At 35.7% G+C, this 65,234-nt stretch overlaps 1 protein-coding gene across 1 annotated transcript; it reads left to right on the forward strand.

Annotated features, from left to right (window-relative positions):
* The first annotated feature begins 20,116 nt into the window (after nt 1-20,116).
* On the forward strand, nt 20,117-60,662 carry SLCO1A2 (solute carrier organic anion transporter family member 1A2). Its single transcript, XM_058558676.1, has 13 exons — nt 20,117-20,258; nt 24,658-24,790; nt 28,715-28,821; nt 30,923-31,069; nt 33,818-33,916; nt 34,503-34,721; nt 37,363-37,527; nt 38,823-39,018; nt 44,304-44,466; nt 45,423-45,595; nt 52,498-52,562; nt 53,127-53,244; nt 60,368-60,662. The coding sequence occupies exons 1-13, from the start codon at nt 20,117-20,119 to the stop codon at nt 60,585-60,587; spliced, it is 1,947 nt and encodes a 648-aa protein (XP_058414659.1). The 3' UTR covers nt 60,588-60,662.
* The last annotated feature ends 4,572 nt before the right edge of the window (nt 60,663-65,234 follow it).

The following is a 65,234-nucleotide window of genomic DNA, read 5'->3' on the forward strand; positions in this document are numbered from 1 at the left end:
TGCAATCAAGTAGGTATTGGGGCTGGAGTCATTGGAAGGCTCAGTGGGCTGTATATTCAAGATGGTTTATTCACATGGCTAGAAGTTGATGCTGTCAGCTGTGAGCTCAACCGGGGCTGAAACCAGAGCACCTATGCGTGACCTCTCTGTGTGGCTTCAGCTTTTTACAGCATGGCAACTGGGTTCTGAGAAGGAACATCCCGAAAACAAAGTTCAAGAGGTAGGAAGCAAGAGGTAACTGTCCAAGAGATTACTGCTTGGCCAGTTAGGGATGTTATAGACTAGATGTTAGTGTCACCCCACCACCCTCAATTCATATGTTGAAACCCTAACCCTCAATGTGATGATATTCGGGGATGGGGCCTTTGGGAAGTAATTACAGTTAGATGAAGTCACGAGGGCAGGGCCCTGGTCTGCTGGGATTAGTGACCTTGTAAGAAGAGACATCAGAGATGTTTGCTCTCTCTCTTTCCACCCATGCACAAAGAAGAGGTCATGTGAGCATATAGAGAGATAGGCAGCTACCTACAAGCCAAGAATAGAAGCCTCAGGGTAAAACCTACCTTGCCAGCACTGACTCATTGTTGAGGGTATGAACCATGGTTCTCAGACTGTGGCTGCTCCACTTGTCCATTTTTCATCAAAACTGGGCAAGAGAGTACCAAGAGATGTGCCAGTAACTCACCTGAATCCCGAACATATTCTTTCTTGCTCTCATTGTGTAACTGCAGTCATAACTCCTGGTGATAACCAAGGCCAATTACTCCTTATTTGCTGGTATCTTGCTACAAGGAATTGAAGAGCCCTAATGTTAGCCTTAACTTAAAGTTTAATGAAACTCTTGCTTTATTCTTTGATAGAAGCTCTTTTCCTCTGAGACTCACCCAGTAACTATAAGTCCTATTCATCTTATTGTTTCAGGGATGGTAAGCACAAATTCTACAAGAAAGTCACTGGGTGTGATGGTAAGTGAGACCACTCCTGCCTCCACCCCTTGGTTCACAGACCATTTTTCCTATTTATTGTGACACAGAACTGATAATGGTCATTAATTTAAGGTATACTATATTCCGGAGATTAGTGCCTCATCTATGAAGGGGGTCATCTCCAAATTGGCTCCTCAGCTCTGCCTTCGAAAGGTCATTTCATTGCTTTATCAGGTTGGTAGCTTCTGGATAGTCCAGTATGTGGTAGGATCAGTGGGTCCCATGGTAATACGCCCATTACTAAACTCTTTTGTTGTAAAGTAGGTCCCTTTGTCCAATGTAATGTTTTGCAGGATCCTATGTTGGTAGACCACACACTTCGTAAGCACTTAGATGATGGTCCAGACTGAGGCTCTGTGAGCAGCAAAGGCATTTCTACACACAGAATATGTATTCAGATGAATGAATACCCCTTTCAGGGTGGAAGGGGTCTAATGTAATCAATTTGCCACCAAGTGGCTGATTAGTTTTCTCAAGTATACCATATTGAGGGCTCAGAGTTGGTCTCTGTTCTTGGCAAACTGGATATTCATCAGTGACTGTAGCTAGATCAGCCTTAGCTTGTGGGAATTTATTCTATTGGTCCCATGCATTACCTCCATACTTCCCCAGGATTATTCTGTTTATGTGCCCATTATGTCAACTCTGGGGTGATCAATGACAGACTAAATGACACCGACAGGTTGAATCATTCTGTTTATTTGGTTATTTAGTGCCTTTTACATGGTAGATGCTCTCTAGTAGGCATACATGCATAACATGCCACACAAAGATCTTCACACTCATACCTGTTCCTATAAATCCATCCACACACTTCATCCTCAGACCTCCTCTAACCCTGTCTTGTAAGTTTCTGACTAATCAAGTAATCCATTTGCCATTGCCCTTGAGTATATATACATTTTCACATTGGGCCATTTCTTTTTCCACACAAAGTTGATGACCAGGTGCATCTCTTGAAGCTCTGCTAATTGGGAGGATTGCTTGTCATCTCTGTCTTTCAGGCCACCCCTGAGTGGGGCTATAGTGCAGCAGCAACTCATTTTTAGCTTGCATCCACATACTGAGCTCACTCATCTGTAAACCAAGCTCAGTCTTTTTCTGCCTTCTCTGTCAGCTGATATTAAGGAACTTTGTTGATACTGTAGATATGATCTGAAAAAGAGATGCAGGTGCCACACTGGTGGGTGACATGGAGCCTGGTCTACCTGCTCATGCAGCTGGCTTGTGCCCTCTGAAACTGCTTGTGCCTGATCTGGAACATATCTCTTCTATCTCACCTACCTCACTCTTTGACTTGGTGAGTCTGACAGAACCCATCTTATCAAGGGGAGCTCTGGCCACATGGTCACTTACTGTGCTCTACGCGGTCATTCCATATTTCCAGGGCCTAGTGGCTACAGAAAGCGTGGCTTTGCTTTAGAAATCTAGGGGTCTCTATTGTGATTCTCATACTCAGGCTTGCCATAACCTTCACATGTTGTCTTTTCTCATCATAGCTGTCTCTGTTAATGTCTACTGTTTTCCCTCCCACATAAATATGAGCAACTTCTGGTTCTTTTTTTGATGAAGATAGAAAAGAATACATTTACAGACCAATGGTTACATAGCATACATGCATAACGTGCACCCAAGACCATGTTAATCTTCCCTAGAGAAGATACCACACCTTGCAAAGCAATTTCAAATGTGGTTACTACTATAATAACCTACTGTCATCCTCCAGGATTTGTCTATTTATTGCAGGGGCCAGAGTGGTGTGTTAAGTCGGTGATAGGAAAGGAATCCTGCATCTTTTGACCTTTTAGGGGAGCATTAATCTCTGCTGTTCTCTATAGATCACTATGATAGTTCTTACCCCACAAGCCAAGGGAAAAATGTAGGATTTTACCACCTCCCAAGAATGTCCATTATAATTATTGGAGACCACAAAAAATGACAATGAGTATGTCTGTGGGCCCAGTGGACCCACTGTGAGCTAGACTTGGACTAGGACTCCATTTATTATCTGTCCACGTATGACCCTAGACTAATAACAGGAGGTCTATAATGACTATTGTGGTCTCTAGGTATCAATGTCAACTCAGACCTTGTGTACTAGTCCTTGAAATGTTTGGGTATATCCTTTTCTTCAGTGTATGATTACTTAGTAAATGGTTATACAGCTCTTTGAGGAAGGACCAGGGGAAACCATATATACTTGTCGAGATGTCCTGTGCCCTTCCTCTTGGAGACGTGGACTCCTCCAGTCAATGGGTTCCAGTCTTAAAAGTGGCTCAGATAGGGAAACTGAACAAGATATTGCAACATTTTATTAGGGATAGCTGCTCTCAGCCTCCTGATAATCCATCCTTGATTTCTTTTGATTGTGTAGGTTGGTTACCCTTCTATCTTTCGGCTAGGGTTGTCTTGGTCTATTAACCATCCTCATAATTTTCTGCTGTTCAGATCCCACCCTGATGCTCATTACAATAATTGTACCTACTTTGTTTATGATATTTAAATGCTACCAGCTGGCCTCTATTGTTTTGTGATCTTATCATCCCCATGGCTCTCAGAGAGCCCTGTTCTACAATAGCATCTCTTAATGTTATCCCTGGCCTACAGAGGGCAGCTATCCCTGAGTTTCTCAAAAATGCTCACCAATGAATTCTGTATTGCTCGGTCAAATAGAGTATCCTCTGTACTCTCCTATGAAACACAGATGACTGGTAGGGTTTTTGGCCTTATGTGATATATCTAGTCTAGCATGTTCACTTATTTGAGCTTTTTGATCCTTTTGCCTACCATCTCCCATGGAAGTTCTGGAATTTCTATTTCACTTAGTGTGAGCTATCACTTTTCTAAGCTTCCAATAGATATTGTAGAAGCATGCTACCCTAACACTTGCCAAATGTTAAATCTCGGAGAAACTTTATATGTAAGGGGTGTATCAGGAAAGGGAAGGGGAAAACAGATTGTTTTAAATGTTGGCCATGGGAATTTTAAAAAAATGGCAGAGGAACCCACAATCTTGCCAAATACTAATTATAAAATGTATCAGAAACTTTTAAGAACAATGCATTTGAAAACATTTTTGCTTAGCCTGGGTAAATGTCACACCTTGTGCATCAAGTATTCAAACCTTGGCATTGCCTTTCTGAGTACTCTCCCATTTCAGTTACTCTCACTTCCACCCTTAGAGCAACAACTCACATGTCTGTTCTGTGGCCTTGTCACCCCAAAGAACTACTCTTCATCTGTTATCTTCCACCAGGAAATGCATCTGAATATTTTTTTTCTCTAAAAATGTTCTATTTGTCTAACTCCCTAAACTTTTCAATTAATCAACTTTTCGTCTGTATCATATTACTCATAACATGATCTTCCCTGTGGTTTTAGTCTGTCACTTTCTTCATTCTTCCTTTCCTTCTGTATTCAAACTTGCCTTCACGGTCTGTAGTTTCAATTCTGTACTTAACGGCCTCTTAGATTTCTTTACTCCCTTCACCCGTTGCTAAATCTAAATTGCTAATTCCTTATTCTAGGTAAACATATACATCTATATATCTCCCTCCTTTTCTCTTTATGCTGATTGTTTCTGGCATAAATCAGATGATATTGATGATGATCTTTACAAATTCTTGTTTTCTAAGCTGAGTCAATCTAGCAATCAATGCTATTCACCAATCCTTTTACTCACTTCCATTTAACTTCTTATTTTGATCTCCATGGTGACTATTAACTTTTTTCCTTCTACTGGGGTCTTCTAGCACATCCCTGACCAATTTACCTTCTGCTCACAAACTTGCTTTTCTCAATGAGAATGTGGTAGTCATTCCACACATATTCTCACAACTTCCTCTTACCTCAACATTTCTTCACATTTTAATTGACTTTGCTCTTTCTAGTGGAGTCCACGTATCCTTCCTCATACAAAGAACATTCACATGAACATATAAAGACTTTTACAAATGTGAGCAGCCAACCTCACTAATAAGTGAGATAGTACAAATGTGTGTAGCCAACCTCACTAAGTGAGAAAGAATTAAACAGCAAAACCATCAATTGCTTTCTCTGGGAAGGGTGTTTCATAGTGGTAGGGAGAATTATAACAGACTCCCTGTTTCTGCTGAATGGAGGGAGAATGTTTCTCTTGGACCCAATCTAGAAGCTAACCTTCTAGCAAAAAGCAAATAGGAAAATACAAAAAAATACAAAACAAAACAAATACAACAAACAAACAAAGCAACAACAAGTACAATAAAGATTTTTCCATTGCTTCAGCTTAGTAGAGAACACAGAGGCAATTGACCAGAGGACAAAGGGTGCTCAGACCAAGTAGACTTGAGCACGTCACAAGGCAACTGCAAATAGAAACACTTGCCATCCCTGGATAATAATTAAAAAGATGACAAGCTCTTAGAAGTTTACTTTTATTTTAAATCATTGAGCTAAGAAAGGGCATGAATTTATTGACAAATTCATCCAAAGATAATATGACAGTGTATTAGGTTTGGCAGTCAAATATGTTGGGGAGAAATAAAATCTTCTTGATATAAGAAATGAAGATTAAAAATTATCTGAAGTTGATAATAGAGAGAAAAAATTGTTTTTCAAGAGAAATAAAAGGATTATTTCAGTACAGATCAGTGTCAGTCATAGTGAAAGATGGTGTTGGGTTGGAGTTGGAGGCATGAGTATGAACCTGTTTTTAATATCTATACATTTACCTATATTATGTATCTACATTGGATCTATATTATCTATCCAAATTTGTTGATACATACATGTATTTCCTGGGCGTACATGTGTATATATCTCTATCTCTATCTCTATGTGAGTTTCTAAATATTATTTACTACTAAAGGAACCAGAGTTTTTTTTTGGAGAAAGCGGTAATTTGAGAGCTGTCCCAGGAAAAGTGAAAAATGAGCATGGGACATCTTCAAGAGCCAGAAAGTAAGGAAGTGCCCAAACAATGATGGGGTCATATCAAAAGTAAGAGAAACCAGTTTGAAAGAGCTTCTACTGGACATGGGGGCATATCAGAAAGATATAGGAACCAGCCTGAAGGAGCTTCTATTGGAAAATTTGAACATGAATATAAGTAACGAAGGCAATAGATTATAAGCCATTGAATGAAATAAAAACCCAGGTGTCCATACTAAAATAAATGAATAAATAAATATATAGAGAGAAATGGAAGCTCTTTCTTACAGTAGAAGGCCGACTAATAAATATAATATGAATAATGGGGTTAGAAAATCAATGGATTCTAAAACTAGAGGATTAAGATCTGATGAGAAACAGGATATTTATATAGTCTCAAAGTATCTCCACAAAAATTACTTATTAACTACAAAGGAAATAACTGAAAAAACTGGCAGATATACTTTAACCATGTGATCACAGCTAACACCACCAGTATTGGAACAAACTGACATCATGTGTCTCAAGATATCATGCGCATAATATCACTTCAGTGGTATTTCTGTACAAAATGTGTAACCAAAACCTAGCCATGAAGAAACACTAGACAAACTCATATTGAGGGATATTTTACAAAACTACTAATTTATACTCTTAAAAAATTTCAAGGTCAAGAAATGCCAAAAAAAAAGAAAAAAAGGCTGAGTAACCTAAAAAAATAAACTAAAGAGAAATGACAACTAAATGCAATGTACGACGCTGGATTGGATCCTGAACCATTAAAAAAATAAAAGTTATAAAAGACATTATTAGGACAATTGACACAATTTGAATATAGACCATGGATTAGATAATAATATTGAATCAATGTTGAATTCTCAGACTTCGATGATTGTATTCCGGTGATACGATAAATATCCTTGCTTTTAGGAAATACATACAGAAATATTTAGTAATAAAGGACCACAGTATCCCAAACTTATTCAAGTAGTTCTGAGGGGAAAAGAGTACGTGTATACAAAGCGAATGAGAGAGAGAGAGAGAGAGAGAGAGAGAGAGAGAGAGAGAATGAGAAAGCAAATGATGCAAAATGTAACCAATTGGTGACTCTGAGTAAAGAGTATAGGAAATTCCATATAATTCTTGCAACTTTTCTCTATGCTTGAAGTTATACCAAAATAGAAGTTACTAAAACAACACTGATGCCTAAAGGAGCAGATCAAATAAATAAAACGCTTTATGAAAGCTCTACTTTTAACAAGATTCATTTCTGGTTGGGAGTGTTATATAAAATGAATAGGTAGAAAGATTGATAGGCAACAAGGCAGACAGTTAAGATATGTTTTGGCTAGGAATCACGGACTGCAGTGAATATTTTGGTTTTTAGTCAAAACAATGCCTGTAAGTGCTTTACAAAGTGTTTTGTGTGCATATGGACTTTATGACTGCCATTTCCATATTCGTCAAATGAGAACTTGACTGGACCGGTATTTGCCAATCTCTTTTGATTTACAATTCTGTTTCACAGTAATGCATAATCTTTTGAAAATTTTTTTTAAATTAAAAAGAGTTTATTTAAAAATAGATGATGCTACTCAAAATGTTTTATTTTAGATCAATGTGTTTGTAGACAGTTATAAACTTTAATTATGATATTTGGTAACATTAAGTATGAAGACAAATCTCTTGTCATGTTATCTCATATTATTTAATAAGTGATATGCACTCCTTATTTTAAATTAATGTTGTGAGAAAAAGCATGACCTGTTAAGAAATAAATTCAAAGATGACCTTATGCTGTACTTGGCTCTAGGGAGTCATATTAAAATGTAGTTTGGTGTTTAACTACTATACGTCTTAAGGTGTTAAAATAAGAAAAAACTGATATTATAAAGTTTGGAATTTTCACACTTAAATTTTTAAAAAAGTTTTAAAAAATCAATAAACAGTTTTATAATGTTTGAGTTTTCTTTAAAATTGAGGAAATAGAACAGATTTTATGTCATTATTTGCACATATTTCTCTGACTATGAAAAAGCCTGTCTAGATACAATTCTTCATTCTACTAACCCTTTTCAAAAATTAGTTTTGGAACATGTAACCATAAAATGAAGTACTAGGTAAACATTTTGAATAGATGCATGAAACTTACTGATTAGATGAAGGTAATCTTGAGGAAAATTTATAACATTATTATTTTTTTATGCTTCTCATTAGGTTGTATTTTAACATCGGTGCTCTTCATGCTTCCTGTCTTTATGCAATGGTCCATTAGAGGTATAAATAAAACAGTGTATGACCACAAATAAAGATAATTTAAAGTTGTCTAATGATCCAAACCACCACGCTGACAAATGGTATTCAGCTGAGTGGTAAACTGAAGAACAGGTAAGTCTTGCACACAATCCTCTGGTTGACCCTAGTCCCTAAGCATCTCTCTGAATAGTTATTCAGAGCTCTAAATTCTTCCCTTTATATAACTTAAACAATTGCTTTATTTGCTAAGCTCAAAGTAGACATTGGAGTTGATACCCTTATGGCCTGTAACCATATGCAGCCAGTTGGGAAGCTCTGAGTAGTGACTCCAGGGGCCTTCCAGCTCTAGCATTCAGTGGCTCTGATCAGGAAAGTTATGGATGCCTCAGGCCATTTTGATAAATAAAGCCCAAATAATCAAAGAGAAGGGAGAGAGAGAGGAGACTGTCAAAGATTCTTAGTGAAAGCAAAATAATTAGAGAAACAACAGACAAACAAAACAGAAATAGTTAAGAACAAAACATTAACATGGATTACAAGTATGCTGCATTTTTATTACATTTATAAAGAATCAATTCCAGTGATGCTTGTTCTTTTTGCCTATTTTTTTTTTAATTGGAAAAAAATATAATGATGCTTATGGAAAACAGCACAGAAACTTCCAGAGGAGAAACAAAACAAAATCAACCATAATCCCATCCAGAGATAATCACTTTTAAAATTCTGATTTAGGTACTTCAGTATTTTATCTAGGTGAACATGACAGAGAATACACACACACACACATACCCCACACCAGTAGAGAGGCAGCTTAGGGTAGTGGTGAATAGTCTCTAAGACCAGACTGCCTGTGTCTGAATCCTGGCTCTGCCACTTACAAGCTGTGTGGCCTTGCAAAGTTACTTGACCTCTCTGCTTTCACTTCCACTTTAAATTTGGGATAACCTTACTTATGCCATCGGGTTTTATGAGAATTAAATTGACATCTACAAAGCTCCTAGAACAGTGCCTGGAATATAGAAAGTAGTATATAATGTTTATATTTTTTATCATTATCTCCAATTATATATAGTTTTTACAAAAAATGGTATCAAATTGCATATATTATATTAGAACTTGTGTTTTTCCAATCTGGTGATGGCCCTTTAGGAAAATCTGCTTCTTCATACTTTTCTTGTATGTTGGGGTCTTTGAGAGTGTTCAATAAATAAATGTCAATAAATACCAGCTTCCCCCCCCATCCTAATTGTGAATCAATTGAAAAATAAGACAGAGAGGTGTGACATACAGAGCCCAAAATATCACCTTTAGCACTAAACAGGCTGATATGAGGGAATGTGACTTATTTCCTTTGACAAGCAGACTTCCTTGTAGTCAACCTCCAAATAGACAGCCTTCCCCATGTAGTCACTGGATCGTGTCAGCCTTCTCCACATGGACTGAGTGAAGGTATGGAGAGAGGAAAAGCATGGTATGCTAATGGAATTCCATCTACACAGAAGGAAATAAGAATGAGGAATAATCATAATACTATCCTTTTTCTCCTTCACCATGGGAAAGTTTTACTTTTGGTTTTAATGCACTATTTTTTTTTTTATTGATGTTTTAATGGTTTCTAACATTGTGAAATTTTGGGATGTACATTTTTGTTTGTCCATCACCCCATATATGACTCCCTTCACCCCTTGTGCCCACCCCCCACCCCCACTGCCCGGGTAACCACAGTCCAGTTTTCTCTGTCCATGTGTTGGTTTATATTCCACATATGAGTGGGATCATACAGTGTTTGTCTTTCTCTTTCTGGCTTATTTCACTTAACATAATACGCTCCAGGCCCATCCATGTTGTTGCAAATGGGACGATTTTGTCTTTTTTTATGGCAGAGTAGTATTCCATTGTATATATATACCACATTTTCTTAATCCAATCGTCAATCGAGGGACACTTAGGTTGCTTCCACTTCTTGGCTATGGTGAATAATGCTGCAATGAACATAGGGGTGCATAAGCCTCTTTGGATTGCTGATTTCAGGTGTTAATGCACTATTTTTAATCTTGTCGTCGAAGCATTCTAACAAAGCACTTAGTGGTAATTAAGACTATGTATCTTGGGTCTCTTTGGACATTTTCTCCACATGTAACTTAAATAAGAAAACTGGAAACAACTGGCTGTGTGAAGATTTGGTGACTATGGCTGTGTTTACATGATGCAAAAGTAGATGGTTAATGAATTTGAGTCAGTTAAAAATCCGTTGATTTGACGATGAAATTGCATATCTTATTTTGTATCATGCAGAAATTGCAGTGTCTACATGTGTAATGTCCAGAGCTGGGTAATTATGCAACTAGTTAAATCTCCTGAATCTTCTATTACTGAGAATAAAAAGAGTATTAAGGATTGAAGGTACATTATCCAATAATATAAACAGCTACCCCTTACTGAATGTTGATTGTGTGCTAGCATCATATTACACAGTTACCATATATTGCTTTGTTTAATTCTATTGCAACTGATTATGGTTGTGTTAGTCATTCATTTCTCTGGCCTCATATCCATTCCCTCTCATCCTCTGATCCTCACTGTATCCCAAGGGACTGATTGATTTCCAAAAACTAAATTTCCCAGGATCCCTGGCGTCTGATTTCCTGTTAGGTTGTCTCAATGGGAAGTTGTGGTGTGAGACTGGGATTGTAGAGAAGGGAGAAGCCTGGGCATTTTTCCTCCTCCCTGCTTTAAGTGGTGCCTCTGGCAGTGGCTATGTGTCCTTAAGAGGTCAAGCTTCTGTAGCTCAGGCCATTTCCCTTTCTGATACAGCCTTAGCAGAGGGAGTGACTTCCCACAGGTGTAAATCTCTGAGTTGCCCACCATCCTTACTTTGGCGCTTTAACTCTTCTGATATCTTTGTAACTGGTTTCCCATATTAAGTTCCTGTATTGAACTACCTGTCCTGGGCTCTATTTTCCTGTCTGGACCTTGACTTATACAAAGATAGAGACTACCTTCATTATATAGGTAGACTAGGTGACTAGGTGACTTGTACAAAAATCACACAGCTAGTTTAAAAACAGGCTTTCAAACCAGTTGTGCCTCATTTGAAAGCCCAAGTACTTAAACTGCTATGCTGTATCCAAAAGATATTCCAAATGAATATCCACATAAATAGTTTTCATTAATTGCCTCTTCCTATTACTTAGCCTAAATTGTCTGCATTATGGCACTAACTAGCCATTATTAACATTTAATTGTCTGTCTCTCCCAATAGCTTCTGAGACTTCTTGACAGCAAGCACATATGTTATTCATCTTTGTATCCCTAGCACCAACTACTGTGCTTGGAATGTAGTAAAGCCTTAAAAAATATTTGTGGAATGAATGAATAATAATCACTGCCATTTACAGCGTGGCTGTTTCATTCCAGCAACCATGCTAGGGGTCTTATGTAAATTTTGTAACTCAATCTTCATAACAATCTTGCAAGGTAGGTATAAATGTTCCAACATCATAGATTTAAAAAGGCTCAAAGAGTGTAAACAACTCACAACTAAACTAAGATTAAATCCAAGCTAACTGGACTTGAAAGTCTGACATTCTGCCTATATCTAGCTGCCTTCCTTTATCCATTAATGTGAATGAACAAATCCATAGATAAGTGGGTTGGGAAAAAAATCCAAACATTGCGTTGGATTTTCAGTTATTTTGGAAGCTTTATAAACAGATAAAGTCTTATCTTTGTGAGAAAAAAGAGCAGATCAGTATTTATTTGCCATAATTAACTGAAGGAACATATTTTTGTATCTAAAACTATGTCTGTGCATCAAAAGGAAGAGAAGAATTGGGATACAATCTGAAGAAATGAAACAGTTTAAATTGTAAGGTGGAAAACATTGGCTACTCCCATAATTATCTAATCATTCTCTAGAACTGCTTGGCATGGGATGTAACACTGATGATATTCACAACCAGTTCTCCTACAGACTTAAAAGTCAGGTTTCAGCTTTACTTTTCTGTGTTTTGGTCTATATCCAGAGTTAATCAGTACGTTATCCAAAGTAACAAGGTAAGTATTTTTATTGCTGGATTGCTGATGAAGGTTTTTGCTGGTGTTTCTGTGCATTCCTTTCTTTGCTTTGCATGGTGAAATCATACGTATGGGTAATAGTCTATGGCCCAGGTGAGTTTCTTCCCTGGTTTTGCCTAGAGTGATGCTTTCCTGGTATCTCGTCTGAATGCAGGAAGAAAATAATACCTATATTTGTAAGGTTGATTTGCAGAATCCATGATCTTATTCTTTAATTTCTGATTAAAATGAACTAATAGAAGTAGCATAATTTGGTAGGCATCAGACAAAAAGTCATTGTTAATTCTACGTGTTCTTCACTGGCAAGTCCTTGCTTGGTTTGGTATTGGTTGAAATTATTTCAGCTGGATATGGCCCAAGAGGCTGTTCTCTTTTCGCAGAGCTAGGAGCCATTTGATGATTCTGGAAATCAACAATTTTCATAAGATTTTTGCTGATGTGACTCTTTTTGCCCAGGGAAAAGATGTTCTCCTAAGTCTTCCTCATGTATGTACTACTAGTTTTGTCATGATAAAGTCTTTTTTTCATTAATTCAGTAGTGTAGTATAATGTAAAATTAAATGCATGCATTTTCCTCAAATGATTTATAGTAATAAAAAAATCTATGTCTGTGTACTTAACACGGGGGAAAGACACAAACTAGACTATTTATTTGTGTTGTAAGAAACTGTATTCTCTTGTGATTGAGATATGTCATTAAGGGCTGGCAACAAAGGGGTGTCAAAAACCCCAGGGAGTGGCTGTCCAATGGATATAGAGTTTTCGTCGTGCAAGATGAAAAAGTTCTAGAGATCGACTAACTAAAAAGTACACAGAGTTAACAATTCTGTAATGTGTTTTTACCACAATTTAAAAAAACAAAACCAAAAACCAGAGTCATGACCAGTGGACATGGAAGAAACTCAATTACATTTGTGTGAGAAAACATACTGAAAAATTACCTGCTCCCATTCGAATGCAGAGTAGGAGGAGTTAGAGAAATAAAATGATCCTCCACTCAATAAAACTTCAGCAAGTCATTTTCATTAGCAGTGATGATTGATGGGGATTTGTCAGTGACGCTGTGGTCCCAGGAGCAGAAGTTACTGTGTAAACAACACTGTGCTAACAAAAGGGTACTGTTCACATGGCTGGCACTTGCCCTACTCTAGGATCTGAATAAACAATGTGTGAATTCCCTGATTTGGGGTCAAAGTGCTCAATAGTGATTGTGACATTAACTATTGGATTTCATGAATTTTGTTAAATAAATAGAATAGATTTTATTCATTCATTTATTTATTTTCCTCCATCAAAAATTTTAAAACATGTCTGAAGTATGGTGATAAAACATGCTCAAGATGGTTATATAGTGTCACAATGCATAGAAGGAACTACAGACTTCCCCTATGTGGTGATTTTCTGTGTCACTAACTGCCTTCTATGTCCCCTGGCTACATAGGAAAAATAGGAATTTAGAATTGTCATGTTTTTAGCCACTAAAAAGTGAAGATATCTTCAACATGGAAGAAGAAGAAGTTCTTTCCCTCTCGTTGTTTGATTGGGTGACTATATTGGGCTCAGATATTGGCAAGAGGGAGAGAGGAAAAAGGATAATGGAGCGAGGTTAAGTTCTAAATCATGAGAAAGAAGAAATGAGGGCAGTTGAGAGGTTTATGATAAAAGCAGATGTATTAAAGATGAGAACCACAGAATAGCAGTTCCCATTTTTTAAAAAAATTATCCTATTCTATCAGTTTTTCCAAAACTAGTGTCATGTACTTGCACTATAGTTAAGGTGATTTGGTATTTTATTTGGGGAGTTCGGCATGAGTTCATTTGTATGGCCATTTAGAATTGCCAAGAGTGTCTCTAGCAATTTTCATCCATGACCTATGAATTTTTTCACCACTTACGTGCCAAACAATTTGTACTTGATCATACACTGTCTTATTCTATTTCAACGCGTTTTATTTAAAAGTTTTACCTTTCCTTTGGGATTTGGGTCCAAGTACCTTCCACAGAGCCTTATACTTCTCTAACTAGTTTATATTGTCTGTAGGACAGCTTGTCTGCCTTGTTCACTGCTGAAATTTTGTGCTTAGCACAATGATTGGCACATAGCAGACTTTGGATAAAACTTTGTCGTACCCGTGAGAGAATAAGTAAAGAGAACTAAGCTCATATATAGTTGTTCAGTGGCTACTGCCTTAATGTGTGTAGGGCAGTGGGATTCAGAAAGTATATAGAGGTAAAGCAGTTACATTTTTAAAAATTAGTGCCATTCAGGATCACTTGTTAAATGGATTTTGTTCAGAGAATTTTAATAAATTAACACTGGGGATACTATTAAGATATCATTCTGGAAAATTGAAGTAGATTTACTAGAATAAATATTGTCAGAGTAAAATACTTTGGTTTTGGTACAAAATGTTACCCTAGTTTCAAGACACAGATAAAATCTTTCATAAGGGGTAAGTAGAATTTAATAGAGTTTAAGTCACATTTTTGTTTTATATATAAAAAGGTGTGTCTATGTAGTATATATACACGTGGATACACATATATCTGTATTTATTACATATGTAGATATATAGATCTTCACTTACATGTTTGGTTGTCTCCTAAACCTCACATCTTACATTGCAATGGTAGGATTCTTTTCCAGATTGTAGAATTATTTGTTATTTTTCCTTAGGCTATTTCCATGATTAAAATTCCATGTCTCTCCAGGTTTCTGTGAATCAGCAGTGCCCCAGAAAGTGCTTCCCTTCCTGAGACTCCAGGGAAGTCTTGGAACGCGAAGAACTTGAAGAGGGAACCTGGCCAAATAGAGATTTTTGAGCCTTGGTAGGCTTGCTGAAGCAGATTTTTAGCACAAACACAAATCAAAGTCCGAGTGTTCTTAAAAGCAGCATTTTCATGTAAGTTCAAGGAGCTCACTTTGGTTCTATTTGTTTTGGCTGAAGAAATGAAAAGCTTTGTTTTAACCACTTGGCCACTATTTCGCAAGGGCACCATAACAAATTATTCTAATATCTTTAATCTCACTAAAGAGTAACTAAAGTTATTTGATGTAATTCTTCAACGGAAAATTAACAACTGAGTCTTCTCTAACGTCATTATTTTCTAGATCTGAATCAAAAGCTTCCCAGTTATTTTTTTTTAATACAATGGATTCTAATTATGTTCTTCAGATTCAGTATTTTCTTCAAAAGAATGACGGCTTATGATTTTCTCAGTAATTTAATAGATTTTTGTCTTCGTCAAAGGATAGAACTAAGAAATATCAAGATTTAAAACATAAATGCCTTGGAACACTCAGGAGAGCAACATGGGAGAAACTGAGAAAAGAATTGAAACTCATAGAATAAGATGTTTTTCCAAAATGAAGGTATGGAATTTTTGTGTGTGGATATATGTGTATGTACCATATAATTTTTAACTTAGGTCTTGTAAAATTGCTCATATCTTCCTGATCTAATATTAATGTCATACTAGCTGATATATGGATAATTTCTTGCTTTAATGAAGTTAGTTTTGTAACTTAGGATGTGCCTAAATAGGGTTATTGATTCAGGCAATTTGATCAGAACTGGTTTTGAGGGACTTCAGTGGAAGATGGGGTCTTAAAATTTTTCAGGCACACATTATGTTACAGCAGGATTTATTTTCCCTGGATCAAAGGCTCACTCTTGTAGGGCTTCTAGGTCAGAGGAATGTAGGGGTCTCTCCTGGAAAATGGTTCACTGGACAGAAATGCTTTGTTAATCTGTATGCAACGATTATTTCACAATGACTTGGTAAAACTAATGTTTGATTCAAGGTTTGGCAACGTGCCAATCATTCTCTATAAGAAAAATGCCCATTTTGTTAGCTGTTTCTGGTATTCTTGACTATTTCAGAGCCAATTCTTTTTGTATAGCTTCAAAGCCATTTTGGCTTAAAACAAATTTAATTTATTTTAAACCGAAGGATTTGGATATTTGTCTTGATTCTACAGCTAGTGCCTGCAAATGATTTCCAAACTAAGACACTGCCACCAATTTTCTCCCCATCAAAATTTTGTTTTCTCTTAATACATGTGTAGGGAAGATCTAAATATGTACATGAAAGTGGAGAATTATGATATAGATCTAGAAAACTATTTTTGCCTGAAATGCCAAGTTAATTATATTTTTAAAATTCCCCTTAAATTATCCCTCAGTTCTCATGTCCTTCTAAAATTGAGTGTTTAAAAATAAGGATTGAGGTCCAGGCTTCCTGGGTTCATATCTGAGTTCAACTGCTTATTTGCTGCATGACCTTGGACAAGTTGCTTAACCTCTTCGTGCTGAGTTTTCTCACCTGAAAAGGGTAACAGCAATATTTCTATCTCATGGGATTTTTTTCTTTTTCTTTTTTCTTTTTATATGCTTGGGACAATCACTAGAATATTGTAAATATTCAATAAATATTAGCTATTATTAATAATAGCATTTGTAGGTAAAAGTCAAGTCAGGTGTTATTTATAAACAATTGATCTTAAATTTGATTTTTGATTACTTTCGAGTTTGGCAAGATGAGATACCGATGTGAATGTTATGACAAAATATTGCAAGCACAAGTTTATCAGCTAAAAGTGAGAGGAAATTACTTAATAATTGGCCAGATTTTTTTGCTTCTCTGAACTTAGAAATATGCTTATTAAGCAAAATTCTTTAGAAGGCATCAAAGGACTAACCTCAATAAATTTGCTTCAAACTCTGGGGCATTATCGTTAAAGGCTAGTAGGACTAGCTTTATAAATATAGAGGTTATTTTGCACTGGACATGAGTCTGGTTGCTTTCACTCTGTGAATGGAGTCAAACAATTTAGGAAACCCATCTAGACGTTTTAGGAAAAGAGCACTGGGCTTTTGATTCATCTAGTTTCATTGGGATTGATTCATCTAGTTTCCTCTTTTAAAATGTGAAATGAAATAAATTATTCTCCCAAATATGGTTTGTACTTTATTTGGTAGATCTTGCTTTTAAATATAAAACCTGAATTATAAAACTATTTGAAAATTATTTACTCTCAATAATGTGTGCTCTTCAAAGATTTACAGTGTGAAGAGAGACAGAGTTTCTACAAATGGTATTTACTATAAAAGGACAAATAGCTCGAGATACAGCTATACTATCTTGTCAGCCATATAACAGTTTTGACTCATGCTGAGCCTTATATTTAAATTTCCCTGGTCTTTTTCACATAAATTTCTATTCAGATTTTCCCAAACTAATTGGTACAGCTAACTCTCGGCTTAGGTTACATTTCATCTTACGTTCAGCTTACTTTCAGCTCTGACCACTTCTTCAAGATGTTTTTGAATACTTATTCTCTCATTAATTCAATAAACTTGTTTTGGGTCCCTACTATTTGTCAGGCACTTACTAGACACCAGAGATATGAAGGTAAAGAACACATGGCTCCTATCTTTGAATTGCCCCAGTATAATGAGGGGGGAGGTTATAGCATCCAAACACGTAAATAAAGTGCACTGCCTAAGGATTGTAACAGAAGCAGGCATACAGCAGGGTGGGAAGATAAGGAGTGAGTGGTCAAGGTCACCTGGGGTGCCGACAGACAAGGAAGCCTCCACATAGAAATGATGATAGAGCTGAGTTTTAAAAATTGAGTAGATATTTATAAGATACACAAAGGGAAGAAAAGCATCACAAGTGGAAGACCATCCTGTAAAAGGCACTGAGATGGAAATGGCATGGTGAACTACAGGAACTATAAGTAGCAAATTATGTCTAGGGACAAGCAGCACGAGCTGATACTGAGGTATAGACAAAGCTTTGTTGGCCATCTGAAAAATAAGGGATTTTGTTTATGGGAAGCCACTGAAAAGTTTTAAGAAGTGGGAATCACATGCCAACTATGCATTTGATTAATTCATTTGACAAATATTTACTAAGCTCCAAATGAGTGATGGTGGCAGGTAGAAAGGAGATTGGTGGTGGACAAGACTGGTTGAGACTGAAAAATGAGTGCAATTGTCTCAGCTAAACTGTGTATACATTTGAAAGATTTCAGCATATGGGTATATTTAGAGCCATGGGAACAAGCGAGATTTCTTAGGCAGAACACATATGGCAAAAAGATTAGAGGGTACAAGACAAAAGCCTGAAGAGGTTGGCCAAAGAAAAGAAGACTGAATAGAAAGAGTCTAGCAGATAGGCAGAGCTATATGTATACATGGGAGGTGGGTATTTCAGGCAGAAAAGAGAGATTCAGAGATATCAAGTAAACTGAGGACTAAGAAGTCTCTATTGAGTTTGGACCTCAGAAAGTTGTTTATGACCTTTTATGGAGTAGCTTCAGGAGAGGCAGACTGTAGTAGGCTGAAGGGTGAATGGAAGGTTAAATAGCGTAGGCAACGCACCTAGACTACTGTTCCAAACAGCTTGATGGTAGCTGGAGCTACCATCAGGGATGAGGGAAGATATATATTTTTAAAAAACTGAAATACCTTGGATATATTTATAAGTTAGTGGAGAGAGAGGCAGTAAAGTGTGTGGGGTTGAGAATAGAGGAGTGGGGGGCAATAATTGATGAATCAGGATCTCACAAGTGGGAAGAATGTATTCAAGAGTATAGGTGGAGGGATTTTATTGTACAGGAGAAGGGACATTCATCCTTCTAAGATGGAAGGGAAATTAGAGGGGCAGGGATAGAGGTAAGCTTGAAGGTGAAGTTGCTGAGATCGTTTGCTGGTCAAGAAGAGCACGTGGCTAGATTGGAGACGGAGGAAAAGACAAGATTTTGAATAATCTTGAAGGGAATGTACAAGGTGCAATATGAATTGTGGGGTTGGTTCAAAGTTGGGAGTGTAGAAGGTGGAGGGGTGAGGATTTTAGGGATTTGAGCCTGCTGGCTAGGTGTAGATCGAATGGTCTCTCAGGATGGAAATGTCATCAGGAAAATCTAAGTAGGGCCAAGCAAAAAGCCCTATGGCATAGAATTGGAGACCACCATTCAGGTGATATAAATCTATTTATCTATAATTTGTTGATTTTGAAGCAGTAATTAATCTACTCAACTGTAATATTACTCAGTATACAAAGTTCTTTTTCAAATCTCTTACTAAAATCTGTTTTTCTTTCTGATTTAATACAACTCTCAAAATTCTAACTTTTCACATTTTTAGTAAAACCATACTAGTTCCTGCTGATCACAATGTTTCTATTTGTTAAGTTGTTCTTGATTTTTGTTATGGATTGCTTCAACCTGAATGCTCTCTGGAACTCTATTAATGCACAGGAAATGTGATTCAATATGTGGAAATTTGTTGTATTCATATTTGTTTATCATAGCAAGTACCTGTTCAGTTTAGAAACATTTTTGTAATGGTTTGTAATTAAAATATTGCTTTAAATAAATAAAGTGGCAGTGAGCAGCTATTTAATGTGGTATAATTTGCCTATTACTTGGTATAAGAGAAACCTTAAGCAAATTTGCTACAGAAATAACATCTTTGGGTAATGCTACATTCCTTTATTCATTAACATATATGTATTCTTTTGCACTACAGAGAGCATTGTAGTACTGAAGATCTATTTAAATCATTTACTATGTCTTATTTAGAATGACTATTTGTTTCTATGTACATACAAAATGTGCCTATAAAATAATAAGGCTACTATTACCTACAAAATTCAATATTACTACTCAATTAGTCCCACTTTGACTTTTCAAATGGAGAACATGGCATGAAAGACCAGAAGAATAGACCACATTAAAAGTTTCTTGCAAATTGAAGGGTTACTTAAGTTGGAGACAATCAGTCTTGTGACAGAAAATATTTTATCAACAGGTGGCAAACGTATGATTTAAAAATAAATTGTTCACGTGTTTTCTTATACTCTTTTCTCCCTAGATGTTTCTGTTGGCAATAACATGTGCATATGTAGCCAAAACACTATCTGGATCTTATATGAATTCCATGCTCACACAAATAGAGAGACAATTCAACATCCCAACATCTCTAGTTGGATTTATTAATGGGAGCTTTGAGATTGGTAATGAATTATTTTTGCATTACTTCTTTTTGTTTTATTTTATCTATTGAGTTTGAATTTTATTCTTATTTGCTGCTTTAGGTCATTTAATCTGACTGAGTAATATGTTTTCTAAAATGAATTGAATAGCTCAGCTAACTTTGGAATATGCTTAGAAACAATTCATTTAAACATTAACTCTGAATAACACTTAAATATTGCCACATATACCACCACAGGACTTTTTATTCTAATAGTTTTTTGCTTATCTAGCACGGGTAGCACAATATTTAGAGTGTTTATTCTTAGCGTATCATTTGATAACCCTTAAGGGCTCTATCTTCATACTTAGATGATACTATGGAAAATAAAGGAATCTGTTTTTCAAAGGAAAAAAACAAATATTTTTCTTCTCTGGTTGTTTCTGGGAGGTTGACAAATCTCCTTTCTAAATGAAGAGGGAAGAAGAAACTGTTTTCACATCTCCCTGTATTTATTCCAGAAACAGCCTCTAGAAAAGAATGAAGTCTATTCTTAGGCTCTGATTTTTGTGGGTGACTGGGAAGACGGGTGGACAGAAAGCAAGAATGAGAGAGAAAGATTTCTCCTGTGAACAAAGCTACACAGAAACACGAATGGCACTCCTTTATAATTTTATAGTGGCTTCCACTTCCTTCAAGGTGAAAGTTGCCCTTAATATATTTAATTGGTATCTGAAAGATAAATCAGAATTGAGGAGAGGCAAAACTGAAATAAGTGATGCTTGATCTTGTCTCCTAGTGTTCAACTCTCTCAGACCTTACTTTGTACCACTTGTGTGCTAGATCCTGGTGAGGGAGTTAGAAGCCACTCCTCATATAATCCTTGCATGAATTCAACTCACAGTCTAATGGAGGACATATACGCAAAATAATAATTTTAATTGAATGCAGTAAGTTTGGTGACATAGGTATATGCAAGGTCCTATAGGAACACAGAGAAGGGACACAACCTCACGTAGGGAAGATAGGCTTTTGAAAGATGAAGATTCCTCCAGACGAAGAAACAGGGTCATATGTGTGAAGACAATTCCAATAGAACAAGAAGTGTAAGGGTGAGATAGCATAGTAGCTTGTGTGGGGAGCAACATTCAGCCCAATATTATTGGCTTGCCAAGCTTAAGGTGGAAATTATTAGGATATAAGCCTGGAGAAATGGGCAGGGGTGAGAAATGGGCCATGGAGAGCCTTATGTGCTTGCTATGGAACTTACCTTTTATCCTTTAGGTAATGGAGGGTCACTAAGAGATTGGCAGGAGTTATCAATATTTCTGTGCCAAGGACCTCTTTGGCAATCTGATGCTATATGAATTCAGAATAATATTTTAATTGCACCAAATAAAAACCATAAGAGTACAAAGGAAGCCCATTATATTGAAATAAAATTAACAAAATATTAAAACAACTTGTCAGCTATTAATATTTGTTCTTTTTATCAGTACCTTAAATAACAATGTCTACACTAATTTTGAAGGAATGATTAGTGTCAATAATATTTGAGGTATCTGCAACAACTACAATGTCATATGCAAATATCTGTAACTTCTATTGGTGATAAAATCCTAGGTACTGCTAATACAGCTATAGCTTGTGCCTACTTTCACTGTCAAAGGAAATGCTAATATTTAGTTAAAAGTTAGTAAAAATAAAGTTGCAATTTTTTTTCTCACTCAAGTTCATGGAATTCCTGATTTCTATCCATGGACTCCTTTGGGGTTTATGAACTGCAGATCAAGAACCCCTGTTAAAAGCAAAGGATAGATTTGCTTTTTAGAAGGCCTATGCTTGTGGCTGTGTTGGGGATTGATTTGAAGGTGGCCAACCAGACTGGGTCAGAGAGGATCCTAGTAGGCCAATGCAAAAGCACAAGGGAGAGCTATCTGAGCCTGAGCCAGGATCATACTGGAGCACGAGAAGAGAAGAGAGGACTTAAGGAATGTAGGACCTAATATGTATATTAGGAATAGAGAGAAGGTGACCTAAGAAATATTTAGGAGTTAAATTCCAGTGACAGTTTGGATGTGGCAGAACAGGAAACCTGAGGCATCCTCAGGTTTACAACTTGGGCAGTGGAGTGGATAGCAGTGCTGAGACAGACATAGGGGAAAAGAACCAAGATTATGGTGGTGGCTGTAGGGACAATGATGAGTTCTGTTTAGGCAAATCGTTTGTGGTAGTACCAGTGAGACTTTTGGGTAGCGATGTTAACATTGCAGTTATATGAGTCTGAAGCACTGCGCAACTGTCTGGGCTGGAGCTATTGATTAGTAAGAGTATGGGGGTTGTTAAAACTAGAGAACAGATGAGGCTATTCAGGGAGAGGATATAGGTTAACAAGTACAATGGACAAAGAATGGGTCCCTGATGGGCACCAATGTTTAAGGCACAGGTAGAGGAAAAGGAACCCATAAAAGTGTTAAGAGAAGGAATAGTCAGAGAATAAAGAGGGGAAACAGGAGAGAATGGTATTATAGATGCTGAGAGAATAGAAATTTCCAAAAAAGAACATTTGTCAACAGCATCAAAAGTATTAGAAATGTCCAGTTGGACAAGGATGGAAAGCTATTCGCTGTGTTTTATAATATGGAGATAATCGATTATCTTTGCCAGGGCACTTTCAGCTGAAGAGTAGATTTAGAAGCTAGAAAGCAGGGAGAGAGCAGTGACTTCAGGAGAGAATGGGAGGGAAATAGGGAAATCTGTGAATACAGATGAATGTTCTGGGAAGTTTGGAGAGAAACTAGAGAATATCTGCAACTAGAATGCAGTAGAGAGGGAGAGGCTTAAAATATATCAAAGGGATTTTAATTATTGGAGTAAGTTTGTGGAGAGAATGGAAGTGCCCAGGTGGTTTGTTTGACCCTGGATGGTCAGATGGGCACCACAATCTCTAAAACCAAAGGAAGGTGGTAAGGCCAAAGGGTGGGAAACTCAGATAAATACCTTCATGTTTGACTGCCCCAAATTTCTTGACAAGGTAGAAAATATTAACTTATGGAAACTGAGTGTTGAAAGGTGGCTTGAGGAGAATGATGAAGATCTGAAATAGTTGTTGAGGGGAAAAAGAGAGGTAATTTACAGATGCCAATAAAAGTATCACTTTGATTACCTTTCCCCAGTAATTTTACAAGTAGTGTTCTCCAGACCTTTGACAAGAACTTACCTGTCTTTTCCCATCCCCTCTCATGATGATTATTTTACTAACAGAGCAAGGCAATTTGAAAGATGAACTCATCCTTCCGTAAGGAGGGAAATCTCCTCCTTCCCTTCCCTTTCAAAAATAGATATGGATTTCAAACAGTGGCCTTCTGGAGACACTACCTTCAACATGGATGGCTTTGATGATGGGGATTTTAGAAACCTAGAAAGGCCAGTGTCGCTGCCATGGCTATAGAGGTGGAGCACTCTCCACATAAAATAATATAGGGCTGATATCTCTTCTACTTACAAGATAGACTAGAGAGAAACAGAGATGGAAAGAAAAGTCTTCAAAATATACTCCACCGCTTAGAAAATTATTAACTCCTTGAGGAAGAGTTTTTTCAATTTTTATAATCTTTGAGCCCATCATAGAGACTTTCCTTATACATAGTAGGATTGGATAAATATTAATTATTGATTAAAAATGTATAATTTGAGAACTTATGCATGTGTCACTCTTTCAACCCTTTATTCCATACTCTTCAAGGGACTGTCCATCAGAATAGGGCCTCCTCAATTAGTTTCTTTATCCTAAAACATGGGGATACAGTTTTTACTGAGTTATTTACTCCTCAAATCCAGACTTCTCAGATCTGGTTGGAGAAACAGAGATCCACTGTTTTTTATCTAAGGAAAGAAGTAGAAATAAAAATAGATCTCTGGCTTGATTATATTGACCAATACAAAGTTATATTTGAATTATGAGTTATAAAACATGTATCTGTCTGGATTTGACTTTTGCTTTTCTTTTCAAGCATAGAAAAATGTTACAGTATTCTGTGGAGCAGACATGGAGAGAGAGGCCAGAGGTGACATACAGGCTGACACCTACTTTTGCATCCCATTTCCTAAGGCCAGATAATCACAAATAGAGCCAATAAAATTTCCCAAAACAATTCTTCAGTCCCTTTCACTGGTTTCTCTTCCTCTGCCCTCTTTAAATGTTGGTGTTCCACAGAGATATGTTTATATATTTGTTGCCATTGTGAAACAGAGCCCTCTTTCAGTGCAGGAATTGTGTCTTATTCATTTATAACTTCATGCATCCCTAGCACCAATCCCAGTATTTGAGATATTTATTATATGATAAATGTTAGATAGCAAATGATTGGGTGAGGCCGTTAATTAGGACTTGTTCATACTTATTGAAATATTCACATTTTGTCTCAATTTTTTCCTAGGAAATCTTTTGTTGCTTATATTTGTGAGTTATTTTGGAACCAAACTGCATAGACCTATAATGATTGGTGTTGGATGTGTGGTTATGAGCCTAGGGTGTTTCTTACAATCACTACCTCATTTCCTCATGGGCCGGTAAGTATTCTAGTCTCTGATGACTTTTCAGGTTCAACTTACAGCTGTAGGAATTGAAGCTTGGAATTTCCTTTCTCAGAACAATGCTTCCCATTAGAGTGGGAACTAATGGGAACTACAAGGTGCAGATTCTGTTCTGTCAGTCTGTTTTGTGCTCTTGGTTGCCTGGCTTCCACTTACATAGTCATATTTTGTCAATTTTGAAATGGATATTTGGGACAACTCTCATGGTGTTGAGACTGATGATAAGATTCCTAGGATCTGGCAAATCTGGGATTACTCCTTTCTTGGGACTATTCAGACACTTCTAATTATAGTTGAGATTCTGTTTAATTGTAGGTCATGAAGAGACCCAGTCTGAATGTTGACTTTTATTTTAATTTTTACCGAAGTAATATGTCTACAAAGTTGTAAAAATAAAATTATATTGAAAGGCTTATCTTGAAAAAAGAATTGTCCCCTGCCCCTTCAACATTGCCCATATTACTGCTTTCTAGAGGCAACCACTCCCAACTCTTTTAGCTGTTTCTTCTGCTTTTTGCTTCCATATTTCTAAATGAATCTTTATCCTGTTAGTTTTTGATACTTTAGTGTGATGTAATATATATGGACTTCCTACTATAAACTCATATTCACTATTTTAATGTGTTTGACTATGGAAATATTTTTTATATTTCAGCTAAACCATGCTATTGTCGTTCCTTTCTTATATCACTTTTTATTTTCCCTGGATTTAATAATTGCCTCATTTTTTATTTGATTTTCTTTTTATATCTCACTAATCATCACCAAACTCTCTACTGGTAGGGCAATGTCTTCTCAATACACTCATACATATCAGAGGGTTTTATTTTTGTCTTGGAGATACGTCTCCTGTCACCATCAATTCTTTGTCTGCAATCTGAACTGGGAACTCTCTAGGCCTGCTGCGTGGCTGCTTCCTTCGGATTTTACCTCAATGTTATCCTCTGGCATTTGCTTTGCCTTTGTCTTCCATTCAGTTACTTATTTCCTAGGTATCATATCTTCTGCTTTCCTTTTCCACTCTCACTCCTTTCTATGGGAAGTGTAATCTAATGGGTTTCTGAGAAAGTGTATAAGGGAAATAAAAAGTTATAAACATCTGAAAATATGCATATTCTACTCCCACATGTGGTTGATAGTTTGGCTGGTATAATGTTCTAGGTCGGAAATATTTTCCCTAGGGATTTTGAAGACATCAGTCCGATGTTTTCTAGCTTCCAGTGTTACTCTTGAGAATCCTATGCCATTCTAATCCCTGTGACCAGTTTCTTTTCTCTGGAGCTCTTGAAATTTTCTTTTAAGCTCCAGAATCTGAAGTGATGATAATTGTCTTGGTATAAATCCTTTTTCTCAATTATGCTGGGCGCCTTTAATCTGGACATTTGTAAAAGTTACTTCTATTATTTCTTTGATAATATCACCCCCCTACCCCTCTATTTTCTCTTTCTAGAACTTCTACTAGTTTTTGAAATTGTTACATCCTAAATTAAGCTTATATTTTTCTCAGTTTCTTTTTTCCCCATTTTCTATCTTCTTGTCTTCTTGTGACTTTTGGGGAGATTTCTTTATCTTCCAAAACTTTGAATGGATTTCTAACTTTTGCTATCATGTTTTTGAGTTTCAAGGACTCTTTTGTACTTTGAATGTATCTTTTTAAGGAATATCTTGTTCTTCTTTCAAGAATGCAATGTCTTGGGGCCGGCCAGGTGGCGCAAGCAGTTAAGTGCTCGCGATCCACTGTGGCTGCCCAGAGTTCGCTGGTTTGGATCCTGCGCGCGCACCAACGCACCACTTGTCAAGGCATGCTGTGGTGGTGTCCCATATAAAGTGGAGGAAGATGGGCATGGATGTTAGCCCAGGGCCAGTCTTCCTCAGCAAAAAAAAGAGGAGGATTGGCAGATGTTAGCACAGGGCTGATGTCCTCACACACACACAAAAAAGAATGCAATGTCTTTTTCCATCTACATTTTCTTCATCTATCTTCATTGTTTCTATTTCCTTCAAGTGTACCATTTTTTTATTTGTTTTGTTTTTTATGTTTACTGTCATAGACTTCCCTCACATATCTGGTGGATCTTGGTTATCTAGTCATATTTAAGAGAGAGGAAGAATAACAACAAGCTAACTGGAAGTTCTGTGTACATGTGTAGGACTTGGTTAATGGAAGACTTCTTCATAGCACAGGGACTGGCTGTTTTTTAGATGGCTGATAACTGCCTATAACCTGTTAGTTATCTTAGGCAGGGATTCTACAGTCTGTTGCCTGAGAGGTGGAAGCTTGGCTATCAGCCCGGTGGAAAGGGGAATCTGACTTTTTAGTACGTAGATCATTTTTTTTTTTTTTTGCTTTTGGCTTCCCCATTCTCAATGTGCCTGTTCTGACTCTCCAGAGTCAAAGGCCATTTTCAGTTAGAATGGCAGAGGATGTCTATAAGGGTCTGACTGCTCCTTACACATACTTTAAGCCAATCATGTTGGTTTTTGGATCATGCCCACCCCCACATTTAGAAGTATCTTATATCTTCCCTGGAACTTCCCAGGGGTGTGTGGCACAGGTTTGGCTGCTCCCCTGTGGGCACTTACGATTGTGTTTCTCTTATCGACTAATTCAGTGACCACTCAGTTATCTGCTTTCCCATTTTCAAAATCTTATTAGTCTTTCTTCTTATCAAATCTTCCATTCCTTGTGGAATGGAAGAATGGAATCCTTGTGGCATTATGCCTTTTCATTTTCCATTTTAAAATCCATTCACTGTCATTTTGCTGATGTTTTGAGGATGAAAGGACTTTGAATGAGTTATTGGGTTTTAATGGATAAGTTAAATGAGAAAGATATGTTATCTTCTCATGGCTTTCTGAAGGGATCAGAAGTTTCCAGGCAAAGAGTTTTTACTGTCCTTTTATTTCCTATCCTGTCCAAAACAACATAAAGTAATACTCAGCTATTATTTACGTTTCTTTCCACTCTCTATCAAACGTATTATTTCTTTGTCCAAAGCTGGCATATCTCATTGGATCACGGGTATGGAGACAGAAGCCTTTGTTCACAGTTCACAGTAAAACTCTATGGGCATGACTGGGCGATTGTTCTAAGGGGAAGTTATTTTGACCCTTTTCATGATGTTCTAGAGCATAGAAATTAGGGCTATTGGTGACATCCAGGCATAACACTCTTTAGCTTATTTGGAACTCAGAAGGGCAAATTTTCTTTTGGCTTTCTCTTATCTTATAGAAATATAGAAACCAACCCAGCATAAATTCTAACAAAGAGAGACTTAGCAGGACATATTTTCCTCCATTGTTGAAGCACGTAATTTACTTTCTGAGAAAGGGCATATGGATCTTGTGATAATTTGCGTAAGGTAAATGGTCGCAGTGTATTAACTCTTTTGTTCTTACGAGAAGAGAAAAAGTCATTACATTGTGCTGTCACAGTGTTTGTTTTGATTCTCAGGAAGTGAGGGTATATTTCTTATGAGCAAACCTCAGAGAATTCAAAGTTGGAGACTTGTTTTATTGTGTTGTTTCCCCCCAAAGCCTTTATCATCTTAATTATACTTTGTGGAGTCTATTATTTTTCTTAGTTTTTGTTCCTGATACCACAGTAATTGTTTCCAGGAAATGATCACCTAAAAACTACAGAATGTTGATGTTAGGTAATCTAAGATGTAGATCATTCACCTGCAGATAATTGAAAGCTAGCCATCAATAGATTGCACATTTACAGCGAGTGGCAGATTCTTTTTGATGATATTATGATGATTAAGTGGCAAAGATGAAAAGATCTACTTTACTGGATTTGGATGTTTTGTCTTAAGTGAAGCAGGAGTAATCTGCACAATGCTCACATTGTCCTCATTGGCTCCTTAACACAAACATGTTTTCCCTGTGTTCATACAGATATGAATATGAATCTACAGTTTCAGTTTCAGGCAATTTGTCCTCAGACAGTTTCTTGTGTGTGGAAAATGGAACCCAGATTTTCAGACCAACAGAAGATCCATCAGGTTGTCTACTTCATTTTATTGCTTTCTGTTCAGTGAATTTGTAACTGAACGCTCTCTGAGTGGCTTTGAATGAGTTACTGGGTTTGGTTAAGTGAGTAAGGTAAATGAGGAAAAGATATTTTCTTTTTTCAGGGATTTTGGAGAAGATCATGGGGGAGACTAGGAATGAGGATAATACACAATGTTATTCCTCTTATACTTGAATATACTTATTAAGACTGCCTTGTCTAGTCTTTAAAATCCTTATTTAAAAATGAGGCAAAGTTATCCATTCAAAGACTACTGTAGAGTTAATTCCATGGAGGAAAAGTTTTAGAAGAATAGATTTATACTGATGATTTGGTCTATACAATTACGTAAATAAAATACAGATATAAACAAAGTTCAAAAGATTTTTGTTTTATCACTGATCTTCTGTAGAAGAGAAAGCAGGTAGGTATGCTATAGTTCTGATTTACTCTATTCTCTTTCTGCTGAACTAGGAACTTGTCATTCTGCCTCACTTCTCTTTCTTTACCAGAGACATTACTTTACAGTCCAACACAGTAGTGGTGCTTCTTCTAGCTTGCTTTAGTGCCAGAAAATCAACGTGCTGGCCTCTGCCTCTTCGTGTGCTAAGGGGTCTATATAATCTTCTGGTGATACTTAGTCTGGAGGTGACCCTGTTGACTTAGATCAGAACTACTCTTCCTGTGATGGGGACATTTTTATGCTAGATTCATGTCAGTGGAAGCTACTGTGGTCCCTAAGGCTGAGAATTTCACTGCCAGCATGGAATCAGAAGGAACCAAAATAGTCTCAGGGGGTGTAAGAATAGCTGTCTGAGAAACTCTAAGCCAAAGGAACCCCCTGGGGAAACAAAGGAAAACAGTGGCATCAACAGTGGCCTGTGTTCTTTCCTTGGGCTGACTTTTGCCAAAGACTGACTCAGATCCTATTTCCTATATTTTTATTTTTTTAAAAAATGTGCATTGTAGTAGATAAATCAAAAGCTCCCCAGTCCAGTGTATTTCCAGGAAAGTACACTGATTCTTTGATCATCTGATGTTTTTAGTTTTGCCCTAGAGTGGGCCTAGAGTTCCTCTATGATCTCCAGACACAAATCATTGTGCTCACTATGGGAAAAATATATGAACCTCCAGAAATGAAGACTATTATTTTTCTGGACTTGGAATGACTGAGAGATAGACCTCACAAAAAATTTCCACACCCAGCTATGCTCAGTACCCTCACATCTGTGGGTGGCACCTGGCCAGCTTATAGGAGATGAGAATAAGTTGTCATTCACTGTCCTGAAAACATGACCCCACAGAGCATCCTCTGGCTTGACAGTTATTTTGGCTTAGAACAGAAATGTCAAAAAGGTAGATATAAGTCTTCAGAGATTTACCTATCTTCCTCCCTTTCGATTCTCTTTGGCCTAGACTTTGTTATTCTACTAAGTAGCTGCTGGTCCAAGGATTGGGGTGGATTTCTTTATTAAAGTTATTCAGTGATTACAGTATACAGTAGGATTTATAGAGAAAATGTGATTACTACTCAGTTAAATATTTTGAGTTTCCATAAGTAATTAGAGCTGCAGAGAATTCAAACTTCAGTGAGACTCTTATAAATGTAGCATCAATTCTAGGGAGAGATATGTGTGGAGTTTTTTTCTCTCCCCAAAGTTAGTATAGAAATGAGCTAACACTCATAGCAGCTAACTAGGTTCAGTAGTTGCTGGTAAACTAGCTCTCTGGAGGGAAAAAGAAGCCCTGATTTTTACTGTTTGCCAATTTCTGTGGTGGAAATATTCCCATCAAACTACCAATGTGTTGTCACTAAACACTGATTTGGGAAGAGATATGTATACTCATCTCTCCCAACCCAGTAGAAACTGGCTCCAGTATACCACTTACACTTGGCCATACCTAAGCACTCTGCCAGAAGATGCAAGAGGGATGGCCCAATGATTCATTGCCGGCATAGTAATATAAATTGTTGACACGGTGCCACGGTCACTTAAGAACTGTAAAATGCTTACCAAAAACTTAGAATTTAAGCATCGCTAATACTTCATTACCAAAACACTAATGCAATGTCTTTTTTTCTTTTAATGCAGAATGTGTGAAGGAAGTTAAATCATTTATGTGGGTGTATGTACTAGTAGGAAATATTATACGTGGAATTGGTGAAACTCCCATCATGCCATTGGGTATTTCCTACATAGAAGATTTTGCCAAATCTGAAAACTCTCCTTTATATATTGGTGAGTTTGAAAATCTGCCTTAGCCTCTTTTCAGAATAGTAAGTTCTTCAAGGGTGGATATTAGTTATTTATTTGGACTCTTAGTGATTTCCAGAATGATGAGCAGAGTGTCTTGGCACAGTTGGCCATCAATAAAAGTTTGTTGAATGGAGAAATTACATGCTAACTCCAAATAAACCCTTTGCTAAATCTGCTTTTTCCTATTAAAAATACCACTAATCTAGTGCCCCTGGAGTTCTTTTTGATGCTTCCATTTCCTTGGAACCACTCTATATCCAATCCGTTAAGAGATCTACCAATGTTTTCTCTAAAATATCCATCACATTCAAAACTTTTCTTACTATTTTCATTACCTCTATTTTTGTTCAGGTCTTCATTACTTCATCTGTAGATTATTATAACTTCTTTATTGGTTATTTTATCTCTAGTATTTTCTTTTTACCAATTTCCTATAAACATTCTTGCAGAGTAATTTTTCTCACACATTGTTTTAATTATGTCTTCTCTACTATGTTCATGAAACATACTGACTCTTTATTTATTAAATCTGATCTCTCCACTTATTACTCATAGCTATACAATCAATTTATCTATTTAATTTCATATATAGTTTCTCTTCATCACAATCTCTCTATATTAGTCAAGCTTTTTCATATTTTTCACAAATATTCATCTTCATACTTTTGATTATGTTTCTTGAAATTTCCTTCTTCAAAATCTGTCAGTGTCACCTCCCACAATAGCCAACTTAAGATCCACCTTCTTATCTTGTCGTCCAATCTCCTAAATATTCTTAATTTGTTATGCATAACTTGCTTCTATTCTTTAGTTGTTCTACCTGTTGTTGGTTATAAAATCGTAACTTTGAGTATAGGAACAGTTTGCTATTAATGTAGACATATCTTCCAAAAAACCAGAAAAGTCAAAGAGGGTGAGAGAAGATAGGAACAGAACTACACATAGTCCAGATAGATTAAAATATTTAAGATAATCATTACCCTCCAGTAACTTTTGGCACTTTTTGGTGACTAGCTGATTTTGCAATAATCTTTTTCAGTATTTTTCTATTCAGCCCTTTCAAATTCCTTCTCATTCTTATATTGGAAGAATACAAATGTTCACCTGCAATAAATTAACAAACACCTTGTTAATTGTATGTATTTCTCTATTCAACAAATACCATGGTGTATAATACATAGAAATAACTGTGATAGTTTCTATATGTATTAAGATAAATAAGACATGGTCAACATAAGATTTAGTATATAAACAACCACATAGTTATAAATCAGTGAAATTTGATAAGTATGTGTGTGTATAATTAAATTTGAAAAAATTACATTAAATTTGAAAAAAATGAAATAAATATGTGTGTGCATAATTAAGTAACCATAAATCAACTGGCTGTGCAGCAAGGAAACAGTTCCACATATGGCTCTGGAGTTTAGGAGAAAACATAAAAGTTAGATATAAAGTTTGAGAATCATCTATACAGGGACCATAAACGAAAATGAGCGTGAGAAATGAGGTTGCCATGGGAGGCCATATATATAGTGAGAGGTCCTAGAATAAAATTCTAGGGAACACTTCTACTTAGTGAGTACAGTAGGGGGAGGAAAAATCAGAGAAGGAGTACTCATAGGGGAAAAAGTAAAACAATAAATGTATAGTTTTGTGAAAGTCTTACAAGGAAAATGTCAAAAGAAAGTTGACTGGCAATGTCAAATAACATGGAAAGGTAGGAGGATGGAGACCAGAAAAGGACATTGGATAAGTTACAGAGATCACTGTTACCATCTGAGAGTATTTTGAGTACAATGTGGAAAGATTTGAGTAGAGTGAGTGAGTGGTGAGGAAGTAGAGGCAGAGTATAGTGAAAAGAAAGAGAGCAGAGTGGATTTGAGATATTGTGGAAATCAGTGGATGGGAGAAACTGAACAAGCACAAGAGAGGGAGTGTTTGGTTGAGCAAGACCTGAGAGAACACAGAAGGGGCTGGCATCAAGAAGTCAGGTGTGTATAGTGTCGCCCAGCCTATAGAACTGCAGAGAAGGCAGAGACAATGGGTGAGGACATATTTCGAAGTAAAGAGGAAGAAAGTTGAAGAAGCTCATGTCTGGATTTTCAGTGAGCAGGGAGGGCTCAGCATAGATTCTGAATTGTAAACAAGTCATGAGATAGCTGATGATGAAGTTCCAGATGAGCAGGAAGTCAAGTGAGGCCAGAGGGGACTGATGGAAACGGAAGATAAGAATGTGGAGGATAAGAAAGGAGATCGTGGTGAAGAGAAGTTTCGATAATAGTGAGGACACAGCCAGACGAAGTTTCAAATTGAAGATTTGGGAGTGAAGCTTTCCGAGGACTATGCCCTAAGAAATTTATCATAACATGGTATTGCTTTAAAATTCCTCTAAAAATGTGATTCTGGAAACCATCAAAACAATCTTGCTCTATATTGTGGCTTTGTGAGTAGCATGATCTCAGCTTATGCTGCTGCAGCAAATCTTTACCTGTGACCCCAGCATGAAAGAGAACTTGAAGGCCTAGAGAAAGTGGCTTTAAGTTATGAGGCTCCTTTTTCAACATTTACAGAAAAAACCCTTGTCACTTATGTGTACACAAGCTTAATTTTCTTATAAATTGAATATCTAAAGCAAAAACAACCCAATTTTCAGACTCTACACAGAATTAGAACTCTTTATGTGGGTATATAACTGAACTATAACTTTATATTTTCCTTTATTTTTAGGGTTTATAGAAACAGGAGCTATAATTGGTCCTCTGATTGGACTTTTGTTAGCATCATTCTGTGCAAATGTTTATGTTGACATTGGATCTGTGAACACAGGTAATGAGTCACATCTATTGCTATAGTGTCTAGAGTACACAGGTCATCTTCAGGTTCATAGTTAATAGTTAATCATAGTTAATCATAGTTAATCATTGCCTTACGTGACCCTCAGTTAGAATATCTCCACTTTCACTGAGCACTCTAAAGTGGAGAAGTTCAAATAGTTTTTCAAATATTTCAAACCAGAGAGCAGGAGAGCAAGATAAAATGCTGATCTTCCGACTCAAAATCCAGTGCTCTTCCTACTGAACCACAGCTATATTTCTTTTTTTAAAAAGATTTAAGCACATAGGTTTGAATTTATTTTAATTGAGCAATCATTTGTGGATAATAAAATAGACTTGTGGTTATTTAATAAATATCTATTTATAAATTCCTTACATGATAGGACAGATAGCCAAACTAATTTATTGCTAGACTATATTGTAACACCACATGTTGTCAGACAAGTTTTATGAATGTCTGAATTACATAAAATTCTATATTTGGATAAAACCTGAGAATTATAATTTTAATAATTTTCTATAGTTCACACAGGCAATAATGAATTAAGCTAATAAAAAATGTGTCTATTTCTTTACAGATGATCTGACCATAACTCCCACTGATACTCGTTGGGTTGGTGCATGGTGGTTTGGCTTTTTGGTTTGTGCAGGAGTGAATGTGCTCACTGCCATTCCTTTTTTCTTTTTGCCCAAAACACTTCCAAAGGAAGGACTAACAGATAATGCTGAGGTCACTAAAAATGACAAAGAAGAGAAACAAAAAGAAGTCAAGAAGGAAAAGGATGGAATCACTAAAGGCAAATATAAACATTTTAAGTACTATATAATTTACTTTTTATAGATGTCTGTATATATATATATATATATTTTTTTTTGCTAAAGAAGATTCACCTGAGCTAACAGCCATTGCCAATCTTCCTCTTTTTTGTATGTGAGCTGCTGCCACAGCATGGCCACTGACAGACGAGTGGTCTAGATCTGCGCCTGGGAACCGGGCCTGGGCTGCTAAAGCGGAGCATGCTGAACTTAACCACTAGGCCACTGGGTCTGACCCTAGATGTGTCTGTATTTTGGTCTAACACCATAATATGCCTGGATGTGTTGAGACAGTTTGTCATTAACAGCCAGCAGTCAATAATGCCTAACTAGTCTGATTCTTCTTATGCTACTACTTAGAAATAAATAATATAACTTAGAAGCTGAATTATCTCAGGTCAGCATTTAGATAAAATTATATGTCAATCTGGGCACTCAATAACTTTATTTATTTATTTAGGTCTCATTTGCCTTAAAATTTATTTTACAGAGAACATAGATCTAATTTTAAAAAAAGAAATTGAAACTAAGAACAAAAGGAGGCAAAAATATACACTAATCAAAATAAGTATATAGTTCTGAAACCAAAAATGTTAGCTTAGTTGTGAGCTTCCTGGAAGTTAAGGCAGAAAGAAAAAAAAAATCATGATAGGTCATATAATTCTCTGTATTTGATAGAGGGAAGAGTAACAATTCTTAAAGAGAAACTCTTCCAAAGAACAAATTGTAAAAAAAGAAAAAATTATCATATGATGTACAATACAGGTAATTCGGACCACATAGCTGTTTTTCACCAAATGCAGGACAGTATTTCATGTGGCAGGTTTTTTTGTATAGATCTGCAAAGCATAATTTACAGGTGCTTCTGTGGGAAACCAAGCTAAATTAGTCCAAGTATTTAGTATTCAAGAACATGGATTCTCAAACTTGGCCACATATTGCAATTACCTAGGAAATTTTTTAAATTACTGATGCCTGGAAATTCTGTAGATATCCCCAGAGGTCTGATTTAATTAGTATGAAGTATGGCCTGGGCCTTGGAATTCTTAAGTAGTGTTTATTTAGAAGGTGGGTGGGGGGCTCAGTTTGCTTATCTGTAAAATGGGGATAATAATAGTGCTTATTATTATAGAGTTGCTGTGTGAGGGTAAAAAGAGTTCTGGCACATATCACTATTATTATTGCTACTAGTATTAGTATTATTATTGTTGATATTGCTACTTCTACCTTCAGCCATAAATTATAGTACCAATTTGCACAGAATTTTTATTAACAATTACAAATTCACTTAAACCACAATTGAACATAATTTAATACCTCTTGGATCATTGGAAGCCAAGTCAGAATCTTGCAAATTCTCAGAGTCGTCATGGTTATATTAACAACTCTCCTCAAGGGGCAACTGATAGAGGATTTTAACATAGAATATTGTTTGTGATCTGCAAGATCAATTTTCAAAACTAGAAAAGACCTTAGCTTAGTATAAGAGTAAGTTTTTTCAATTTTTAAAAAAAATTTGGAACTACTAAGACTCATCTGTTAGGACAAGGATGTCAACAAACATGGATGACTTAAAAAGCTCCAAAGAGCTCTGAACACAGATCTCCTCTGCCACGCTTTTTATTCATAAATATGAATTTTACAACAAGAATTCATTTCTTTGTATTAAACTATGCTTCCTCCTCTTCCAATGTGTATATTTATTGATGCTTTCTTCTAGAATGGATTTTAGGCAGTTTACTAAGCAAACCAAGATAATACACAATAAGTAAGGAAATCAAGACAGAGAACATGAAGACAGGAAAAGTGAAAAGAAACTGTAAGTGAGACCTTTGACCCAAAATGAAGGCATTGTGACCCAGAACATTTGCTACAGAGGGGACGCAGATTTGGCTCTGCGCTTTGTCAGTCCACACAAACAGGGAACAGCTTTGGTTAAGTTATTTGCATCGTCCTTAGTATATACCAAATAAATCAGGATCTCAGGGAGGGAGACCTGGGGATTGCTGTTGTTAAAAGATCCCCAGGTGGTCTTAATGTGCACCCTCTTGTGAACTTTTGGCAGAACCACCAGAATTGTTCTAAAGAAGCAGAAAAATACTTGGTACTTGAGAAAATTTATATTCCACGAATTCCCACACGTATCTTCATTTTAAATGTTCAGGAGTGATAATATCCATATTTGAGTGTGAACTTCTTTATCACATTGATTTTCTTCCAGACTTTAGAGAACAGAACAAGCATCTTTCATTCTAGATGATCTCTAGAGAAGAGAGGCTATGAAGAGAAGAAAAAAGAGAAGGATAAAAAGGAAATGGTGTGAACACAGACAATATTTTGGTCATGTTATGTATACTTTTTCCTTAAGACATGATGGTAACTTACTGAAGGCAAACCTGTTGTGTTCTGATCCCTACCTAGTCAGCTGCATCACTAACTAGCAGAAGCTACCAAAACAATGATATAACTTTAGGTTTCAAGGGGTAAAAAGACTAACAAACAAATGTTCACTAAAAAACAGAAAAACATAATTTGGAGGGGAGGATGATGTTTCAGAAAAAGTCAATCATGAAATGCAAAGCCGAGTTAGTTTGATACTATTTCATTCTTTTCTTTTTTCAGATTTTATACCATTCATGAAAAGTCTTTTATGCAACCCAATTTACATGCTTTTCATTCTAATAAGTGTGATACAGTTCAATGCATTTGTTAATATGATCTCCTTCATGCCTAAATATCTGGAACAGCAATATGGAAAATCAGCTTCGGATGCAATCTTTTTAATGGGTATGTTTGTTCTTTTCCAATTAGTAGCTCACTTTTTTTCCATAAAATGGTGAACAGTGTGATGATGGGTCTAGGAAACTCCTAAATTTGAAATCTGCTAAAATATTTCTGTCTCTGGTGCGTTTCCTCCTTCTGCTCCCCAGTGAAATCAAGAAAAAGTAAGGAAGGGAAGAAGCCAGGAAATCCTGTCTTTCTTCTCTTTTCTGCTCTCTCTTTAGTCAGATTGAAAATTCAAAATATTTGTGGGATTCATGGGGAATGAACAAATTAGATACAATTTTCATATAGGCAATCCATTCATGTGAAAAGGAAGACAGAGTTAACTCATTAGGAGCCCAAGCTTTACTCCCAGATTTTACTCTTTTGGCTCCAATTCATGAATTCCATCTTCCTTCTAACTTAGTTCCCTGGTCCCCCTGGTGGTGTGAGGTGTCTCTGCAACCCATACATTCTGATTTTCCTCCAACCACACTAATCCCTACCTCCCTACCTTGGGTTTCTTCTGGGATCTTTTTAGTTTCGAAAATTGAATTTCCAGACTTCCGGCATCCCCATCACCTAGAGTGATTGTTACAAGTTCACATACCTGGGGCTCACCTCAGACATACTAAATCAGACTCTCTGGTATGAGACTCTGGAATAGATTTTTAACAAGCTCTCTCAACAATGTGATTCAGTGAGCAGACCCTGGCATTGCAAGAATGCAATCTAGGGCTGTCTTTTCCTTTTTCTTCTTTTTTCCTTTGTTGGGGGAAGAATTGGGGGAGGGAGAGTGCGGGGTCAGTAGCAGCAAGATGTAAAATTAAATACACTTGACAATCACGGGCTCAGCAAAATGGACCCTCTAAAGTACCTTGAGCTGAGTCAAATTCTTAGCAAGAGTAGGAATAAAGACATGCAAAATCATATATATCATAAATCATGTATATATAATCCTACCCCAAAGAATGGAAAGCAACAAATTACTGGTCAACTTTGACTTGTCACTCCTACCTGGATCCTAAGAAAAGGGATATAGACCATGACCCCTGCCTAAATGAAATTTAGAAGCTACTGCGATTAATTAAATAGAAAATAATGGTAACAGTCTTCCAAAATATACTTTGGGGTTGTGGGGCATTTTAAAATCTCTCTGTATGTAATATGTAACTAAGTGGGGATAAAATTAAATCAGCCTTCTACACTGTGAGTTGGACCTAAATGGTTTCTTACGTAAAATGTATTAGATAAAAGTAATATCGTATTTTTTCCTTTGCTAAGTCACTTTGTAAATAATATTTTACTTGCATTTATAGGTATTTATAACTTACCTCCAATATGCATTGGATATATAGTTGGCGGTTTAATTATGAAGAAGTTCAAGATTACTGTCAAACAAGCTGCCCACATAGGATGTTGGCTTTCTTTAATTGAGTATCTTCTTTATTTTTTGTGTTTTCTCATGACCTGTGATAATTCTCCAGTTGCTGGTGTAACCACCTCTTATGAAGGGTATGTTGTTTTCTAATGAATGTTGTACTCTTTCAACAGTTAATAACATATTTTCTCCCATGATTATCCGTGACCAGATCATTTGCTAATTGGAGTTAATGGCAGTAATCTGTGGTCTTTCTTCATCTTTCCTCCATCTGTCAATCATAACCCAATCCATCCAGGTTCTTGGCTTATTAAAGAGATTGGGAACATATCAGAACGTTAGCGAGTTTATGATTGCGTGTGGGTGTGTATGTTTGTCTTGTGATATCCTAGTAGATATTAAAGTGGATATCAAAGAAACTACCTATAGTTTTAGGTTGTATTAGAAAAAATTATCCATATATTTTATACTCTCATAAATGAGTCAAATTAAGAGTTGACTATACACTCTCAAACATCTTTGTATGTTTCCACAATGGGCTTAAATTTTAGCCTAACTGAATCCTAATATATGATATGTTAATATATAAATTCATGTATTTCATTTGTATAGTTATGTCTTACCATTGAATAGTTTTTTTTTTTTTTAAAGATTTTATTTATTTATTTATTTTTCCCCCAAAGCCCCGGTAGACAGCTGCATGTCATAGCTGCACAGCCTTCTAGTTGCTGTACGTGGGACGCGGCCCCAGCATGGCGGGAGAAGCGGTGCGTCTGTGCGGGCCCAGGATCCGAACCCGGGCCGCCAGCAGTGGAGCGCGCGCACCCAACGGCTAAGCCACGGGGCCGGCCCACCATTGAATAGTTTTAAATTTGTATTTTGAGAGTTATCTGGGTTTATAGGAAGGTTTTACATAGTGATGTGAATTTATAAATTTGTTTGTACTACATATTTAGATAAGGGAGTAATCAGTTGAAATGAAACGAAGGGCATCCTATCATGTTTCCTTTAAAATTTTCAAGGAATATAACATTGGAATAATTTTAAATAGAAAATCATGAAGTAATTTTACATAGTATCTGATTTGAGTCTTTCAAATTCCATTTAAAATAGGTGTTATTATTTCCATTTTACAGATGAAGAAATTGAGATTCAGAGGGATTAAATGACAAAGGGAGTTCATGGCAAACCTCTTCAACTACATTAATATAGAAACATAGAATTTAAAATTGGAAAAATCTTAAAGATTATCTCCATCCTCAATTATCTTGATTCCTAGAACAAGTGTGTAAAAAGATATGCTATAATCTAGTCGTAGAGTTAGGACTTTAATTCAGTCTCTAGACTCCCATGCTAGTGCTCTTTCAATCACCTTACACTGAACATAAGAAAATTATCTCTTGCTAGACACTTTTTAAAAAACTTTTCTTCCCAGCGTTATTGAGAAATAATTGACATAAAACACTGTGTAAGTTTAAGGTGTGCAATGTAATGATTTGATACATTATATATTTTGAAATGATTGTCACAATAAGATCAGTTAACATATCCATCACCTCACATATTTACAATTTTTTTTGTGTGGTAACTTAAGATCTACTCTCTTAGCAACTTAAAATATATAGTAATTTAACTATAGTCACTATGCTGTTCATTATATCCCCAGAACTTATTCATGTTACAACTGACAGTTTGTACTCTTTGACCACCTTCACTCTTTCCTCCCAAACCTCCCCCAACCCCCAGCAACCACCAATCTACTATCTGTTTCCACTAATTTGGTTTTTTACATTCCACAAATAAGTGAGATTGTATAGTGTTTGTCTTTCTCTGTCTGACTTATTTCACTCAATATAATGCCCTCAAGTTTCAGCCATGTTATCACAAATGGCAGGATTACCTTCTTTCCTGTGGCTAATATTGCATTGTATATATATGTATACCACATTTTCTTTACCCATTCAACTGTCGATGGGCACTTAGGTTGTTTCCGTGTCTTAACTATTGTGAGTAATGCTGCAATAAACATGGAGGTGCAAATATCTCTTTCAAATAGTGATGTCATTTCCGTCAGATATATACCCAGAAGTGGGATTGCTGGATCATATGGTAGTTCTATTTTTAATTTTTTGAAGAAACTGCATGCCATTTTCCATAGTGGTTGTACCAATTTTCATTCCCACCAACAGTGTACAAGAGTTGCCACAACCTCCCTAGCACTAGTTATCTCTTATGTCTTTTCGATAAGAGCCCCTCCTTTTTTTTGTTCTTAGCACTTTAATACGTTGTCTCATGTAATCTTTACACAGTGCTAACATTATTTCCATTTTCATTTCCATTTCCATTTCTTCATTCCATAGAAGAGGAAACTGAGGTTCAGAGAGTAATAGTGCATGAACAAAAGATGTCAAATTTCAACCCAGCAATTGACTCCAGATTCAGAGCTGTTAACCTTTTAAAACTGTTTCTTATTTCCACTGGACAAAGGTTTTGGCTTCATTCACTATCATCGATGATTTTTTCCCTCTTTTTTTTTTTCAGTTCTATTGAGGCATAATTGACTAATAAAATTGTAAGATGTTTAAAGTGTACATCATGATGATTTGATATATGTATACATTTTGAAAGGATTTCTCCCATCTAGTTAATTAAGACGTCCATCACCTCACATATTTACCTTTCTTTTTTTTTTGGTGGGAACATTTAAGTTCTACTCTCTTGGAGAATTTCACTAATAACTATACACTGTTATCAACTAAAGTTACCATTTTATGCACTACATTCTCAGACCTTTTTTCTCTTATAACTAAAGATTTGTACCTTTTTACCAACGTCTCCTTATTTCCCCCACCCCCAGGCCCTGGCAACCACTTTTCTGCTCTCTGTTTCTATGAGTTTGACTTTTTATTTAGATTCCACATGTAAGTGATATTATGCAGTATTTGTTATTTCTCTGGCTGGCTTATTTCATTCAGCATTATGCCCTCAATTTCTATCCATGTTGTCACAAATGGCAGAATTTCCTTCTTTATCATGGGTGATTTATATTCCATAGTATATATATACCATATCTTCTTTATCCATTCATCCATTCATGGACACTTAGGTTGTTTCCATGTCTTGGCTATTGTGAATCATGCTGCAATGAACATGGGAGTACAGATATCTCTTCGATAGCTTGTTTTCTTCTCCTTTGGATATATACTCAGAAGTGAGATTGCTGGATCATATAGTAGTTTTGTGTTTAATTTCTTGAGGAACCTCCATACTGTTTTCCATAGTGGCTGGACCAATTTACATTCCCACTAACAGTGCATAAATGTTCCTTTTTCTCCACATTCTCACCAGCATTTGTTAATCTCTTGCATTTGTTAATAAACATCCTAACAGGTATGAGATAATATCTTGTGGTTTTGATTTGCCTTTCCCTGATGATTAGTGATGAGCATCTTTTCATTTACCTGTTGGCCATTTGTATGTCTTCCTTGGAAAAATGTCTATTCAGTTACTCTGCCCATTTTTAAGTCAGATTATTTGTTTTTTTGTTATTGAGTTGTATGAGTTCTTTATATTTTTTGGATATTAACCCCTTATCAGATATACTATTTGCAAATATTTTCTCCCATTTCATAGGTTGACTTTTCATGTTGTTGATGGTTTCCCTTGCTGTGCAGAAGCTTTTTAGTTTGATGTAGTCCCACTTGTTTATTTTTGCTTTGACTGCTTGTGCTTTTGTTGTCAAATCCAAAAAATCATCACCAAGACCAATGTCAATGAGTTTGAGTTTACCTCCTATATTTTCTTTTAGGAGTTTTATGGTTTCAGGTCTTAAATTTAAATCTTAATCCATTTTAGTTGATTTTTATGTATGGTATAAGATAGGGATCCAGTTTTGTTCTTTGCACGTGGCTGTCCAGTTTTCTCATCATTATTTATGTAGAGACTATCCTAACCCCAATGCATATTCTTGGCTTTTTTATTGTAAATTAATTGACCATAATAGGCATGGGTTTATTTCTGGGCTCTCTATTCTGCTTTGTTGATCTATGTGACCATTTTTATGCCAATATCATACTGTTTTGATTACTATAGCTTTGTAATATAGTTTGAAATCAGGAAGTGTGATGTCTAGGCTTTATTCTTCTTTTTCAAGGTTGCTTTGACTATTGGACTATTCAGGATCTTTTGTGGCTGCAAGACAGGCTCTATAGCTGCCCAGGTTCTTGGGCTAGACTTCCTGGATGGGTGGAACTGGAGGCTATGCTCAGCAGTTGGGCAAGGCTTCAAATTTACTTCCCAGCTTGGGTGAGGCAGTAGAATAGGCTCCACAGCCAGTCTGGCCTGTTGACTGGGGACCTAAATCAGGCAGAACTGCCAACTAAGCTCTCTGACCAGATGGAGCAACCATTGGACTCTGCAGAGGGTCAGAGCCGCTAGCTGGATCTCTGCTTGGGCCCTGCTGCAAGAATGCAGTCTGCCAAGGTCTGAGTGCTGGTGGCTGTAGCCCCGCCCCCCTTCTCCTTCTCTATCTGACACCCGGTAGTGGAAGCCCTGCACATTCCCCCAGTGATTCCCATGTGGCAAGACCTAAGTGGGCTCCTGGAAAGCATCCGACTGTGCTGGGGGAGCTGGGTATCCACCCTGGGCTCTCTTTTCCCACTGGAGAAACCGCAGGCCCAGGGGAGCCCTATCCGTGGGTGCTGTGCTGACCTGGGAGAGGAGTGATTTGATCCGAGTGTAGCCGCGCCTCTCACCCTTCTGCTGTGGTCCTTCTTGGTCTCTGTGCTCCAGGGGCTGCTTCAGCCTCACCCCTGGGTCCTGGGATGTCACAGTGGCGTCTTGTGTACGGATAGTTGCTGACTGGCCTTCTCGTGAGGGGGACTGAAGTCAGGAACAACCTATGTCTGCGTTTTGATAACCGCTGGACACTTTTTATCCTAGAAGAATGTATTTGTTTACTCAATTAGCTATGTTTTTGGAGCTAAATGTATTATCTACATTACAAACTGAACTTACAGATTTTGATCTTCAAGTGAACCTTTGGGATTGCTTTTATGAAATATGATCTCTCGTGTTACTTTCCACCATATGGATCAACCACAGGGAATGGGTCATCGTTATTTTTGAGTTCTAATAATACCTGGAAAAATGCCTCCTATGTGGGAGGCACTCAATTGATGTTTGTTTATCGGCCATTTGTTTATCTGAAATAAATCATTGAAAAAGTCGCTACGTGGTCATCAAAGCCGGTATTTTTCATACCAGAGCCATGGCACCCAGGCCACACGTTGATGGTTGGAAGATTTGTTTTTATTTCGGAGAGGAGAGGAAATGTAATTGCAAGTTGAGATGAAAAGAAGAAAAAGAAAATGCTCTAATAGTCTTTCATTATTCATGGCATTATTTTAAATCATTTCAGAATGCAACAAGAGTTATATGTGGAAAATATCCTTGCTGGCTGCAACATGGCTTGCAACTGTCCGACTAAAATATGGGACCCTGTGTGTGGAGACAATGGGTTGTCATACATGTCAGCTTGTCTTGCTGGTTGTGAGACATCCATTGGAACAGGAATAGACATGGTAACACATCCTATTGGTCTTTTTTTTTACAGAACTTTTGTTTTATGCACCTCGTTGGCACTTTCCAACTATGAACTGGGCCCACATTTGATAAAAGTGAAATTAAAGTTTTACTCAAAATCAAATTAATTTTTTTGTGGAAAAAATGTTCCTTTCTATATGCTCACTTGGTTTACCTTTATTTCTTAGATCTTGTTTTTTAAACCTTCACTGTGTCAGAGCACCTATCTTTAATTTCATAACAGTTGACATTATTACTTAGGTAATTTGTTTTACCAGTGCTCTGGACTGAAATATTTTTGTCATTGAGATAAAGTTTGCAGTTTTGATCTCAATTATTCAGGTAATTGCGTTGCTGTGTTTTTGGTTTTTTTTTCCTTTTTTTCTGTGTGTATGTATGCACGTGCTTTCGTGTTTTTCACATTCTGACAATTTTTCAAGAAGATGAATTAGATACGTTTTCTTGCCTAAAAAAGTCACAATACTCATAATGTTGATTAATGATCAAGTACAATATAAGTTTTGATTCTTCTTAAAACCTGGAACATACAAGAATTCAAAAAGGGTTAACTTGACTCTGTTTTTGAAATAAATTATATTTTTTGAAACAAAGCTTTATTTATTTGTATCTAAATATTTCAACTGAACATTCTGAAACAAATTTTGTTTGTCACACTTAGTGTTGTGGCAAATCAGGGTGTGTTTTAAAAAAGCACGACTTTAGGATAGCTGAGCTATTAGAAATTTATGTCATACATTTAGAAAGAAATACCATTTTTCTGAAACCAGCCTTCTATGTTTTATTTTATTCTATAATCCTAAGAGACACCCTAAAGGAGAGGAGAAGAAAGGCAATAAACAGTCTCTGTCTTAATCTAATTGGCTGTGTAGAAAATGTGTGAGATTGTTGTTCAAATTTTTCTTCCTTAAATAGGATAATATATTTTTTTTGACAGATGTTCCAAAATTGTAGCTGCATTCAAACTTCAGGAAATTCGTCGGCAGTTCTTGGGCTGTGTGACAAAGGACATGACTGCTCCATGATGCTCCAGTACTTTTTAATCTTGTCCATGATCAGTAGTTTCATTTATTCTTTATACGCCATACCTGGCTATATGGTTCTCCTGAGGTATGAGAGTTATTTTCTTTAGATTTTGCTATTAGATTCTCTATTAGATTTCTTTCTGTTCATTTATTAAGGAAACTTTTTCTAAGAAAGCCACTTGGAGTCCACAGTATCTAAGAATTCATGCTCTAATATATCATTTACGCGTTTCACATTACGCATTGTTGAATTTTACGAAATTTTAAAGTTAGCAATATAAATGTTCATCTGTTGGCATTTCCTTCTGTATCTGTCCTTCCTTATTTTTTAGAGTGAAATTAGCGAACCTCTCATTGTTTAACACAAGAAGGGACATTTATATTTTCGGGTAAACCATATGAAACGGTCATTCTGGTAGGTAGAGTGGTTGCCCAGCAGTGATTTCCTGTGGTCCAGCCTATGAGACAGCAGACTGTAAAGCTGTCGAAAGCCCCAGTTTCACCACTTACTATCTACAGGGCATCCGGCAGGTCACTTGATCTTTCTGAGCTCCATTTTTCTTTAATAAAAAATGGGCATAATAATAAATGCTCAGCTGTCTTACAAGGCTATCGCGAGACAAATGATGAAGAGTTTTCTAAAGCTAGGAAACTGCAGAATTAGAATTCAAACTTAGGTATATCACGTATGTGTTCTTTCAATTATAACATTCTTCATGCCCAGTAAACAATCGTAAACATGCCTAGTAAACAAAGTTTGCATTTTTTTCTCTTTTCTTCACCTTTTATGGGAACTCAGAAGCGGAGTTCAGTTAATCATAATTCTCAGTTCATAGCACATTATCATTATAGGTTGGGTAAGGTTTCTCTCTTGTTTTATTTTACTTTATTTTTATTGTTTTAATTCCATTTCCCACTTCCTCTCACCATAGACACTCACATTAATATGATAGACATATGTTCTCAAACATGTATTTTCGTTTGTAAAATATTAAGATTTTTTTATGTGTGTATGTGCTTTTATATTCACACAGATGTTGTTGTACTATAAATCTTGTTTGGGTTCATAAGGTGCATGCATACAATAAATTCACCAAGTACTGTTAGTGCTTTGGAGTTATTCTCATACCATCACTACATGGGAGTTCCTACCTCCTCATAGCTTCACTAACACTTGGAATTATCCGATTTTATGACTTTGATTATTCCAATGGGTGTTACATGGTAGCTCAGTGATTTTTTTTTGCTGGGGAAGATTAGTCTTGAGCTAACATGTGTTGCCAATCTTCCTTTCTGTTTTTTTTGGTTGAGGAAGATCAGCCCTGAGCTAACATCTGTGCCAATCTTCCTCTACTTTTTTTATATGTAGCTTGCCACCACAGCATGGCTGACAAGTGGTGCGGGTCCACGCCCGGGATCTGAACTCCGCAACCTGGGCTGCAGAAGCAGAGCGTGCCAAACTTAACCACTACACCACAGGGCTGGCCCCTCAATAATGTTTTAATATGCGATTTCCTGCTTCAGTGAGTTTAAGCAGCTCTTCAAACTTTTTTCTAGCTATTTAGACTTCTGCCTCAAGATGGTTGTTCATTTTCTTTGCCCATTTTCCATTATATTTCCTATATTTTTCTTGATGATTTTGATGATTACCATCTAAATTTTAGATATTAATGTAATATTGTTTACATGATACAATTTTCTTTTCCTAGTCTCTCATCTTTCTTTTAATTTTTCCACAGTATCTTTTATGAAATTAAATCCTAAATTTTGTTGTACTAAAATCTAACAATTTTCTTGCCTTAGGGTTTATGTGTTGTGGGGTGACATTTAAAAAGTGTTTCCACATTTCTGATTTATAAAAATTCCTAAATTTTATCCTACTAGCTTTACAGCTTTACTCTTTTTTTTTTCTTTTTTGGGAAGGAAGATTAGCCCTGAGCTAACATCTGATGCCAATCCTCCTCTTTTTGCTGAGGAAGACTGGCCCTGGGCTAACATCTGTGCCCACCTACTTTATATGGGACACTGCCACAGTATGGCTTGACAAGCGGTGTATTTGGTCCAGGCCCCAGAGCCGAACCCACGAACCCCGGGCCGCCAAAGAGGAGCATGCAAACTTAACTGCTACACCACCAGGCCTGCTCCCTACAGCTTTACCTTTTACATACAGTTCTTTAAACGACTGCAAGTCTATCTTTATACGTGGTGCAACAGAGATAGATGTTCAGTGTTATTTTTCTTCATATAATAGTTTTCCCAGCATCGTAGCATGAATAAGAGGTCATTCGTTGATTTGTGGTGCCACCTTTATCATATCTCAAGTTTTTAATATAACCTGGGCCTATATTTTCACTTTTATCCTGTTCCACAATGTTATTTTTCTATTTTCATACTCGTGTCATATTGGTTTTATTACTGTGACATTGCATGTGTTGATATCTCATACAGTAACTCTTCCTCATCCACCGACCACTGTCACCTTTACTCTTCCTTTATTCTTTTCTTCTCAAATTGATTTAGCTATTAATGCATGGATCTTTACACTCATGTATGAATTTTGATTGAGTTTGTGTGGATTCCATAGATTAATTGGAGAAAATCTGAAATCAAATATTTGTGAACATGGAATATCTTTCCACTTATTTAAATTTTTTAGACAGTATGTACACACATATAAATATATATGCATACTTACAAAATGGTACCACTTACAATCACAAATATATACGTATCCATGTGGATCCATATATATTTGTAATTGTAAGTGGTACTATTTTCTCTTATATTTTCTAGATGGTTGTTGTTGGTTAGGGGAATGTTGTTGATTTTTTAAAGTTTACTTTTTAATCCAGCAACTTTTCTTATTTATCTTAACAATTCGTTGATTTTGTGAGGTATTCTATGTAGAAATACATGCAAATATGGAGAGTTTTATCTCTTCACTTCCAAACCTTAGACTTGTAAAAATTTTTTACAGCATCAACTTGGACCTCCAAAACTGTGTTAAACTGCAGTGGTGATAGTGAGTTTTCTTGTTGTTTTCTAATCTTAATGGAAATCATATAAAATTTTTCCATTAAGTATGATGCTTGCTGTAGATTTTTAGTATACAGTTTTCATCTAGTTTCTGAGTTCTTAATAATAAAATAGGTATTAAAATTTATTAAATATATTTTTCTACATCTATGAAAAAATAAATATTTAATTTTTATACTCAGTACTTTTAGTCTAGTGAAATAAAGTTATAGATTTTTTTATGTTGATATGTTTGTGTATCTGAGAAAAACCTTGCTTAATCACAATATATTTTATATATGATTTGATTTGTTTAAATAATATTCTGTTGGAATTGTTATATCTATGTTGATAAGTAACACAGACCTATTATTTTCTATTCCTTTTTGTTTTCGAATCATTCTAAGTCCGCAAAATGAATTGGTAAATTTTCTATTTTTTAATTTCTGGAAATACTTACATTAAATATCTGTTGAAAGTTTTATAAATTCACCTGTAAAACAATTTGTACTTTGGGCTTATTTGGACAGTGATATTTGATTATTATTTCTACTTATTTACTGTTAGTGTCTATTCACATTTTCCATTTCAGCTTATACCTGTTGTATGCTTGTTAGTTTATAGGTATTTATAATATTTTTTATCACTCTGATAGTCTCTGATGTATTGAAAGATTTTCCCTGTTTTTCTTCTGTATTTTATGTCTTCACCTTCTTTATTTTTTCTTGATCATTGCTGCCAAAGACTTGTCTGTTTTATTTTTCTTTTTTAAAGAATCAGTTTTTGTTTTTGTTAATCTTTATATCATGTATTTCTGCCCTTTTTTTATTTTTTTGCTCTTGGACTTGTTCTGTTGTTCTTTATCCAACTATTTGAGTTTAACACTTAGATCATTTGTTCTTTTTGATTAATGTATGTAAAACCATACATTTGCTTCCAAGTGTTGCTTTAGCCATGTCTCAACTAGTCTTTTCTGTGAAGTTTATTTCTATTTTGTAATTTCTTTTATTATTTGCCCCACTAAACCAAAATTTATTTATTAGTGTGCTATATAATTTCCATATCTCTGAGAACATTCCATAGGTACCCTTTTATTATTATTATTTCATTTTTTATCTTCAGAGAACATAATCTGAAAGATGTGGGATTTTCGAGAGAAATATTGAGACTCTCTTTGGGGCCTACTACATGGACAGTTTTTGAGTGTTTCGTGTGTTTCTGAAAAGAATGTCTAACTTCTGCATTTTGGTTTACAGTTCCCAGATCTCTTGGATTGAAGTAAATCATTGTGTTATCTAAATTTTTAAAATCTATACTTGTTTTTTTTTGTCTTCTTATTCCATCAGTTTTTCAGACATAGGTGTTGAAATCTCTAGAAATTGCTGACGTATGTCTCTCTATAATTCTGTCAGTTTTCTAATTTATATATTAGGAGGCTATCTTGTAGAATGCAAATGTGCCTTTGATCATTATACTTCTAATATTAGCAGCATTTAATTTTCTTCTTCATCTGTAGTCATTTGTTTCAAGGAAATCTATTTTGTTTCTTATTAAAATTGCCATTTTTGCTTTCTTTGGGTTCATTGTTGCCTGTTATATCTTTTTCTTTCCCTTTATTTTGAATCTTCAGTCTTCCATTTCACTTAATAGACAATTTGCTAATCTGAGATTGGTGAGTTTAACCCACTTATATTTATTGTCATTATTGTGACAGGAGTCTGTTTGTTTGCCATTTTATTTCATTTATTCTATTTATTTGACTTTCTTTTTGCTTCTTTTTCTTTTTTTGCTTTCCACTGTATATATTAGATTTTCTTCTGCTGCTTTTAAAGCTATGTCTTTCAAATGGTTAACCTGATTATTGAAATTCTTAAATACATTTATGTTTTGCTTATCGATTTCAAAACTTTTCAGTAATAATATCTACTCCCTAATAAGACAAGTACTTAATCATGCTCTCAGCTCTCTTTATTTCTTTATTCTCTTCCTCTATCTCCTGTCAAGATCATATTGTAGAGTTTAGCACCTGGATTTTTATGGATATACTTTTGCTTTTCTCTATTTTTGTGGAATCTCTATGGATCTCCTACCAACATGGTAGAGGGATGCAACCTCTATGCTGTTCTGCCAGATTTTACAGAACTATTTGAATTTCTCTCAACATTTTTCCATAATTTGCATTCTAATTTTTCTTTCTGATTCCTGGATTCTGGAAATTGATGTTATTATCATTCCCAATTAATGACAGAGTTTGGAGAACAGTTTAAACTGCTTACAATTTCTTAGCTATTAGGGTATCATGCTTTTTGTGATATATTAGAGATAGAGAAGAAATAAAAATTCTTCAGTAAAATTTAAATGCCCTACTTTCTTTATTAAACTCAGTACTCCTAGTGTAGTGAAAAAAAGTTATAGATTTTTTTATGTTGATCTGTTTGTGTATCTGAGAAAAACTGTACTTAATCACTGTATACGATTTGATTTGTTTAAATAATACTTTATTGAAAATTGTTTCAAATGGAAACCAGGGGACCAAGAGAGACATGCTAGGTCCTGGCTTTTCTTATTTCCTTTTGAGTAAAATTATTGATGCTGTCTAAATAACCTGTGTGTCAGATAGGTAATGTCCAGATCAACTGTGTCTCAGCCTATGCGGCTGTAGAGTTACTCATATCTATTAAATACTCGTGCCAAGAAAATGCCAATTAGATGACATTTTTGCTAAAACTCTATTGCATCCTTTTGTGAAGAAAACTGCCTTTATTTTCTCAGCTGTGAGTTAATCAGGGAAGGAGAGGGAATACAAGGGAACTCTCAAAGTGAATTCTTTGAGTAGACAGCCATGCTGATGCTGAAGTGAATGGGACACAAAAAGTGCCAGTGGGGAATTATAGTCTTCATTTCTACTTATAGGAATTTCAGGCAACGAGGAAAAGGTGGGGGAATTTTTGGAGAGAATGGAGGAATCTGTGTGACTCTTGAAATAATACCAAATCATTTAGAATATTTTACTTTGGATTTTTTCATCACTTTCCTTTGAAAATTTTTATTCTTTCTTTCTCTCCTCCTTACATTTGCTTATGTGAATTCTTGGCTTTTCCGTATTTTGTTAGTACAAATAATTTAAATACAGCTAGGGTTGCCTTGTTCTAGTTTTAAGCTGAAGATTTAACCATTAGAATTAAGAACTACTACTTTGATAAGAGCATAGTAAAGTAGAAATTTATTGATATGAGATATGAAATATTTTTTTTTTGATAACTTTCTGATAGAAATGAATGAGCAAACAGTGATGTGTAAAATACCAAGGACCAGAAGTGGGGCTCCTGGGTAGGCTACAAACTGGATAATCAGGCCTTGAATAACCAAGACTTGAGCATGCAAGAAAATTTTCTAGTGCTCAGTGTGTTACTAGCACACAAACAGTCGTTTTAAGAAACTATGGCATGATTTTGTCTTTTTTTTATGGCTGAGTAGTATTCCATTGTATACACATACCACATCTTCTTTATCCATTCATCTATTGATGGGCGCTTAGGTTGCTTCCAAGTCTTGGCTATTGTGAATAATGCTGTGATGAACATAAGGGCTCATATATCTTTTCATATTAGTGTTTTCATGTTTTCTGGGTAAAAACCCAGAAGCAGAACAGCTGGATCATATGGTATTTCTATTTTTAATTTTTTGAGATATCTCCATACTGTTTTCCATAGTGGCTGCACCAGTTTACATTTCCACTAGAAGTGTATCAGGCTTTCCTTTTCTCCACATCTTCTCCAACACTTGTCATTTCTTTTCTTTTGGTGGTGAACATGATGCAATATATACAGAAGCTGAACTATAATAATATACACCTGAAATTTACACAGTGTTATAAACCAATGTGACCTTAATAAAATAATTTAAAAAAAAGAAACTATGGTAGTTTTAAAATCTCTATTTATTTTATTTATGAATTTATTTATTTTTTAGATGTATCAAGCCTGAAGAGAAGTCTCTTGGTGTAGGATTACATACATTTTGCACAAGAATATTTGGTAAAAATAGTTATTTTTCCCAACATCATATTAGACTATTATTAAATACTAAGTAAATGAGATCACTCTTTCAGAGTAACAGTCTAGCAAATATCTTTTCTGCTTATACATAGCCCTTTGTAATCATATGAGAATGAAGTATAAGAAAAGATGGAGAACTTTCCCATTTTACTCAAAAAAGGCCTATCTGACTTTAATTCCACTTTTCATCTGTTATAAGATTTGAAAAGCAAATGAACAGGAAAGGTTTTCTTAAAATAAAATGTACATGTGATTGGCCCAAAACATTGCAGACAAAATATAAAGAATTATTAATTCAATGTTTTTCTCTGTCAGTAATTTTTATGTTGCATTTATCCATCAGGTTACTTATCCTTTATAATCTAGAAACTTTACAGTAAAAGTAACTTCTAATTTCTAAAAATAAAATTTAAAGCATTAGATTTATATTTTGTTAAACTTTATTTGTTCTGCAAATAGAGAAAATTGAAATGTTTTCAAACAGAACAATGTATCTTAATTCCTACCTTGTTGATGGATTTTCTTTCTCCCTTTTAATTGTAGCTGGAATTCCTGCCCCTATATATTTCGGAGCTTTAGTGGACTCCACGTGTTTACATTGGGGAACTTTGAAATGTGGTGAGTCAGGGGCATGCAGGATATATGATTCCACCAACTTCAGGTAAAGATAATATATATATATTTTAAATTGCTTTCTAAGCATAATCTGTGCATAAAATGGCACCATTCATGTCTAACAATTTCTTTGCCAAGTAACTAGACTACTTTTGGCTTTGTTTCCAGAATAGATACTGATACTATATCACCATTCCTTATTTATGTACTAGAATTTTATTTGCTCAATATTTTCCAAATACTTAATAAATATAAGCTTGGATTACTTCCTTATCCTAGCTTTTCAAAATGTTGTTTGTTAAATTGATTGCAATCAATACATTGAAGGTGATAGCTGTATGTAAGTTACCTAAATTATATTCTCTCTAAAATATGTCCATTCCATCCTGCATAATTTCAGCATCTTAGCCTGATCGTTACTTCCTTTCGCCATCCACCTCTGACCTCCAAAATTATGTTTGTTCTCCCTCATTAAATTTCACTGACGCAATATTCTTAATGTCTCTTAAAGGCTTACTTTTTGTTAATATAGATCTGATTTTTTTAAATTAATTTTTTAGTTTTATTTTTTGGTGAGGAGGATTAGCCCTGAGCTAACATCTGTGCTCATCTTCCTCTACTTTGTATATGTGATGCCGCCACAGCATGACTTGATCAGTGGTGTGTAGGTCTGTGCCTGGGATCCGAACCTGTGAACCCTGGGCCACTGAAGTGGAGTGCACAAACTTAACCACTATGCCGCTGGGCCAGCCCCTAGATCTGATTTTGAACAAAAGTCATATGATAATATTAACCTGTTCTTGAACAAAATTCTTCCATTTTTCTCTTTGTATTTTCATATTCTTTTTCATTTGGAGACCTGAATTTTATTTAAATTTGTATTATCTTCTTCTGATGGGGCAATAAGAAAACTTCATTTACTAAAAAAACAATTTAACATTGTTTAAAACATTCTGAAGTCTCATCTTGATCAGTAAAAGCATATATGTCAAGAACCATGAAGAGAGCAGACAACATGAGATTCGTGTTTTCAACAGTTCCCCTTTCCCCTAAAATCCCACAGGGGTAATGTGGAGATGGGCCCAGGTACATACTGTATATGCAATGGGTTTGCACCACAGTTGAGGAACCCTGAGGATCACTAGAAGTATGTTGGCCTCATCCTGCTGCTTGGCTCCCTGTTGATAGTAGCCTTAATTAAGTGATATTTCAGACAAAATAATTATATGTGGCACCATCTTCTGTCAGTCTGATTAATTAGAGTGGCCAATAAAGCATACTCATGAGAAAATTCAATAGAAGTTAATATAGTGTAGAAACAAGAGGTAGATATTGTTGGTAGATGGTTCTCCATGGATCCCTTGCAATTCTGCATATCTCGTTAGCAGAAGCTTTTGTTCTGGGCTATCTTTTCAAGGATGTTTGAACAGTAAATGACCTTGGAAGATATAGATGGTGTTTCCCTCTGGAGCAGACTTTTCTATCCAGGATGATAAATATAATATTTCCCTCTAGGGCAAAGGTTGGCAGATTTCCTTGCAACCCATTTAAAACATTGGGATTTCCTAAACTCAAGATTTCTTAGCTGTGACCCAAACCCACTGTGTGCACAACATCCATCTGGGTCTCCTTCCGTGTCACCTCTTTGGGACTTGAGGGTTAAGGGAAACCAACCTGAACATGAAGCTTGTGCTGATTGCTGTACTGTGAGTAAAAATGTCCTGTGTCTCTGACCCAGGAGTCTTGTATCTTCTGCCAGCATCCATGCAACTATGGCAGACTAGAGTGTTAGCTCAAAATCTAGGTAAAATCTAGGACTCCTGTATAGTTCTCGAGAACAGAAATACTGATTAACTTTAAATTTTGCCCAAAATATAGGGATGATCACTTACATTTATTCCAATCTAATAGAAAGAGAGAAAAGGATTAAGGAAAATTCAATGGAAGTAAGAAATAGGAAAATAAAAGCACACAAAATAAGTTGAAAAAAATAAAGTTAAATATACCAGGATTCACAATAAATTAAACCTATTGAAATTGCTTCTTAAAAGATAGTGACTTTCATATTGGAGCTTTCAAAATTTCAGCTGTATCTTGTTTACAAGAGACAGACTAAAAAATATAATGCAAAGAAAAGTTGAAGATATAGATAAGAAAAGACATACCAGGCAGATATTAAATCAAGCTTCTGTGGTTATATTAATGATTATGAGACAAAATAGAGTTTAAAGTGAAAGGAATTAATAGAGTTAAAGAAGGATATTACTTAATTATAAAGGAAACACTTTACCAAGAATATATTACAATCATGACCCCATATAAATCTATCAACATAACCTCAAATATATGAAACAAAAATTCACAAAATTATGAGAAGTCTACAGAGTAGAAAATTTCAACACACTTCTCCAACAAGTGAATATAAAATACAGACAAAAAAATTGGTGAGGATATAGATTTGAACCACCAAATTGTGTCAGTTATCTAATAGATATATAGCAACTTTTTTTACACAACCAACAGAGTATATATTCTTCTCAAGCCTATAATAAACATCTATAACAAATTGACCAGGTCTTATACCACAAAGAAAGCTTAAAAAGAAATACAAAGTGTTAAGGCCATATAACTTCTATTTCCTGTCCACAATGCAATGGAATTAGAAATCTATGATAAAAGATTGCCCAAACCTCTCATGTTTGGCATTACCCGTGGATCAAATAATAAATTATAATAAAAATAATTAAGTAACTAGAACTCTATGTCATTGAAAGTACTGAATAGGAAAACTTATGGGATGAAGCTAAACCAGTACTCAAGGGACTATTCAGAACTTTAAATGTATATATGTTTTTTTAAGAAGACTGAAAATCAATAAACTCAGAATTTAGAAAAAGGATAACAAAGTGACTTCAAATGAAGTAGAACAATCTGATAAATGGTTCAAAGAGTTACATATTGATGTATTTTCTATCTAAAATAAGAACAATAGATGCAATATATTTTTAAAATTCCAAAGGGACCTATCTAGATTCAAAGACAGTATAAACATCATCCAGAACATCTGGTTTTCCTAAACCAGAAATTGAACAGAAACATAAAGAAGTAAACAGAGCTGAAGTCAAAGGCTGAATGGAAAGGCTGTAAGCCCAGAAATAGGCAGTGGTTTCTGGGAGATCAACTTCCAAAGGTAAAATAAAGTCTTAAGGATTCAGATTCACTTTAGTCCAACATGGAGTACAATACCCTTGGACTAGGTTGAGTCATGTTCCTCCAAATTCATGTCCACCTGTAACCTCAGAATAGGACTTTATTTGGAAATAGCGTCGTTGCAAATGGCACTAGTTAAATTGTTAAGATGAGGTCATCCTGGTTTAGAGTGAGCCCTAAATTCAGTCACTGGTGTCCTTATCAGAAGAGGAAAGGAGACACAGAGACACAGACACACAGGGAGAACACCACGTGGCGACAAAGGTAGAGATTGCAATGATGCATCTACAAACCAAGGAACGCTAAAGATTGCTAGCAATTACCAGGAGCTAGGGAGAATTGAGGAAGGATTCTTTACTGGAGCCTTCAGAGGAAGCATAGCCCTGCCAACACCTTGATTTCAGACTTCTAGACTCCGGGGCTGTGAAAGAATACATCTCTTTTGTTTTAACCCATCAAATTTGTAGTGCTTTGTTACAGAGCCCTAGGAAATGAATACAAACCTCATTGTAAAAGAAATTTTTAAAAAGCCCTTTTGCACTTCATTGTTGTATTACTAAGGAGAGAATAAGACACAGACATATCCAAGAACTAGACCAAGCAATCTCCTCCTTCTGTGATTATTCCTAGTATCACTATGAAAAATCACCCTTATAAGAACTAGGTCTGGCCTAAGACCTGGGGGATAGGGAAAAGCAAAAGCAAAATTATTAGATATGGAGGAGTAAATACAGGCAAATAGAGCAAGATAGGAAAACTAAAATGAACAACCACCACCACCAACAGAACACTCAAAAAGAGCTTGCACACTAAAGCTTAAAAACACATGAACAAATCCAGTGGTAAAATAGATAAGTACATAAATTACCAATTGAAACATGACTTTATTTCAGATTAAATTTAATTTAATGTAAGAGTCTGACAAAGACTTTAAAATAAATATGCTTAATTAGCTCAATAGGATTAAAAATAGTAAATAGATGACATAATATTCATTAAAAATGAACAAGAAATTATGAAAAATTCTAGCAGAAATAAGAATATCAAAAAGAACTCTTGGAAATATTACAGATTAAATGTATAGCATTGAGATAATAAAAGGATCCTAAATATGTAATAAATTTCAAGTTAATGTAGTTAAAAAGAATTGGTAAACTGGAAGTGTATACAGAACAATTTATCTAGAATGTAAATCAATGATATGAACTGATTAAACAGAAATGAACTACCTATGTCATATTAAAGGCCAAGTAACAATTAAGCATATATCTCAGAAAATTTCTAGAAAAGAGAATGGAGGAAATGGCAGAGATAAATTAAAGAATTAATGGCTTAGAATTTCCTCGAATTTAAGAGAGACACGAATTTTCGCATCAAAAGTGCGCTTCAAATGCCTAGTAGAATAAATACAAATAGATATATCAGAATAAAATGACAAACCCTCAAGGTAAAGAAAACAACATAAAAGTTACCCAGAGAAATAAACAGGTGGCTTTCAAAGGGGTAACAATTAGACAAGTAGCAGATAAGTTATCACCAACACTAGATCCTAATGTCTGTATAATCCTTGTTGCTTTGAGTTTAGGTTGAAATAAAAACACACACCACAGAGCAAGAAATGGGCAAATATGGCCACATATAAAACACAAATTGGGAGCATCAGGAACTCTCATTCATTGCTGTTGGTGAATAAAAACTATGAAGAGAACGTTTGGGCAATAGCTACTGAATTGCGTACTCTAAGACCATTACATATTTTAGAGAAACTCTTGCTCACATGCACAAGGAGACATGTAAAAGGAGGTTTATTGTAGTATTATTAATATTAGAAGAAATTTGAACAATATGTGTCCAATAAGAAACTGGATTAAAAGTGCACACACTTATTTAACAATAGTTAAAAAATAAGTGAAGTAGAACTACATGTACAAACATAGTTTTAAAATGGTGGGCTAATACCGAAATTTTCAGAATAAAACAGTATTATACCAATTATTTAAAATGTAAAAACATATAAAATAATTGTATATATTATGAATGTATTCATACAGACTTTCTAAAGTTATAAAAAATAAACTAGAAACAAAATCCGTAAAATTTAACATAGTATTACATCTGAGATGGATTAGAAGGTGATAGAATCGTAAGGGTACACATGGGACTTAAATGTATTAGTATTTTCTTTTAAACTGGTCTGAAACAAAAATGGCAAAATTTAGTCATTTAAAAAACCTAGGTGGGGCCGGCCCTGTGGCTTAGCGGTTAAGTGCACGCGCTCCGCTGCTGGCGGCCCGGGGTTCGGATCCCGGGCGTGCACTGACACACCGCTTCTCCGGCCATGCTGAGGCCGCGTCCCACATACAGCAATTAGAAGGATGTGCAGCTATGACATACAACTTCTACTGGGGCTTTGGGGGGAAAAATAAAAATAAATAAAATCTTTAAAAAAAAAAAAAAACCTAGGTGGGGAGTACAAACATGTTTGTTAACATTTTTTTCTGTATTCTTGAAATATTTCATAATAAAAGAAAATTTTAGAAGTAGAAAGATGAAACTAAAAAGCAGAAATTAATAAATACACTACAAACCATAAAGGAAACAAAAAAAAATAAAAAGCTGTGTTTTTAAGAAGATTAAAATATAATAATAATAACAGTATAGTCGTGCACTGCACAACGACATTTTAATCAATGATGGACCATTTAGAGGATGATAGTCCTATAAGATTAGTACCGTATAGCCTAGGTGTATAGTGGGCCACACCATCTAGGTTTGTGTAAGTACACTCTATGATGTTCACACAATAAGGAAATCACCTAATGACACATTTCTCAGGATGTATCCCCATCATTGAGCGATGCATGACTGTAATCTGGAAAGGCAAATAAAGAAAGAGAGGACGCACAAATAAACACTATTAAGAATGAAAAAGGTAATACAAGTACAGATACTTAGGGATTTTAAATATAACAATTTGGAAACATTAAATAGTTTTCTACACAAATATATATTACCAAATTTTAATATATAGAAAACGTGAATATTTTTATAACTATTTAAAAACTTGTGTCAGTCAAAAATTCCCATCTTCCAAAGGCACGAAGTCCAGATGATTTCAAAGCAAGTTTTACAAGCCTTCAATGAACTGAGGAATCCTGTATCATACAAGATATTCCAAGAAATGGAAAAAGAGGGAAAACTTCCCAATTTGATTTACAAAGCTAGTACAATCTTGATATTCACATTAGACAAGTTCAGTATGAGGAAAAAGCTTAGGCTGGTTTTACTTATAAATGTACATGCGAAAATTCTAAATAAAAAATTAACGAATTGAATTTAATAATGTATAAAAACTCACCAATAGGTTTATTTTAGGCATGCAAGTTTGGAAAAATCTATTAATGTAATATACCCTGTTAACACAATAAAGGGAGAAAAATCTTGGGTGTTCTGCTAACTATATGCAGAAAAATGATTTGGTGATATTTTACACATTTATAATTAAAGTTTTGAGCAAAGTCAGAAGAGAAGAGAGGAACTTCCTTAACCTGATTAATGTCATCTAAAAATCCCAGAAGGGTAAATATCATAAGTAATGGTGATTCTTTAGAAGCATCCGTGTTAAACACTGGAATAAAAATGCTATCACTGTCAGTATTAAATTTAAGTTGGAGGTTCTCTTTAATGTAAAAATAAAACAAAAATAGTAACAAAAGTTTAAAAAAGAAAAAAATAAATTTGGATTTTCTGAATGAAAAAATTCCAAAAAAACATTTTAACACATATTTAGAATTAATAAGTGAGTTCAGAGAACTTGCTAATATAAGATCAACATACAAAACAATTAGCTGCTGCTGTCCTTATGGCAATAAAATATCAATAATTAAAGATTTCAAACTGATTTGTCCTCACCACACTGTCTATGTAAGATTTAATATGTTTTAACATTTTTTTGATAGGTACATCTATCTTGGATTGCCAGCAGCACTAAGAGGATCAAGCTATATTCCAGCCTTTTCCATCTTAGCTATTTTGAGGAAGCGTCGTCTACCTGGTGAAGATGTCTCTTCAGGAACTATGCTTGTAGAGGCAAAACTTATAGGGAAAGAAAATGAATGCAAAGATATGCACCAAAATTCCAAAGTTTTGAATGATGATGAGTTAAAAACTAAACTGTAATGCTCTATTATATCATGCTTCCCAGAGTTGGAGCACACACTACAACTTAACTGTCTTTAAAAACAATAGAGGTACTACAGGTAACTTTTTCCTGTCTTTAAGAACCTCAAAACAATTTTTTTTTTACTTTCCTCAGAGGGACATTTATAACAACTCTCAAAACAGGATATTAGAACCAGCTTTATTTTTACATTAAAACAGCAATTTCTCTTTTAACTCATGCAAAATAAGAGTATCTTTCCCACATCTCCTTTTCCAAATGATTCTAAAAATTTCCTATTATGAAAATCTATTTAATTCCATTGAATTTCTGCTTTGATATTGGGTTAGCTAAAGACTGAAATTCTCATCCTGCTTATGTGAACATTGAAGTATTTTATTCAAATTTATCACTATGTCTTCCTATTCTGTTTAGGAATTGTTCTTTAACTCTTCCTATTCACTCCAGACATGACTCTTTTAAAATAGATTACTCATTAATATGCCATCACTTGCTTTCAGTTCTTTCCCTGCATTATTACTCATGTCATATGTTTGCTCATTTTATTCAGAGTACTGACAAACTTAATCAGGTTATTAAAAATCATGTAGCAAAGATTGTTGGAATTTTTTTTTCAGCAATTCAAAGCTAGTGACTAAACTCTCTCTTAAAAACAAATGTCTGAGTCAAAGGATGAAAGGATAATATTGGAAAAACACTGGTCCTTAAAGGCTGTTTGTAGTGTCAAATATTGTCAAAGGAACACTTTCCCAGATTCAGGTGGCCTCCTTAGACCAATGTTTATGTCACCCATGGTGTCCTAAGTTGGAACACAAACACTAACTTTCCATAAATCATCTTAAAGGGTGAAACTCTTAAAAAGTAGCTTCCGTTATGAAACCGAGGTTAATAAAATTCAAGATGCACATTTAAAACTAAATCTACTCATTTATTATTTTGTAACTTATGGATACAAGAAAAGAATGAAAGGATTTCAGAGGTACAAGAGGCTGTACACATGATATGGAGTTTCTGGTTCAAGAGAGTAGAATGAACAGCTATGTTTATCTACTCCTTATTCTCCATCCCACTGAAATGACAGTCCCTGTATAAAAAAATTACATAAATCCCTAATGATGAGGACAATGCAAGAAGGGAGGATGGGAAAAGTGAGTGTCATACTATATTTATTTTTGTGTAATATAAATGGAATGGGAGTGTCTCCAGGGATAGAGCATAGTGGAAGAAGCTATAATTCAGAATGTATTTAGAAGGAGCCTGGAACGTAGGTAGGAGCCTCTGAGTTGCAAGTTTAAAGACTACAAGTTGGTAGCTGGACAAAAATAGACCAGTTAATTGAAAGACTGTCTACAGATATTTTGCAGATGAACATGATTTCCTGATGATCAGGTGTGTCATATGAGAAGAAAGCAACTGAGATGAGGAAGACGGGGCAGAACAGGTTTGAGGGGCAGGATTAAGAGTTAAGTTTTGGACTCTTGAAGTTTGAGACTTCATTTCTGAGTATATTAAAAATAACCATGATTCAAGACAGGAGTAGTGTTGAAACATGAGAGAGGAGCTAAGATCATTGGAAATGAGGAGTGTAATGTGGGGCAGTGAGGTACAGTTGAGTGTTAGGGTCTGATGACATGAAATTTGGAGCTGCTTCATTTGAGGGGGAGGAAGTGGGGAGAATGGTCTGGAAGCTAAAAGGAGGAGCAAGGACTTACCCTATATCCAGAGAGTTCTGAGAAAAAGTCAACAGCTACCACAAAGAAGTTTTAGAGAAGCGTCCTCCTCAGGAGAAACCAGGATTTTGGTTAGAGTGCAGTGGTAAAGAGAACTCTCATTTATAATTTTGGGAATATAGAGGATTTTGGTGATGATGGACTGTGCGTTCTAGAGGACAAAGTGAAAGGGCAGATTTCAGGAATGGGAGTCTGGGAGAAAAAGTAAATAATAGGAGGTGTGTGGAAATTAGACTTATGGAAATTAGAAGAAAGAGAATGAGAGACAACTTGGAATTCTGGGGCATTTTAGGTGACTGACATAATGAAATTAGTCCTAATGGATTTCATGGCAGATGGGTGTTGGTGAGACTGTGAGCATCAAAATTAGGAGGGGTGGCGACTGGGCGCCCTCGTGACCCCTTGTCATGGAGGCAAACTGGAGAAGCAGACTCTTACTTGAGTACCTGCATCTCCTGCTTCATTTCTATTGATGGGTTTAACGTGATCAGAGAAAGCTGAGTGTCACTCTGTGCACAGTTCACCCACTTGAGCTCCCTCAGTGGAGCATAGCAGGCCCAGAGAGACATGGTTTTGGACCCAGTGCCTTGGGCTCACTCTTGTCCCCTCCTGGGGGAGCTGGTATTTTACTATGAAGTATAGGGTTCTCTCTTGACATTCCTTGGTGGAGCAAAGAAGATCAGGGAAAGTGGGCGTGGGAGTGCTTTGTGATCCACGACCTCTGTTGTTGGAGTCCGTGCAGCCTGGGGAGGTCAGTTCTTATTCTGGGCACTTGTACTCCCTCAGGACAAGGTAAAGGTAATGATGGCATAGCAGACAGAAGTGAAGGAGAGAAACAGGAGAGAAAGAGGCAGTGGGAAGTCTAGGGTCGCTAATTTTCTTGTTCAATATTGTGGGGAGTCTAAGTTAATGGAAATAGAAATAGTGATTTAACATTTTATTTATAATTCGAACTATAACCAATATATACAGGAGCCAAAAAATAAGAACTTAAGAAAACAAAAAACTTGTCAACAGAAGGAGAGGGAATAACCATTCTCCAATTTTATAGCATGGAGTTAAAATATATTTTAAATTTGATAAATTAAGATAAACTTGGCATACACATATTATTAGAACTGCTTCAGAGTGGTTGTCTCAGCAGCAGTGGACTGTCCTGAGGAGCAGCAAAGAACAATACATTTGTCCTTCGTTTTTGCTTTTTTCTGGAGAGGAAGATTCGCCCTGAGTTAAAATCCATTGCCAATCTTCCTCTTTTTTTTGCTTGAGGAAGATTAGCCTTGAGCTAACATCTGTGCCCATCTTCCTCTATTTTGTATGTGAGTCACCACCTCAGCATGGCTGACAAGTGGTGTAGGTCCACGCCCGGGATCCAAACCCACGAACCTGGGCCGCCAAAGCAGAGCACACTGAACCCAACCACTATGCCATGGGTCTTGCCCTTGTTCTTCATTTTAGTTCCTTTTGCACTAACTCTGATTTTCTTTACCCTGTGCTCATAAAACATGATTAAAAAATAATATTTCATAAAGAATAAAACATTAGCAAAAACAACAGTAATAATAAATGAAATAATCAATGAAATAATGTATTTTATGGAAAAAGAAAAAACCGAGTCCTCCAATTATAAGTTATTGAGACTCTCCAATGAATGTTTATTAAACAATTGTTTTCTCATTTCTATACTTGGTTCTAGAGGATGTGCATGTCAGTGTGTGTATGTGATGAGGGTGAAACTAATGCTAGAATTCAAGTTGGTGTCATTTTTATCAGGGTGGATAAATATACACAGAAAACAACTATAGAACAGCAAATAACAGTACAATGTAATTTCAAACGCAGTGGATATATGGTGAGTCACTAGGCAAACAGAGTTTTTTGCATCAGCTTCCCATTCAAGTCTTGGTGGGAAATGATGACACCAGATTGATGAAGAGAAAGAAAAAAATCCAGTCCTGTTTGAAGGAATAACAGAAACAAATGTAAGAATGTCTCCTTTACTGCTAGCTACAGTTATAGCGATTAGTTTTTTTAATTGAAATATAAATGACATGCAATAACCTACTAGTTTCAGGTGTACATCATAGTGATTTGATATTTGTATACATTATGAAATGATCACCACAATAAGTCTAGTTATCATCTATCACTATACAATGTTATTACAATATTATTGACTATATTCTCTTTGCTGTACATTACATCCCCATGACTTATTTTATCACTGGAAGTTTGTACCTCTTAATCCCCTTTACCTATTTTGCCCATACCCCTACCCCTCTCCCCTCTGGTAACCACCAGTTTGTTTTCTGTAATCACCAGTTTGTTTTCTGTTTCTGTTTTGTTTTGTTTGTTTGTTTTGTTTTTTGGATTTCACATATAAGTGAAATCATGCAGTATTTGTCTTTCTCTGTCTGACTCATTTCACTTAGCATAATACCCTCTAGGTCCATCCATGTTGTTGCAAATGGCAAGATTTCATGGCTGAGTAATATTCCATTGTGTGTGTGTGTATATATATATATATATATATATATATATATATACCACATCTTCATTATCCATTTATCTATCAATGGACACTTAGATTGTTTCCATATCTTACATATAGTAAACAATGCTGCAATGAACATAGGGGCATGTATATCTCTTCAAATTAGTGTTTTCATTTTCTTCTGATAAATACCCAGATGTGGAGTTACTGGATTGTATGGTAGTTTTTTTTTTTTAATCGACGTTTTAGTAGTTTATAACATTGTGAAATTTTGGGTTGTACATTTTTGTTTGTCCAACGCCATATATATGTCTCCCTTCACCCCTTGTGCCCACCCCCCACCCCCATTGCCCCTGGTAACCACAATACAGTTTTCTCTGTCCATGTGTTTGTTTATATTCCACATATGAGTGAGAACATAC

This window comes from Diceros bicornis, chromosome 17 (assembly GCF_020826845.1).
Source record: "Diceros bicornis minor isolate mBicDic1 chromosome 17, mDicBic1.mat.cur, whole genome shotgun sequence".
Taxonomy (NCBI): Eukaryota; Metazoa; Chordata; class Mammalia; order Perissodactyla; family Rhinocerotidae; genus Diceros; species Diceros bicornis.

What these genes read in the sequence shown, in the direction of transcription:
- SLCO1A2 (XM_058558676.1), top strand. Translation starts at nt 20,117, where the DNA reads ATGTTTCTGTTGGCAATAACATGTGCATATGTAGCCAAAACACTATCT. An exon ending in TAATGGGAGCTTTGAGATTG is followed by an intron (nt 20,259 to 24,657) that starts GTAATGAATTAT and finishes ATTTTTTCCTAG; the next exon opens with GAAATCTTTTGTTGCTTATA. An exon ending in AAACTCTCCTTTATATATTG is followed by an intron (nt 31,070 to 33,817) that starts GTGAGTTTGAAA and finishes CTTTATTTTTAG; the next exon opens with GGTTTATAGAAACAGGAGCT.